The sequence below is a fragment of the Benincasa hispida genome, chromosome 11 (assembly GCF_009727055.1).
Source record: "Benincasa hispida cultivar B227 chromosome 11, ASM972705v1, whole genome shotgun sequence".
NCBI classification, from domain to species: domain Eukaryota; kingdom Viridiplantae; phylum Streptophyta; class Magnoliopsida; order Cucurbitales; family Cucurbitaceae; genus Benincasa; species Benincasa hispida.
The window spans coordinates 50,891,855-50,963,943 of record NC_052359.1 but is presented as its reverse complement, the minus strand read 5'-3'; the positions used below and the strand labels follow the sequence as shown (position 1 = coordinate 50,963,943).

At 38.9% G+C, this 72,089-nt stretch overlaps 1 protein-coding gene across 1 annotated transcript; it reads right to left on the bottom strand.

Moving 5' to 3' along the window:
• Window positions 1-35,322: 35,322 nt before the first annotated feature.
• On the bottom strand, window positions 35,323-58,888 carry LOC120090273 (alcohol dehydrogenase). Its single transcript, XM_039047840.1, has 8 exons — window positions 58,385-58,888; window positions 58,035-58,170; window positions 57,736-57,805; window positions 57,489-57,582; window positions 45,441-45,654; window positions 38,319-38,460; window positions 36,536-36,706; window positions 35,323-35,711 (listed from the first exon to the last, which is right to left on the bottom strand). Exons 1-8 carry the CDS (start codon window positions 58,695-58,697, stop codon window positions 35,520-35,522), a joined length of 1,332 nt encoding a protein of 443 aa, XP_038903768.1. The 5' UTR covers window positions 58,698-58,888; the 3' UTR covers window positions 35,323-35,519.
• Window positions 58,889-72,089: the final 13,201 nt, after the last annotated feature.

Genomic DNA, 72,089 nt, shown 5'->3' with positions numbered 1-72,089 from the left:
AGTGGTGTATACTGATCATTTTGCGATCAAATACCTCATGACGAAAAAGGATGCAAAACCAAGACTGATTAGGTGGGTATTACTCTTGCAAGATTTTGACCTAGAAATAAAACCGGAAGGGTACTGAGAACCAAGTCGCAGATCATTTATCACGATTAGAAAATTGTGAGGGTCAAAAGAAAGAGAAAGAGATTGAAGACAGATTCCCTGACGAGCAACTTATGACGGTATGTGTTAATTTCCCATGGTATGCAGATATTGTAAACTTCATAGTTGGCGGCTGATAACTTGTAAATTGAAAGTGCTGTAATGTGCATGCTAATGCGCTAGGCTCAAGTTGCCATAAACTTGTAATGGGAAATGTATGTTTTTCTATGCTATTACTCATGCACACTTTCTTATGCGATACTACTTCTAGATATGCGTTATTAATGAAAATCTTGTAGTATGCTATGCGTTGTCACAAGTTTCCTTACGTTGGAACCAAGTATAATTCCACCGCAAGTTTCTCGGTGTGATCCGAGGTCAAACATAGGGATTGTTTTAGGTCAATGCATTACGTTCGTGATATATGCGACAGGGTGTTTTCAATTAATAAAATATTGGTGTGTGTACAGGTATTTAAAATGCGACAAAGTAAAGATGTGCAGTAAAATAAAGTTGTGCGGTAAACATAAATTGCGATAATAAAATAAAGTGCGATAAAAATAAAGTGCAATGAAAATAAACCTAAGCTATGATGATACAAGATACAGGATACATGATACATGATACCGAGTTTGAGACTGACTGTGAATATTATACAAAGAATCGTGTTATGCGGTGGCAAGGCTTTATGTAAGAATCAAAAAGAGAAAGGATAATTAATACAAACATCGCAAGTTCATTAATTACGTTAAAGATATAACTACGGTTCCGCTTTTCCCTTGGCGTACACCTCTCGGTGATCGGCCACGTTCCCACATCTCTGTGTGAAACAGGGATGAACATAATGAACGCAAGGTTGCTTCCATCTCTTGAAGTACTTCTCGCTTTAGTTAACGCATTCTTCCAACCTTCTCTTGACAGATCAGAATGGAATCTTCACTTCTGCTCTCACAGATGAAGATCTGTCTAACATGCTTTAGCTAAGCATATTTAGTTATTTAGCACAAATTAAATTACTTGCTTAATTCATAATGATTACCAAGGGATTAAGAAAACATCATGGAGAAAGCGATTCATGGAGGAACGGGAATAGATAGAAATATGGAGATGAAAATGATCATGACATTCAATACTAATATTTAGCGTCTGATATATGGCGTGAATGAAGAGATTAAAAAATGAAATACAATTGATGAATAGAGATAGAAACAAATACAGAAGAGTGCTAACGTCTTGACACAGATCTGGATGGTAGATTTGCTTGCTGGCGTATGCGATGAATGGAAGGAAGAGCTTCCCTCTCAGGCTTGCTCGTCCGGTAGAATTGATCATGGTACAGAGCTTCACGGCAGGGATTTATAGGATTTGCCCTGAGACTCACCTCTTGGTCTTGTCTCTTAATTCTGCCCGGATCTTCTCCGATCAGCACTCAAACCAGCCTTTCTCTCAATATACAAATATCAAAATAGCCTCTTATCAAGTATATTTCTCAGTGAATTCTCTGAGGGTATTTATAGGCACGATTTTGACTCTTTGTAGTGTGGACCCCACTTTATTGTTATGGAAACTCCGAAAATGGTGGAATAAATATTCCTTCTGTTATGCAGTCAATCCCATAAAAAATTCACAATGGTTAGCCGTACACATGTCTGAATCCTCCGCAATTGCATTCCTTTTTTGCATCTTCGATCGTTTGTCCACATGTGGTGTTGATTTTTATTACCGCATGCGGTTGGAGTTAAGCTCGGGATCGACTGTCGCATGCGCCATCATTGCGTTGATAGCCTCTTCATTATTGATTGACGGGCGCAATGCGACGGAGATGGGTTGTTCAGTTTCTCTTAAGCCTTGAACGCAAGCGGTGACTTGATTTCCTGCAAAACAGAATAGAAACATCCTTTTCTACCATCACAATAGTGTTAGTGGGTGTATTGGCGATAATTTATAATTATTGCATCTCTCAGCCAATTTCCATACATTCAACGCATATTTTCTCTCTTTTAGCTGCAATATCTAAATAAAGCAGCATAAATAACTTGTATTTCTACAAGTTATCAGCGGCCAAGTACCCGAAGACTATTCATACCAGCAAAAGAACAAGGTGAGACATGAAGTCAAGTTTTATTTCTGGAATGACCTATTCTTGTATCGGCTCGGACCTGATCATATTCTACGTCGATGCGTTCTTGAGCAGGAAAGCAAGCACAATTTAGAACTTTGTCATGAGTCCCCTTATGGAGGACATTTTGGGGGGCAGCGGACCACCGCAAAAGTTCTACAGAGCGGCTATTTTTGGCCAACGCTATTCAAGGACGCTGTCACACCCCGCCCCAGACCACCCTCTTAGCCTAGAGAAGGGTGTGACTACAGTAGTTATCAACCCTTTGGCTGACACTTACTGCCTAATAACTCTTGCGGAATAACTCTGATACCAAAATATAACTTACATATAGCGAATGTCTTTAGGCCAAAATTTATTAATTTAGAAGCATAACATATTTAGAGTCATTACAACACTAGATTTACAAGTCCCAAAACCCAAAAACCCAAGTCCCTATATGAACAACAGTAACATGTGTACAATATTAACAATAACCACCTAAACAGACGGGTTACAATTCTCTTTATCCTTTAGTGGACCAGGGAAAGCAAATGCAGAGCTATCTTCAGAGGATTTGACCGATTACCTATTGGGGGGGGGGGTGAAGGAAAAACATTTGAGTGACTTTAAGAAAAGATAATTGATTCTCATGTAAAATCTCAATAAAGAGTTTAACTGAATATAAGCTTCTACAGTACTTGTATTGCAGTTATAAACATTTTCCAAGCATGAAACACATATAAAGCTATAATCATTAAAATAGTTAAAACTATTTTCTCAATTGATGGATAACCCTACTGTTATGGGAATCAAAACTAATTCCCAACACCAACTACTATCAAGACGGCAACTCGCTGTCGTCTATGTCCGTACAATTGACTACTAGACACTCCTACTCTATGATGCCGCATGCTGTCGTGCCAGCTAGATACCTTCATCCTTAGGGTACTTTGCTGCTTCAGATACCTTCTCAAACGTTTCTTCAGTATCTAATTGGTTTTGGTTACCTTCTCAAACATCATTCAGTACTAATAAATACCTTCTCAAAGTCCTTCGGTACTTAGGTTGGGCAGATACCTTCTCAAACGTCTTCGATATCACTTTTAAGTAAAATTAGTCATAAATGACTTTCTCTCTAAAGCATGTAAAGTATAACACATATAAAAACATGGCTTTAAAGGTACTAATACAATGATGAGTATATTTAACACATATAAATCTCTTTTCAAACATTTCTCACACATGCATGGTTTAAAACATAACTCATGGTTTTCTTGGAAATCACTTTGTAAAACTAGCTGGCATGAGAATAATCTTCTTTAAAATATTCTTTCTATAACACGTTGTAATCAAACATTTTAAGCAAATGTTTTAGTCAAAACGTTTTAGCCACTCACCTTGATTGCTTAGGAGCTTTTCACTCTAGTAGCTCCCTTTTCTACCTCGGGCTCCCTTTTCACCCCTAGAATCCATATTCAACTTACACCTCAAATTACTCATAGTTCTAAATCTTATTTTGAGATACTTCCTTCTACAAAAATAAATTTCTCAGGAAGCTTACCCTAAAATTTGAGCTCAGAAACTCTCATGGTTTGGCCGGAATCACAGAATCTTCAAGACTGGCCCAAACTGATCCGACAGCCTGACCCTTCTGTCTTCTTCTCAGTTTCCAGCCCGATCCCTTCGAGCTTTTCCTCGGAAGCCCTACCCTATAAACTATACTCTCAGAGCTTTTAGGTGGCTTTGGAATCACTCCAAACGCATGAGTAAATTAGGAGAACTCCTCGTCCCAATTTGATGTTGCTTTCCAGACTTCTCTGTCCAATGCGTCCTCTTTTAAATACTATGACCAACACATGGATTTTAGCTCAAATGCAAGGTTTGCTCAACTTTCCCACTCTTTTTACGGTATTTTTGAATTGTGAACTAAAAACTGAAGTCTCTTGGCTCTATATATAGGCGTCCAAACCTTCTCCAGAGTTGACACCACCTACTTGGCTGTATGGCCAAGTGTCTCTTTCTCACCCCATCAATACAATTCTGTGATCAATGCAAGCTAAGTGTCTTTCTCCCACGTTGCTAATGCATGAGCCTCCAATTTGATGCCACCACCTCAAATTCTTTATGCTTAAGGCTTTCCTCCCAAGAAGACACATGGTTTTGATGATGTTCTCCTGATGATCTCATCCTTTGTATGTGTCCAACTCTTTGATGTTCAACACATAGTCCATACTCAATGCATAGCCTATCATTAACGCATATCAAGCCAATTCACTATCATTACAATTCAACTTTGTCATCGCAAGGATTAGTCATCACCAATGCATAGGGTGACCGTCCATCCTCGAGCATGGCTCACTAGGTAGCATTGCACGGCTTGTTTGGCATAGGCGCATGGTGCTGGCCATCAATGCATAGGCGCGCGACATAGGCTGGTCGCTCGACGCATAAGCGCACTTGGTCGCATGGGCTGCGCATGACACCTTGATGCTTGGCCGAGTGCTTCAGCGCATAGACGTTCTGGTTCAACGCATGAGCGTGTGACGTATGCTGGCCATCGCTCGCTCGCTCGGCCACATGGGCGTGCTTGGCTGCATGGGTTGTGCGCTTGGCTGCATGGCAGGGCACCTCGACGCACGACATGGCTGCTCTATAGGGCGCTCACCGCATGGGCATGGCTGCTCGACGCATTCGCAGGGCGTGCATAGGCAGGGCGTCTGGCCGAGGCTGCTCGACGCATGGCATAGGCGCTTGGCTGGCCGCTCGACGCATGGCTGAGGTGCTTGGCTGGCCACTCGACGCATTGGGCAACGGCGCTGGGCGAGGCTGCTCGACACGTGGCTGCCTTCCAATGCATGCCTTGCCTACCCTTGTGCCTTCCAACGTGTCATCTCCATTTTCCTTCTTCAGCTGCATGCTCTCACCAACAACCCTTCCAATGCATCAACACCACCCTTCCAACGCATCAACACAAAAAATTCTATACTTAGACAAGTTTTCCAAATTTTCCCCAAAAGTCAAACTTCCAAATTTCCTCTTTTCTTTTAATTTTCCACTCTTTTCTCTACCATTCACACTAGTTTCCATATCAACCTACTCATCACACTGATCTCAATAGAAAATATACTCAAGTAGAGAAATTAGGATTCGGGGTTCACAGATGCCCATGCCCATGTTGTGCAATGCGACAAGTGTTAGAGAACAAGGAACATGTCCAGACGGGATGAAATACCTTTGAATTTGATCTTAGAAATTGAACTGTTTGATGTATGGGGAATCGACTTCATGGGCCCATTTCCGACTTTAGAGGGTCATCAATATATTTTGATTGCGGTTGATTATGTTTCAAAGTGCTTTGAGGCCATCACATGCACTAAAAACGATGCGGCCACGGTGCGAAATTTCTTAAGAAAAACACCTTCACGCGATATGGAACGCCCTGTGCATTAATTAGCGATGAAGGCACACATTTCATCAACCGCATCATCACCAACCTGTTGATCAAATTTAATGTCAGCCATAGAGTTGCTACTGCGTATCACCCACAAACCAATGGGTAGGCAGAAATCTCGAACAGAGAAATCAAGACCATCTTGGAGAAGGTAGTTAGTACCTCCAGGAAAGACTGGTCACCCAAGCTTGATGAAGCACTATGGGCATACAGGACTGCCTTCAAAACTTCAATCGGTATGTCCCCATATGCCCTGGTCTTTGGAAAAGCTTACCATCTGCCTCTCGAGCTGGAGCACAAGGCAATGTGGGCAATTAAAAAGCTAGATTTTGATTTGTCAAATGTAGGGGAAGTCTGGAAGTTGCAGTTGAACGAGCTGGTTGAGTGGCGAATGAATGCCTACGAAAATGCCAAACTTTATAAGGATCGAACCAAGAAATGGCATGACGACCGCATAAACAAAAGAACGTTCTTCGTGGGTCAATGGGTAATTTTATTTAACGCATGTTTGCAATTGTTTCCAGGAAAGTTAAAGTCCTGCTGGTCTGGGCCATTCCGCATCAAGACTATCTTTCCCCATTGATAACTTGTAGAAATACAAGTTATTTATACTGTTTTATTTAGATATTACAACTAAAAGAAAGGAAAGTTGTGTCGATTATATAGAAATTGGCTAAGAAATGCGAGAATTATAAATTGTCGTAAATACACCCACTAAAACCATTACGATGGTAGAATGGAATGTTTTGTTTCTGTTTTGCAGGAAATCAAGTCACCGCATGCGTTCATGGCTCAAGATAAAATGAACAATGCATCTACGTCGCATTGCGCCCATCTTTCAGGAATGAATAGATGATCAACGCAATGACGGCGGATGCGACAATCAATCATGAGCTAAGCGACCAATGCAATCTCAACCGCATGGGGTAATAAAAACCAACACCGTATACGGGCGAACGATCAAAGATGTAAAGAGCAATGCAATTACTTAACAGAAGGAATTGATTGCGTACAGCTGACCGTTGTGCATTTCTGATGGGATTGATTGCGTAACAGAAGGAATATTCACTTCACCATTTCCGGAACTGCCATAACAATAAAGTGGGGACCACACTGCAAAGAGTTAAGCTCGCCTATAAATAGCTTCTGAAATTTCATTGAAAGACATGCTTGAATACATAGAAATGTGTATATACTGATCTGAGAGAGAAACTGGTTGAGTGACTAATCAGAGTAGATTTGGGAAGAATCAAGAGACAAGGCCGAGAGGTGAGTCTCCGGGCAAAGAATCCTTCCGATCCCCGCCGTTGAAGCTCTGTACGAAGGTCACTTCTACGAAAAGAGCAAGCCTGAGAAGGAAGCTTTCCCCTTCATCCATTCCACACGCCGGCAAGCAAAACCCCTGACCAGATCTGTGTCAAGACGTTGGCACTCTTCTGTATTTGTTTCTATCTCTTTATCATCACTTGTATTCATCTTCTTAGTCTTTCATTCACACCACGTATTGGACTCTTAATCTTAGTATTGAATGTTATGATCATTTTCATTATCATCTCTCTGCCTATTTCTGTTCATCCATAATTCATTTTCTCTACGATGTTTTCTTAATCCCTTGGATAGTTAGCAATAATTAAGCAAGTAAATTAATTGGGTTAAGGAAATAATTAAGTTTAGTCAAAGCATGCTAGATGGAATCTTCACCTGTGAGAGTAGAAGTGAAGATGCTATTCCGCCTATCGAGAGGGTTGGAAGAATGCGTTAACTAAAGCTAGAAGTACTTCCAGAAATGGAAGTAACCTTGTGTTCATCATGTTCATCCTTGTTTCACCATAGAGATATGGGAACGCGGCCGATCACCAAGAGGTGTATGCCAAGGGAAAGCAGAACCTTAGTTGTATCTTTAATGCAATTAACAAACTTGCGATGTTTTTATTAATTATCCTTTCTATTTCTGATTCATCCATTAAGACTTGCCATCGCATACAACGATCCTTTGTATAAACTTCACAGTCAGTTTCGAACTCAGTATCATGTATATTTTGTATCTTGTATCTTGTATCACGTTAGCTTAGGACTTTATTTTCATCGCAATTTATTTTATTAACGCAATTTTATTTTACCGCAACTTTAAATTCATGTACAAACCCAATTCTTTATTAATTGTAAAAACCAGTCGCATGTATCACGAAAGTAACACACTAACGAAAACAATCCTTCTGTTCGACTTTAGATTACTCTGAGAAACTTGCGTTGGAATTATACTTAGTTTTAACGCAAGGAAAGTTGTGACAATGCATTACTCCATAGCATACTACAAGCATATTATTAACAACGCATACATTTAGAAGTAGTATCGCATAGAGTGAGCATAAGCGATAACACAACATCACATTCCACAATTTCACCGTTACGAGTTTATGGCAACATGAGCTTGTTGTTCATTCATCTATATGCATATTTGTTCCATGCTGTAAGTAGAAGACACATTTTAGCGTTACACCCATGGTGCAGTGGAGTTAACAAACGAGGATGGAAACAACGCATTCAAAGTCAATGGGCAACGAATTAAGCCCTACTATGGGGGCAATGTGGAACGACGCATGGAGACCATCGACTTAGGCAAGCAAGAATGATCACTTGCGAGGATGCGGATGCGGTAACCCTTAAGAATCTTTTTCAATTAGCATCCCTATCACTATCTTTACCGCTTTCTTTACTGCTTTCTTTATTGCTTTATCATTGTGTTATTTAAATCAGTTTATTGCTTTCTTAAATTAGTTTTCCTGCTTAATTAAATTTACTTCTATTTCAATTCTAGCTTGCGTTAATTTAATTTCATGCCTAGTTGAATTTAATTCCATTCCAATTTGCATTGATCTCAATTTTCTGTGAATGAATGTTATAAATGAACACCACAATGCCTTATCAATTTGGTTTTGGGATAAGTGTTGCGATGTTGGTGATACATAATAACGTCAGGTATGCATTGCAACGACGGGTGTATCTTGCGCTAATAGATACACTTTGCGCCCGTCTTCCAAAAATGCATTGCGGTGACGGATGAGTTGTGCACGTATGTACACTGCGCCTTTCATCCGCAAATACGCATTATGTCGATGATTGTGTTGCACTGGTAGAAATATCGTGTGCCCGTCCTCCAGAAATGCGTTGTGTTGATGGTTGTGTTGCGCTAACGCATACGTTGTGCCTGTCCTCCGCAAATATGCATTTGCAGTAACGGATGTATTGCATTAAACACTTAATATTGTGCCCGTCCGATTCAATAAAAAAAAAAGATAAAATATTTATAGAGAAGGTAGTCGAATCGCTTCAGCTTCCGAGGGAATTATTACTTAGCAGATGAAAGGACGTCCTTTCTGCTAAGTCATAATGGGAGGGGCGCGCAACAGGCCTTTTGGGAATACCGAAGCCTGCCACGCAGCGATCGCGTTGGGCCCATCAAGGCCCAACCTATAAATCGCACCCTTTCAAGCTCGATGAGCTCATTTGTATCTCTTCGTGAAATAAAAACTCTAAGCAAAAGTTCTCTCTGCATACCCATTCCCTTCCAAACCTTCTTCCAAAGAACAATAAATTTCCAGTCTCTTTCACTTCACTGAAAAAATGGCCGGACAAACTTCCCACTCTTTTTCCCAGCCATCATCCTCTTCTCATGCCCCGTCACCGTGTGGGAGGTGACTTTCCTTGATGCCAGCTACTGTCTCACCGCCCAGCCAAAGCCATCAACAAGAATCGTCAGAAAACCCTGACAAAAAACCTCAGTAGCCGCAAAATCTGAGGTGAGGAATAAAACAAAAGGACAGTAGTGAACCAGCCCCTGCCGTTAAAGGAGAAGTTGGCGGTGGCTTCGCGGAGAATGGCTGTAGCTGTTTCGGATCCTAAGGAGAATCTCCCAATAGACTCCAATGAGGGACCCATCAGGGCTGTTTTGGAGGTTGTAGAGGCGTAGAAGCAGACGGGGATGGCTGAAGAGAATAATAGAAAATTGAAGAAAAATGGGTGTAAGACGATGAAGTTGCCCGACTAAAGAAGGAGAAGAAAGAAAAGAAGAGAAGTGAAAGAAAACAACGCAGGCGAGAAGAGAAGCGCCTGAAGAAAGAGGAGGAAAGAAGGAAGAGGGCGGTTTAGATTTCGATGGAGAATCAACCACCGCAAGGGTGGAAGAGGGGATGTCAGTGCAAGCTAGAGCATCAGCGCAACTACCAGCTTCATCGCTGCATACTAGATTAGTTGCGTCTGAAGACAAAGAAGATCCTGACATCACCCCTCTAATGCGGCGTCACAAGGAGAATGCACCGCAAGGGTCCACAAGTGACCCAACATTTTTTTAGCGCATAGCAGAGGAAAAGAAGGAAAGAAAAAGAGAATTAGAAGAGAAGAAAGAGAAGATATCACGTGCACGCCAAATCATCGCATCAGGCGATTTGGCCAGAAAACTTCACAATGAGAAGGTTTTCCGTGACAATGCAAGGGTGGAAGAAGAAGAAAGAAGAAGGCTTGAGGATGAGCAGCGCATTGTACTCACCTCGGAGCAATTGGAAAGAGAAATGAGAGAAGAAGAAGAAGTGGAGAGGAAGAAAAAGGAGGAAAAATAGAGACGCCGCAAAACAAATGTTCAGCGCGTCAGAGAGAGGAAGAGAAAATAAGTGGAACAATGGAAAAAGGAAAAAGAAGAGCAACGCAAGGAGAATCTCCCGCCTTGTGGTTGCTCAAGAAAAGGGCAAAGCTAACGTGGAGAACAACGAACATGCGTCGACCAGGAGGCTCCTAGCAACCAAGAAAGAAAATGATGATCTATGGATGGAAATGGGCTTCTTTTCTGCGTCGACGCCACTACCGGATCTCATCGCTAGCGTGGTGGTAGAACATGGGTGGGAAACTTTCTGCCAATGTCCATCCATTGTTATTCCAGCGGTAGTGAGGGCCTTCTACCACGGCCAGCTCAACGACACCAAAGATGCAGTGATCGTCGAAGGGAGGGTAGTGTCGTTCAGCGTAAAGGACATCAATCAGCTCTATCAGTTGAAGAATTTCCCAGAAGCACTGGGTAACAAACGGATTGATGATCCTGAAAAAGAGCATATGGAAGATGTGCTAGAAGTATTAACGCAACCAGGCACCAAGTGGATGGTGTCCCTGACAGGCATAAGAACCCTCGCCTCCAACCGGCTGCTACTAGAAGCACGCCTTTGGGTTTATTTGGTGAAAAGGCGACTCATCCCAACAACGCATGACAAGACAATTTCAAGGGATCGAGTTATGGCTGCATATTGCATAGCGCGCGACATTCCGATTGATGTGGGCCAGCTTCTTGCAAAGAAAATTCAAGGTTTTGTTGCTCGTGTGAGAGGTAAGTACTTCTTCCCATGGACTATTTCAAGCTTATGTCTATATGTGGGTGTGGGCATTGAAGAAAAACCCATGCCAGAAGTTCACGGCATCATCAACATGAAGATCTTGAGAATGCTTCTCATGGATTCACCGCATTGCCCCAAGCTTCCACCGAAAAGGCCCCTCATTGATTTAAATGCGCCGTAACCACCAAGATCAAAGAGGAAGCACCACAATGACAAAGGGAAAGAAATCGTCTAAGGAAGTTCACCGCAGAAGCAAACTAGTTTACCCTTGGACCCTTTGCCTTTAGTCATTTGCCCACTAAGCCCGCAAAATGAACCCCTTTCCCATCTTCCCAAACAATTCACAAACCTCTTCCTTGCCCCCGACTCAAACCTCGCATCTCTAGTAACATCCACCAGCCATCCATCTCCACCCCACTTCTCACCGCCAACATCGTTGCATGTTGATGACCCAAACAGTTTGGGAGAAGGCCCTTCCGCTCAACCCTAAACCGGTGCTAGTGAAACATCGACGACGCAACCCTCCACCGCATCCCTTGCTGCTGCATTAGAGAATATGAGAGTCTTCTTATCTCAAGAGCTCACCTTCTTCCACCATTCATTAACGAAGTTATGAGAGAGAAACACAGAGTTGCGACAGGCGATGGTCAATATTCAACGTAACATTTTCACCATTCGCTTGAATCAAAGATATATGGCTGAGCGCAACCTTGAGTACTTCAATTTCTTAACGGTATATCTACACGGTCCCATGGTGCCTCAACATTTGCAGCAACCTCTGCAATTTCAAGAAGCGCCTCAAAGGGCTCCTCCGCAACACCCTCCTCACTAAGAGCCCCCGCCGTAACTCTAAATTTGGGGGTGTACCATATTCTTCATAATTTTTCATTCTTTTTTTTTTTGCGGCCATTCATTTTTTTATAGATAGTTGTACCTTGTATTCTTTTGTACATGCTACAATTTTGTGTTTGCAATAATTATAATTCTTTGTGTATTTAGACAAATTTTATACAAATGAGTAATCATTCTTTCCTTATGCGTTGGCCTCTTTACTTCTATCATCCTTTGTCAATTCATTGCGGTAATTCTTTTCTTTTCTTTTGTGTTGTTTATTTGTGCTGCCATGATGAGTAGTATGTGTAACCTTAGCAAAAAATTTTTATACATTGCAATTTCTGCCTAACACTTAGATAATTCATCGCAATAGCTCTACTTTACCTTCTCTATTATAAGACTCTGTTCAAACCTTCTTTTCAAAAATTTGACTGAGTGTTTTTTCTTTTCTGTCCAAAACAACGCAATGAGGACCTTGCACATCTCTAAATTTGGGGGTAGGGAAGGTCTGAGAAAATGCGATCAAGCAGATGCGGTCATATCAAGCAAATGCATTCATCATCATCATAAAAAAAAAAAAAAACTCCGCTGTCAGCGCAAGGGAAAATCCCAACCTGATAAAAGCTAAGTCGTGAAAGGAAACTACTCGTAGTTTGATGTTCGCATGACACCCATGAGAGCAAGCCAAAACAAAGGTAGGTTACCAGGATCGATGCAATACAAAAAAAAAAAAAGAGAGAGAAAATAAGAATAAAAGAGACAACTCCACTGACCAGCAAAAGTAAAACATGGCTAAGGATCAAGAGTTGAAGTTGAGCTTGGTACACAACCAAAGTTGGATGTTCGCATGACACCCGTGGGAGCAAGGCAAAACGACGAGTGTAACCATGATCAACGTTTTCAATAGGATGATGCAAACCAGGCCACTGCATAAAAGATGCACTTCGTTGTATTCACAAAAAGAGGTCAAACATTCTTTTCAAAACAAGAAGAGAACTTTGGGTAGAGGTTTTTCTTAGATAAGAATAAAGTAGACCATGTTGAAGAAATGCCAAAGGATAGAAGGAACTTGTAGGTTGAGAAATTATGTAGAGGTGGAACATTCGGAGTAGCCGATCGACGCAGTTAGGATAAGATTTGAGCTAAATTGCCTTAGTCGAGGATATGCTTGAGGACAAGCATATATCTAAATTTAGGGGTGTGATAACTTGTAGAAATACAAGTTATTTATACCGTTTTATTTAGATTATGTGGAAAAAAGAAGGAAAAATTGTGTCGATCGTATAGAAATTGGCTTAGAAACGCGAAAATTGTAAAGTGTCGTAAGCACACCCGCTAACCCCATTGCGATGGCAAAATGGAATGTCCCAGTCTTTGTTTCGTAGGAAAATAGGTCACCGCATGCGACAATCGCTCAAGGAAAAAAAGAACAACGCATTATCACAGCATGCGGCAATCATTCAAGAACAAAGAAAGAACAACGCAATCGCAGCGCATGCGATGATCGATTGTGGACCCAAACAATCAACGCATTTCCACCGCATGTAGCAATCGGTAAAAGATCAAAGCAATTACACCGCATGCGGTGATCGATCGAAGATGTAAAGAGCAACACATTCGCAAGGACTTCTGACATTGTACAGCTTTTCTGTTGTACAATTCTGACAAATTGAACATGGAGCAGAGTGGACGTTTCCACTATGCCATGGCAGGAATTATCAGCTTTTCAGAGCGGGACCACTAATGCAGAAGAAGCCAAGGTCTATAAATAGCTTCATCAAATTCAAAGAAAGGAGGCTGGTCTGAAGAGACAATTCATAGAAATCCGAGGAGAAAGACGAGACAAGACCGAGAGGTATGTCTCTAGAGCAAGCAATTATTTCCATTCCCAAAGAAGAAGCTCTATGCAAAGGATTACTTCTACCTGGAAAACAAGCCTGAGAGGGAAGCTATCCACTCCATTTCTACCACACGCCGGCAAGAAAATCGTCTCTGATCGGGATCCGTGTCAAGACATTGACACTCTTTTCGTGTTTGTTCTTATTTTCTATTCATCTACTGTGTTCATCTCTAAACTTTCATTCACTATCTATAACAAACACTTATCCTTAGATTTTAAATATCATTACCGTATTCATCGTCATTTCTCTGTTCCTCTCCATACATTCATTATCCATTTTCTTCATCATGTGTAACTAATGCCCAAGGCAAGGGGAAGGATTAAGAGAGTAAGTTAATCTTTGTTGAAGAAATTGACTGAATTTAGCTAAAGCATGCTCAACGGCATCTTCACCTGTGAGAGCAGAAGTGAAGATGTTATTCCGCCTCTTGAAAGAAGGTTGGAAGAATGCGTTAACTAAAGCGAGAAGTATTTCCAGAGATGGAAACAACCTTGCATTCATCACGTTCATCCCTGTTTCACCATAGACGTATGGGAACGCGGCCGATCACTGAAAGGTGNACAACCTTGCATTCATCACGTTCATCCCTGTTTCACCATAGACGTATGGGAACGCGGCCGATCACTGAAAGGTGTAAGCCAAGGGAAAGCGGAACCTCAGTTGCGTCCTCAACAAGATTGATGAACTTGTGATGTCCTTTCCCTCAACCCATTCTTTTTCTGACTCATTTCACAAGACTTGCCACCACATTCATCAAATACTTTTGCACAACTTCACAGCCAGTCCTCAACTTGTGTATTATGTGTTTATTCATTTATTTATCACCGCATTCTACTTTGTTACCGCAACTTTAGTTTATCACCGTAGTTTATTTTATCATCGCTTTACTTTTATTATCGCACTTTATTTATCAGCGCATTTTATTCTCTATCGCAATTTACTCTTTACCGTAATTTACTTGTCAACACAATTCATTATTCTTTATGTTTAACCGGTCGCATATACCACATTAGTATCACAACAATCCCCGTGTTTGACCTCAAATCAGTCTGAGAAACTTATGTTGGAATTATACTTGGTTCCAATGTAAGAAAACTTGTGACACGCACTACACGAACGCATACTACACAAGCATTTAAGCATCACTGCATACATCATTTAAAACATAGTATCACATATTATTATCATCGCATACATATATACACATACACACGAATACAACATCAGCAACCTCACAAGTTGTTTGACGTCAACACAATAAAGAATCAAATTTGTATTACAGATGCCTGGTAGCAATTTCTTGCTCCCCATGGCTTTTACACTGTGTTTTACTCTACTCTGCCCAAAAGAATGTTCTTGCTTTCACAAGTATCGACCCTCTCTTTGTTCTCAGCGCTTCCTGACAGTCTCTCGAGCTAACCAGGAATGATCTTTCGGCATCTTCTTCTTCTCTTCGCTCGCCTCTGCCTTCTTAGTATAAGAATTACAGATGATGGCTATCTATGATCTATCTTCTACGTATATGGCGAACTATGTATATTTCGAACTCCAAAGCTCCGAACTCCATTAACAGTGGTGGCCTTCTGTATTTATAGAGCTTCAAGGTGAAGAAGCTTTTCTCTCAAGTGATTGCAATGATGGGAGGTCATTAAATCTCTTTCTGATGGGCCAATTAATGGTCACTGAAAAGTTGAATGTACTTGCTACAGTATGTCATTGACGGCTTGTCAACTAAATTCGGATTTGACCATCGTCAGCTTTCCATCCCATCATGATTTATTATGCTTTCAACTTGATGTGCCATCTTTATGCGGCCACCTTCTTGAGTAGATCTTCGCGAGCACATACGATTGCATAGCTTTGCGGTCGCAATCTTCTAATGCGCTCAGGTGCCAAATTCCTTGGATCACAATTTTCTTTGTGCCAATGCATTTTCCTGCACAAAATAAATAAATTAGCTGCTTTAATGCAATGGACGCATTCGATTGTAATGTTCTCAACTTAATACTTTTTGGACACGATTTTTCATGTTTTTACCGTTGCATTCCCACATTGTTTTATATCTTTGCATTGTAATAACGTGCATTTCTACTCGTGATCACACCCCCAAATTTAAAACAATGCTTGTCCTCAAGCATAAACTAAAGATTTTCTTTAGAGAGTCAGCCACCTTCTCCTTACCTAGATTTCTTGAGGTGCCTTATTCAAATCTTATGAACCAAAATCTCCTTAATTTCTATTATGGTCTCTTCTTAAAATATTTCTAAGACATAGGGACCGCAAGTTTAACCTTCAAAAAGACTTTACTTGTTTCTAGGACATCGCATGATTTATTTCAAGAACTTTTTCCAACTGGGGTGTTTCCAAATGATTTTTATCCTTGCATAGTTTAGATATTCTTTTCATGACCTTGCGTTGATCCAAGTGCCTAGCCTTCGTTTTGGCTTGCTTCCACGGGTGTCATGCGAGCATCCAACTACGATCATGACGCTCTTTCACAGTCTAAACTCAGGCCCATTTAGTAGTGGAGTTGCGATCATTTTATCATGCATTGATCATGATTCCTACCTTCATTTTGGTTTGCCCCCACGGGTGTCATGCGGACATCCAACTACGAGTGGGATCCGATATCAATGTTATTATTATTTTTTTTAGAGAGATGTCTAAAAGTAGCAAGGCTGAAAATAAATACTGGCACCCCTAAATTTAAATGCAACAATGTCCTCATTGCTAATAGACTGAAAGAATTCATGCGATGCTCTTAGGAAGTTTCGTAAAAGTCAGTTAAAAAGAAAGCTGGTGGACCACTAACTTCTAGAAATGTTTCATGATGTGACTGTCCTGAAATTGAGTTGATTCTAGTACATGCGATGAGAAATGGAGGCATGCGTTTCATCATTGAAATCATATTTGGTACGGAAAAAAAATGTGGTGACTAACTAAAGTAATCGTCATTTAATGATTGTGCCAACTAAAGAGGATGCAATGATAAAATTATCAAAGTTAAAAATGAGATGCGAGGATGCAAAATTTGGAGTAAACAAAGTTAAAGAAAGATACAACCCCCAAATTTGCTCTGTTGCCTGCATCATCTGTGATCACATCCCACTTTGCGGCGAGCCGATTTCTTCAATTGCGAATGGCTGCACGAACTAGTTGCATTTTTTGGTTATTGCGTAGCTCTACCTCAATTGTTTACCATGATCGTTGCTAAAAACATCGAGAGGGTAAAAAATATAAAAGACAGAGTTAAAAACTTTTTTTTTTAATGTAGAATGATGGCGTAACAAGGATATAAAAATGATAAAGGATATAAAAAGGTGGAGTGAGTTCATGAACTGAAGATTTCAAAGGGTACTTGAGAAAGATTACGTCCTGATGAGTTTGAATTGTATGATTGCTCAGGGACTGGCCACTTTTTCTTTAGTCAGAATTCCTCAGGTCCATAGAGGTTTTCTCGCGATGCAAGTCTTCTCTGTGATATATTTTGACTCTTTGCCCATTGACTTTGAATGCGTTGGTCCCGTCCTCATTGGATAACTCAACCGCTTCGTGCAGGAATACATCTTTGATTATAAATGGACCAGACCATCGTGATTTAAACTTTCCAGGAAAAAGTCGTAGTTGAGAATTGTACAACAAGACCTTCTATTCGATTTGGAAATTCTTCTCGCATAGTTGTTTGTCATGCCAACGTTTTGCACGCTCCTTGTAGATCTTGGCATTCTCATATGCTTGAGTTCTCCATTCGTCAAGTTTGACCAACTGAAGTTTTCTTGCCTCCCCTGTGGTCTTCAAATCAAAATTGAGATTTTTCACTGCCCACATTGCTTTATGCTCCAATTCAAGTGGTAAATGGCATGCCTTTCCAAACACCAGTGCATACGGGGACATGCCTATAGGTGTTTTATAGGTGGTTCTATATGCCCACAAGGCATCATCAAGCTTCATTGCCCAATCTTTGCGTGAAGGCTTCACCACCTTCTCTACGATCAGCTTGATTTCCCTATTGGACACCTCAGCTTGGCTGTTTGTCTATGGATGTATGCAGTGGCAACCTTATGGTGGATATTATACTTAAGCAGCAATTTTTTGATGATGTTATTAACAAAGTGGGAGCCCTCATCACTTATTTTGGCATGTGGGGTGCCAAAACAAGTGAAGATATTTTTCCGCAAGAACTTGGAGACTACTGCCACATTGCTGCACGATACCGCTTCAACCCATTTGGAAACATAATCGACGACCAACAGAATGTATTTGTGACCATTTGATGGTGGCAATGGCCTCATAAATTCTATGCCCCATACATCAAATAGCTCCAATTCTAAGATGATATTCATGGGCATCGCATTCTTCCATGAAATGTTTCCCATGCATTGGCACCGGTCGCATTTCATTAAGTAGTCTCTTGCGTCCTTAAATAAAGTTGGCCAGAAATATCTACTTTGTAATACCCTTGCTGATGTGCATTGGCCTCCAAAATGTCCACCATACGGTAAGTCATGGCATTGGGATAATATGCATTGGTGAGCAGCTTCTAGTACGCATAGGCATAAAATCTGGTCTGACCCCCTCTTGTAAAGACTTGGCTCGTCCCAATAACTGTCTCTTATACACATCTAGATGTGTATAAGAGACAGTTCATGTTGCCATAAACTTGTTGACTTGGAATGGAAATGGAATGTGGATGCTGTGTTATGCTTATTCATACTTTATGCGATAATACCTGTCTCTTATACACATCTAGATGTGTATAAGAGACAGGGGCAGGGTTCAAGGTTCTACTCGCATATGCAATGGGGTGTCGCATTGTTTTCTTCTTTTGTGCTAGTACCGCCCTATCAAGCATAATTTGAATTGTGTTCTCTAAATAAGCATGTGGATGGTGATGAATGATGGATCATACAAGCTCATGTTGCCATAAACTTGTTGACTTGGAATGGAAATGGAATGTGGATGCTGTGTTATGCTTATTCATACTTTATGCGATAATACTTCTAGATGTCTGCATTATTAATGAAATGCTTGTAGTATGCTATGTGTTGTCACAAGTTTCCTTACATTGGAACCAAGTATAATTCCACCGCAAGTTTCTCGATGTGATCCAAGGTCGAACATAGAGATTGCTTAGTTAATGCGTTACGTTCGTGATATATGCGACAGGGGGTTTTTCAATTAATAAAAGTTGTATGTGTACAGGTATTTAAAATTGCGGTAAAGTAAAGTTAATGCCTTTCCTCACGCCTGCGCTCTTTCCTTTCACTTCTTTCTTTCCTCCTCTTTAACTTGGTCTCCCCATCTTCTTCATCCTCCTTCTTTTTTATTTTCTTCTCTGCTTTGCGATGATGTGATGGCTCACCTTCTCCAGCCTTCTTTTCTTTGCTCTTCTTTTTCTTCTTCTTCTCCTCAGCCACCTCGGACTACTTTTCAACCACCATTTCCTCCAATGCAACTCTGAAGGGTCCTTCATAGGATTCTGCGTTGGTAGTCTCCTTAGGATCCACGATGACCAGAGCGCTTCTCCTTGTCTCCTCCTCTTTTGCCTCCTCCATAAGAAGTGGTTAGTTCACAACCCCAGCCTCGGGCAGTCCTCCTTCTTTCTACAGGTTGCTAAGGATGCTCCCAAACACCTCCTTTTCATCTTGTCTCTTCTTTTCGCTCTCAGTGGAGAGTGTTGGTGTTGGGAGTGTGGTGCTTTCAGAACTTTGCCTCCTTTTGAACTGGAATGGCTTGGCTGCTAGAGGGTTTCGCCTGAGTCTTCTGGCGACTCGAGGGACGGTCTGTGGTTGAGCAGCAAGACGGTGACTGGCAGCAAGGAATGCTGCTTCTCGCATGGAAAGTTGGGCTGTTGAAGGTGTTGAGGGTGAAGCGGATGGCTGGGAAGTTTGATCTGCCATGGATGCTTGAGTGAAAGAAACTGGAAATCGTTAGGGTTTCTGGAAAGGAAGAAGGGCTCAGTATGCAGAGGCGCTAGGGTTTCTTTTTTTTTTTTCCACAAAATGAAGGAAATGAGCTCATAGACGGAAGGGGTGTCTATTTATAGGTTGGGCCTTGATGGGCCCAATGCTATTTTTGTGGTGGCAGGCCTCGAGACACTTAAAAGGCCTGCCGTTTACACTCCCTACACTTATGAGGTATCAGAGAAAATGTCCTTTCGTCTACAGACTTATTATGTCCTTGGAAGTTGAATCGATTAGACTTCTCAATTTTGCAAAAAGAATTATCTTTAATGTTTTATTCGAATGGGTGCAAGGTAAATATTAACGCAATGAGTTCACCAACACAAATGCATCATTGTAGAGGACGGGTAACAACACATGCATCTCTGCAACACACCCCTTAACTAAATGCATTTCTGGAGGACGAGCGCACGGTATTTCTACCAGCGCATGACTACCTCAACATAGTGCATTTTCTCTAAGGACGGGCAAAGAACACATACACATGCAACACACCCCTCAGCGCAATGCATTTGGGTTGGATGAACGCAAAGTGTATCTTGTTGGTACAAGATGCGTCCATTATCGCAATGCATACCGGGTGTTGATTGTTTTATTATTATTATTAATTTTTTTTCATCAACGTAAGCTGCTATGACTTGCGGTAAGAAATTTCTTCTTATTACTCAATCATTCACCAAGTTAAAGAATAACACATTAAATACAGAAAAGTTAAAGAAATTAAAGAGAGTACAGAAATAAATGCACGAGAATCAAATGAATCATAAATTCATAAAGCATTGAAAGACAAATTAAATGAAGCAATAAAAGACAAAGTTCATAAATCAATAAAGACAGGAATTAAAAGAAAGCATGTAAACATAGATTTGAGATATGGACCAGAAGATAGTTTTCTTTGACGAACGCAAACCACACATCCGTAGGCGGTCCAGCTTGCCTACCCAATGTCTTCAGGGACATTGCTCCTTTCCGTGAGATCCCAGGGCTTTAAAATTGTTGGGCAACGTTCCAGGTGTTTATTTCGGAGCTCAGATGCCAACTGCCCCACTTGAATCTCTAAATTTTGAATTGAAGACGCCTGCACCTACATCACTGCATCATTTTTATCAATGTATTGCTTGAGCAGGGCCTTCAATGAGCTTCCGGAGGTGTTTGAAGATGAGGGTTGTTAGTTATGCGACTGCCTTTTTTGGCCCTGATTCAAATTGTGGTGAAGGGTGGAGGGTTTCCTCGATTCCCTAAATTGCCACTTTGATGGTTACTTGGCTCACCTTGGTTAGGATTCCCTCCCCAACCGAAGTTAGGGTGGTTCCTCCAACCCGGATTATACGTGTTGTTGTAGGGATTGTTTTGGATAGCACATACTTGTTGCAGTTCGATGGGCACATTTCTGCCGCATGGGCCCCTCCATAATTAACACAACTGATTGCAGCCACTTGAGCCGACGCAGCGGGTTACACTGTTCCTTTTTGGGAGAGGGCACCTTGATTGATTGCCATCGATTGGAGTATAGAGGTCACTGTGGCCATCTGGGCGGCCAAAGTAGTCATTGTCTAAACAGGGATAGTGGCAGTTTCATTTCTTCTTCTTTCGAAACCTTTCCTCCATAACCATCATCAACCCAATCATCCATATTCCGTGAAATGTGGTCAAAGATGACCTTGGCCTCGGTGTACGTCTTATCCATAAAACCTCCTGTCGCGGAGGCGTCAGCAACAACCTGCGTTGATCTGTTCAGGCCATTATAGAATGTCTCCATCAAAACGCAATCGGGTATCCCGATATGCAGAAAATTCTTCACTAGTCTTCGAAATCGCACCTAGGCAGTGCTCAGGGTCTTGTTATTCATTTGTTTGAAGTTCAACACGTCCTTCCGTTGCCTTGCGTTGATAGCCGGCGGGAAGAACTTATTTATAAATCACTCAACCAGCTGATCCCATGAAATAATCTCATTTGGCTTCAGTAAGTGAGCCCACCTTTTGGTTTCATCCCTCAAGGTGTAAGGGAAGAGATATAATTTGATACAGATTGGGCACCGCGTAGTTCTGCACATCTCGACAAAACTGGTCTGGTGGGCATGCGAGTCTTCACCTTACAGACCCCCAAATTGCTCTGCATTCTGGACCGTTTGGAGCATGACCAGTTTGATCTCGAACCTTGCCTTCTCCTCGACGACCGGCCTTGAAATCCCGGGCAAAAAATCATACAGATTGGGCGCCGCGTAGTTCCTCATGGGAATGTTGCAGTCAGTGGCAAGGAAAATCGGATCTTGCGCTGGCCGTCCTACCCTTGATTTCCTGTGGGAGCCACGTTATCGTTATTATCTACCATGTTAGCCTTCTTTCGCCTCGCTCAGTTCTGACGTGCCCTTGCGCGAAATGTACACCCGATCTCTGGGTCAGCTTCAAATTTTGGTTCGGTCCCAATACTCATAAACTGTCAAACTGCTCTCCGCGATGAACAGCCAGTACAAAGAGATCTGTCCAGCAAAATACCACAAACATACTCAACAATAACCATTAACCAATCCCCGACAACGACGCCATAAACTTATCAAGCATAATTTGAATTGTGTTCTCTAAATAAGCATGTGGATGGTGATGAATGATGGATCATACAAGCTCATGTTGCCATAAACTTGTTGACCTGGAATGGAAATGGAATGTGGATGCTGTGTTATGCTTATTCAAACTTTATGCGATACTACTTCTAGATGTATGCGTTATTAATGAAATGCTTGTAGTATGTTATGCGTTGTCACAAGTTTCCTTGCATTGGAACCAAATATAATTCCACCGCAAGATTTTCGATGTGATCTGAGGTCGAACACAGGGATTGCTTCCTTCTTCATTGGAAACCCTTTACCTCACTTTGGCAAACCAAAAACCCTAAGCGTCTTGCATCCTAAACCTTTCTTTCTCCCCATCAGCTCAAGTTTTTACCAAACCTTTCCAAGCTCATATCCATGGCTGACCAAACCCCAAACCAATCCGCTTCACCTTCCACCCTTGATCAAGTAGCCATGCGAGAGGCAGCATTCTTGGCTGCTAGTCGTAGGCTTGTCGCCCAAGCTCACACTGTCCCTAGACTCGTCGGAAGAGCCCGAAGAAAGCCTTTGGCTGGTAGATCTCCTATGTTTAAGAGAGGAGGAAGCACCAAGAGCATGCCTACGCCAACACCTGCCGTCTCCACTAAAAGCGAAAGGAAGAGACGAGATGATACGGAGGTGTTTGGCAACATCCTAAGTACCTTGGAGCAAGAAGGTGGACTGCCCGAGGCAGGGGTTGTAAACCAACCACTGCATACGAAGGAGAAGGTGGTGGTAGTGGCGGATGAAGTAATGAAGGATGGAGTAGTGGGTGGTTGGGAGAAGTGGTGGTTAAAGAAGAAGAAAAGGAGAATGATGTTCTAGGTCCCAGAGACTTTTCAGGGGCACTATCATCGTTAGAACATTCTATGACGAACCTCCAACAATGCGAATAAAGTAAGAAGAGATCGCAATCGAGGTAGGGCCTAAGAAGCGAAGGTTGCATTAGTGACAATACATTGAGCGATGGAGGAGGATTGCAAAGAGGATGCCACAGGCACAGAAAAAGGACAGAGAAAGTAAGAAATAAGAAGAGAGAGAAGCAACCAGAAAGCATGAGAAAGGAAAGATAAAGAAAAAGAAGAAGAAGAATAAGAATGAAGGGAAATGAAGGCTAGAGAGGTGGAGTCTTCCATCATTGTTATGGAGGCAAGGAAAATAACAAAGACAAAAGGGAATGATGATGAGGTGAAGGGCTAAGAAGGAGAGGAAGAAGAAGGGAAGAAGAGAAGATTGGTGCCGACGGTGAGGAAGAGGCGGCCTAAGAGAGAGGAGAGAAGAAGAAGAAGCAAGGCAGAGGGCTGCGAGCCCTAAAAAGGATGGAGAATCAACCTCCATAAAGGAGGATAGGGGGGAAACAACATAGTTGATGGAACCGGCGCAACCGAAAGCAATGCAATTGGTTACGATGGATGAAGGAGAAGAAGCAAAGGGAGCCCCCCTAATGCAGCGTCGCAAGGAGAATGCGTCGCAAGGGTCCACAATTGACCTCAAAGATTAATTTTGGCATTGGAAGAGAAAGAGAGAAAAAGAAAAGAAGAGGAGGAGAAGCAAGAAAAGATGGAAAAAGGCAAGCTCATCATCGCAGAGGGGGATAGAAGAAAAAAATTGGAGTTTGAAGAAATGTGACGCAACAATGAGCTTGTCAGACTTGAAGGGATCCGAAAGCGCGAGGAGGAACAACGCCTGTTGCTGGCCTCTGAGCAATTTGAAGAAGAGTTTGCGAGAGAAGAAAGAGAAGAAGAGGAAGAAGAGAGAAGGAAGAAGGAAGAAAAGGACAGATTGTTTTTGGAGGAGAAAAGGAGGAAGCGTGAAGCCAATAAGAAGCACTTATATAAGAGCAAGGGTAAAGAGCTCGCCGAACGCGATAAATGGGTGTAGGCATTGATGAGAAGCCCATGCCAGAAGTCCACGGCCTCATCAACATAAAAATCTTGAGGATTGTCCTCAAAGATTCTCCACACTGCCCCGAGTTGCTAACAAAGAGGCCTGCGATCGATTTGAATGCGCCGCTGGAACCCATACCAAAAAGAAGACGAAGAGAGGATAAAGGAAAAGAGAAGGTCCAGGAGTTACCAACGCAAAATCCTGAACCTATGGACCCTCTTCCCTTATTCATCCGACTTCCAAGCCCGCCGAGCCTGCCAGCGCAACCCTCTTTCCCCTTACACGAGCATTTCATAAACCTTTTTCTTATCCCCAACTCTCCTGTTTACCCAGCAGCCCCACCTTCACCATTAGCATCATCATCACAACCCACCATTCCGCCGCTGCAAGTTGATGACCCACATGGTTTGGGTGAAGGCACCTCTGCCCAACCTCAAAACAATGCTGGCGAGACATCGCAGGCACAACCCTCCATCACCTTCATGGCGGCTGAGTTAGCAGAAATGAGATCCCTCTTCTCCCAACAAAAATAACTCTTCTCTCAACAACAACACTTCTTCAATAAAAAATTTGAGGTAGTAATAGAGCGCATTGATGAGATTCAACGCAATGCTGTCATATCAAGAGAGGCATTGATCAACATGCAGTGCAACATTTATAAAGTCCATATGCACCAGAGAATGATTACGGAGCATAATCAAGAGTACTTCAACTTTCTTACCGCATATCTTCATGGTCCAATGGTGCCCCTACATCTCCGGCAGCACTTAAACTTTGAAGAAGTACCAACTGCACCACCTCAAAATCCGCCAGATCCCCCTGCTCCTCAACCTTAATATTTACATTTTCTTCCAATACGATTTTTTTATGCGGCCATTCTTTATTTGTATTCAATTCATTTATTATTTGTAAAGTACTCAAATTCTTTGACTCTTGTATAGGCAATAGAAAATTTTGTAATGCGTTCTTTTGTAATTTATTTGTATACTTTGTTAATAGTCAATACAATTAGAGTATATATTCACTCCACTTTTTGCCTGTGCCTTTTTCTTTATCTTCCTTTGTCAATTTTTGTAATGTTCTAAATCTCTTATTTTTACGATCTTCATTGCATTGCTATGATTTATTACATGTTTATACTTAGAAACATTTCCCACACTTAGTAAATTCTGACTAACTTAGTTAATTCTTAGTTTAGCAGTACTTTACCTTTTCTCTTTCAAAGTTCTGCTCAAACCTTCTTTTTGAAATTTTCTTTTAAGTGTCTATCTAGTCTCTCCAAACAACGCAATGAGGACCTCGCTCATCTTTAAATTTGGGGGTGGGGAAGGTCTGAGCAGATGAGATCAAGATTATGTTGTATTTTAGAAAATGTTTAGAAAATGTGTCCATTCTCATTTTTTAAAAAAAAATTATGCAAAATTCCAATGTCAGCGCAAGGGAAAACCTTAAAAATATTCCCAACTTGATAAGAGTTTAGTTGTGAAAGGAGTCTGCTCGTAGTTTAATATTCGTATGACACCCGTAGGAGCAAGCCAAAACGAAGACGGGTTTCCAAGAACAACGCAATACAAAAAAAAATGCAAAAGACAACTCCTCTGATCCTCATGAGTTGAAATTGAAATTGGCACACAACCGTAGTTGGATGTCCGCATGAAACCCATGGGGATAAGCCAGAATGAAGAGTGTAACCATGACCAACAGTCTCTAAATAAAGAAATGACGTAAATTTTTGTTCAACACATATAGATACATCAAGTTGTTTTGACAAAGAAGAGATAAACATTCTATTTTGAAAACTAGAAAAGCATCTTTGAGCAGAAGTTTGTCATATAGAAGAATAAAGTAGGGCTTCCTAAAGAATTAGCAAGGATAGAAGGAATTTGCCGATGTCAAGTAATGTGCCTCTAAGTGCAGCATTCGGAAGCAACCAATCGCTCGCTCAAAAATTAGAGGATAGGAATTGAGAAATGATTGCCTAGTAGAAGATATGCTTGAGGACAAGCATATATTTAAATTTGGGGGGTGATAACTTGTAGAAAACGAGTATATTATGGCCACCTATCTTAGATATTGCGGCCAAAATTTAGTAAATATGCACCTATTGTATGAAAATTAGCCTAGTATTACAATAATTATAAATGTTTGCAATTACACCCACTAACACCATAAAGATGGAGAACCAGCCAAATTTTACTCTGTTTTGCAGGAGACCAAATCACCGCTTGCGCTCAAGGCTCACGAGAAATTGATCAACGCATCTCTGTCACACTGTGCCCGTCAATCAAAAATGAAGAGACGATTACCGCAATGACGGCGCAATGCGACAGTCGATCCAAAGCTGTGTTTCAACCGCATGCGGTAATAAAAGCAACACCGCATACGAATCCAAGATTGAAAGATGCAGCTGAGCAATGCAAAAGCGGAGGATTGAGACACGTGTACAACTAACGGTTGTGCAGAATTGATGGTCTTATTGCATAACAGAAGGAATAATATCCCTCCATCTTCAAAATTACCATAACAATCAAGTGGGGACCACAAGGCCGGAGTCAAAGATTTGCACCTATAAATACCCCATTGATTTCAGAAAAAAAGTATGCTACGGGATACGGGGTAAATGCTACAAAACTGTTGAGAGAAAAGGCTGAGCTAAGTGCTTAAGAGAAGAAATCCGGGAAGAAGATGAGATAAGGGCATGAGGTGAATCTCATATCTAATCTGCCAAACACCCGATTGTAAGCTATGTGCAAAGGTCCCTGCTACCGATGAAGCAAGCCTAAGAGGGAAGCTCTTCCTACCATCAAATCCATCCTATCCGACAAGCAAATCTCCATCAAATCAGTGCCAAGACATTGGCACTTGTTTGTATCTGTTCTATCTCTTTCATCGTTGTATTTCACTGTTTCTTTATCTCTTCATTCACACCATGTATCAAACGCTTAATAGAGATATTAAATGTTTCGATAGCTTTCATTTACCATTCTCTGTCTATTTCCATTCACCCATCCATCCCTTTCTTCATGATGACTTCTTAATTCCCTGATAAGCAATGTGAATTAACTAAGTACTTAATCTGTGTTAAAGATTTAAAATGCGTTTAGCTAAGGCATGCTGGATGGCATCTTCACTTGTGAGAGCAAAAGTGAAGATGTCATTCTGTTCCATCGAGAGAAGGTCAGAAGAATGCGTTAACTAAAGTAAGAAGTACTTCTAGACATGGAAGCAACCTTGCGTTCATTACGTTAGTCTCTGTTTCACCACAGACACGTGGGAGTGCGGCCGATCACTGAAAGGTGTACACCAAGAGAAGAGCGGAATAGCATTTGTAGCTTCAACGCAATTGAGAACTTGTGTTGTTTATGTTATTTGTCTTTCTCTTTCTATTCTATTCATAAGACTTGCCGCGGCATCCCACGTCTTTGCATAACTTTCACAACCAGCCTTGACCCAAGCATCTTGTACATAAAGCCTGTATCTTGTATCATCTAACTTAGGTTTACTGTATTTTTATGTTATTATCGCATCTTTACTGCTTTCCTTTATTTTATTGCAATTTATATACCTATACAAACACATTTTTAAAGATTGAAAACTTGGTCGTATATATCATGAATGTACCACAATAACCTAAACTAGTCCCCGTGTTCAACCTCGGATCACACCAAGAAACTTACGGTGGAATTGCACTTGGTTCCATCGTACGGAAACTTGTGACAGTGCATGGCATACTACATGAACATCCATAATTAATGCATAAGTAGAAGTAGTATCGCATCATCATGAGCATAGAACATCATCAATCATACCTATCAAAACCTGCGTTACAGAATGCGGCTGATCACTGAAAGGTGTACGCTAAGGGAAAAATGGAACTGTGTTTATCACTTTAACGCAATTAATGAACTTGTGTTGTTTATACTAGTTATCTTTCCCTTTTTGCTTCGTACATAAGACTTGCCATCGCATCACATGATCTGTGTATGATCTTCACAGCCAGCCTTGACCTCAGTATCTTAAAACATGAAGCCTGTATCTTGTACTATCTTAGCTTAGGTTTATTGCACTTTATTTTATTATCGCATTTTTACTGCTTTCCTTTACTTTATCGCAACTTTATATTCTTGTACACAAATTCTTTTATTAAATTGAAAAACCTGATTGCATGTATCATAAACATAATGCAGTAACCTCAAACAGTCCCTATGTTCAACCTCGGATCACACCAAGAAACATGCGGTGGAATTATACTTGGTTCCAATGCAAGAAAACTTGTGACAACGCATAGCATACTACAAGAACATCCATTACTAACGCATATCTAGAAGTAGTATTGCATGAATTAGGTCAAGTCAGGTCATTAGTGCATAACATTGGACTTCAACCGTGCCTGCATATCATCGCATAAATCCAACGTTACAAGTTTATGGCAACATGAGCTTGTAGCACATCATCTAAGCATCGCATACATTTTGCGTTCAACACCTTGCGTCAACATATTTTCCTGCATAAAATACATAAGTTAGTTGTTTTAATGCGATGGATGCATTCGATCGCAATGTTGCAAACTTAGTGCTTTTGGACGCAATATTATGTATTTTTACCGTCATAATCCTGCATTTTTTTATAACTTTGCGCTGTAATAACGTGCACTTTTGCCCGTTATCACTATGCATGGGCGAGTGTGCGCATGTGCGAGGTGTGCACGCAGAGTGAGTGTGAGGTTATGTGTGATGGTTGAGGCGCGCCGAGGGTTGCGGTCACAAGCATTCATCGCATAAGCAAGGTAGGCGCATCCTGGTGCCAATAAGCACCTATGTGCGTGCTGCCACCCACCAACCTAACTGCATGGGCAAACACATATAGGGGAAGCTTACAACCCTTTGAGGAAGTAACTCAAAGACAGTGAGTGTCCAATTTTCATTAAGTTAAACTTGATTTGATTTCCATGAACTCAAGCCTATATTTTACTAAGTTTTCCAATGAGGTTTCCAATGCATAGCTACTTACTCTACAATGATGTTTACTTTTCAAAAACATGCTCTACATTAAGTAGCTTTCAACACATGCTTTGATTGTGGTTTGATAGGTGGACGCACGGTCCCTTTTCTTTTACAAGTTTAAGTTTTTATGTGAAATAAAGCATGCCTTCAAGGAGTTCTATTATAAGTTATAAAGTATGCTTTCCTAGCTTTCAAAACCAAGTTTAAAGCTTATGTGTGATGAATTCTAAAAGAGATTTATAAAGCATACTTAAGTTTAAATGCTTGAAAGCATGTTTTTACTAGCATTCCATGAGTATAGCTATTCTTTATGATTTTGATACTTGTGATATGTTTCTACTAGAATGCTTGAGATCATTGAAGTTTAACTTAAACAAAGTTTTATGAGGTTTTACTGAGGCAACCCAATACTGAAGGTAGGAAGGTATTCAAGTCCCCTGATACCTAAGGGATGACGGTATCCAGGGCATATGAGTAGCCTTTAAGGCTTGACCACGTGCACATAGGTTCTATATTAACGATGTTGACTGTATTGAGATTACTCTACATTAGCTAAGAAATTCGACGTTGAGTGATCGAGCAACTCCCTCAACTAAGGCTAGAGAGTGATGTTTTCCAAATGAGGTGAATGTTATTCGAGGTTTTCAAGTTTCCTAAAAGCATTTTCAAAGATGTTATATTTCCAATGTTTTAAATGTTTACTGACTCCTGAGTTAATGAGTTTATGCTTTTGATGTGAATATGTTTTCATATCAAGCTTACTAATAGGCATGTTTTAAGAAGTCACTCAATAGGCAATTAGCTCACTCTTTCCAATATTTTCATTTTCCCTGGTAACGGTCAACACCTCGGAGTCTAGCTCATCTTCCAGTCTGCCACTCAAAGATCAAGATTTCTATAGGACCCAAAATATAAGGAGCTTAGGTGGTTAATCTTGTTTTGTTTAAGTAAACTTCCATGTACATATTAGGGACCAATGGTAGACTTGAGATGAGGACTCACGGTTGTGCAACTTGTGTGTAGGTATGTGGTTATGTATGTATTAAGTTTGTGCACCTGGTTTTAGCTACATCTGAATGTCGAGTGTTGAGGAAATGTATGTTTACCAGGTTCTTAGGGATTTGGAGATCAGATTTTGAGAGTTGAGATGAGCAGCTGATGTCATAAGAGGGTTGGCATCTGCTATCTTCACATCTCCTCCTGCATTAAGAAGGTAATCTGGGAAGGAGTGTGACAGTATGTATATGGGAAACATGGTCTCGAACTCATTGAGGTGCCTTCCTATTCGTCTCGGGTCAACCTGTTATACACTCGTGTGCATGGCTCTCCCGCGTGTGCCAGGTGAGCATCAAGGTAGCCCTCTCGTGCACAACATGTGCGTGTGTGCCTTGTCACTTTAGTGCTTGACACACGCCTTCATTGCTCGCTTATGAGTGCATTGTTGCCCTATCTAGGCTACGCTCGTGTTGTGGGCATCTGTCGATATGCATTGCGCATACCCCTTGTGGCACTCATAGGGTGGCAGACATCGGGCGCCACATGAGCCTGATTGTGTCATGTGCTCTACTTGTTCCAACTTGAGCGCATGCCTTGGCACTCTCATGCGCCACGTGCATGTGGAGTTTCTGTGCTAACCTCTAAGCATGGTGCGTGGGCCACTTGTCCACATCATGCCCAATGTCGTGTTAACCTCTTGTTAGCCTGATGAGCTAACCCACATGCCTATGACACCCTGGGCATTTGTCTCAGCTAACCTTCAGTTAGTCTTGGGCGTGCTCTCTGCCCGTAAGACATGACCCTTCTGCCACATCATATGCTTCAAGACACCTTGCCATTAAGTTGTGTTATATAGTTTTAAATGATGAGTTCTATACAAATGGCCACCCCAATGAAAATTATCAAACTCAACATATCACTACCACCTCATTTAAAATTTATCCATGTCATTTTTTCATTAATCAACTATCAGTCAAATTAACTTAGGGACCATTTAGAAGTACTTTCTTCATGTTCATTTTGAAACTTCACGACAAGATATATTTATATATCATTATATTTTATTTTTTTACAAATGTCGTTATTGATTGAGCATTAGCATTATTCACGAAATAAATAATAATAATAATAAAGCATTTTAAAGAACATTCTACGTACTACTGCCACCTCCCTATTTATATTTTTAAAAAGGTAACAATAAACTCACAAAACCTCTTACAAACTTTTCATGGCCCCATACAATTTGGAGAGTTATTTTAATGGAATCCAATGGATTTAGCGAATCAAACTAAAGTTCAACGGGTTTAAATTCAGAAATTTTTCTTAAATATGTACACAAACAAGGGTTACTTGCAAACATAACATTTTGACCTAAACTAATTGCAGATATAACATTAACCAAAAAATATAACAAATATGACTAAATTTGATTCCATCCCATAGAAAAAGACTAAAAAGCCCATCAAAATCTAATAAGCCCAAATTTGATTCCATAATCAAATGCATCCATCCAATCAACCGACGATTTGCCTTTCCATTCATCCATGAAATCTTCTTCCAGTCGACGATTCGTTTCCATCCATCTTCACGATCCATCCATCCACACCCAGCTTTTTTTATTACAAGCTCACGATCAATTTCATCGACTAGAAGCCCTAACTTTTCTTCTAGTTTCGTTGACGAAATTCTTTCAATTTTTTTCGGAAAACTCTAAACCTTTTCTCCCAGTTTCATCGACTAGAAACCCTAATGTTTCATCGTCTATCTTTAATATTTCCAAAACCATCAGTCGATGTTAGGTTTCTATCCATCAATTGATTGCACAAGAGAAATCTATCGTGAAGTCATTGATCGCACAAGAGAATAAGTTAATTTTGAGTAAAATTCCTCTCTAATAGCATTGTAATCGATCGTGAAATCGCACTTAAAAGTAAGAAAAGTAAATAAATGTATAGTTTCATTGTTGCTTTTTTTTTATTATTAGTGTCTATGGGTGATATTTTTCTATCATTGGTAGACTTCAAGAATGTTGAATTTATTTTAAGAATATTGAATTTATTTTCATGGAAAGTAAGTAAATGTATAGGTTGATTTTTTTTTTTTTTTTTTTTTTTGGTGTTGTTGATTAGAGTCTCTCAGTGATAGGTTTCTGTCACTGATAGACTTCAAGGATATTGAATTTATTTTCATTGAATGTAAGTAAATGCATAGTTTCAATGTTGTTATTTTTTGATGTTGTTGATTAGAGTCTATCAGTGATAGTTTTCTACCACTGATAGCCTTGAAGGATGTTGAATTTATGTTCATGGAATGTAACTAAGTGCATAGCTTCACTGCTGTATTTTTGGTATTGTTGATTAGAGTCTATCAATGATATGTTTCTATCACTAATAGGTATGAAGAATGCTCTCTTAGATTTCAAGTGTGTTTGTGATTGAAGTCTATCAGTGATAGGTTTCTATCACTGATTGACTATTCTTAGTGTGATTAAAGTCTATCAGTGGCATATTTTTATCACTGCTAGATTATTGACAATTTCTGTGATTCTTTTCATTGATATACTAATACTAATATCTACAAAAGATTGGAGATAATGAGGAAGAAAGGGACAAAGAATGTGAAAATATGTCAAAATTGGTGCATGACAGAACAAATAAGGTATGATTGATATACGCAATATATATTTATAAACTTCTAATTAAATATTGACATTTCAAATTTTCAAGAAAAGACAAACACAAGAACGAAAAGCATGGAAATAGCAAAGAATGTTGAAAATGTTAGGTTAAAGAGAGAACCTAAACCGTCAAAGCAAATATTGAAAAATGCAAAAGACCAAAAGATTGCAAGAGACCAAAAGAATGCAAAAGACCAAAAGAAAACTTCTCCAAAATAAACGAGAAAAAAGGATTTTACCCCTAATTTTGACTTAAAAATCTCTCAAATGCCAATGTAGTACAGTAGTTTTGTGGATATTATAGTATCTTAGTCTTGTGGATATTTTTAATATCTCAATGATAGAAAAAATAAGTAATAAACTTCACAATGACATTATTTTACATGTTCAGTGTTGTCGTATTAATATAGAAAAGTGTTGGCAAGTTTAATCATTACAAGTTATGTGTCTTTATGTTTAGATTGAGTAAAACTTATAAGAATTAAACATATGTGACTCTTTAATTGATGCTAAAATCTATCAATAATATGAATGTTGAAGTCTATCAATGATAGATTATATTAAAGATAGACTTCACAGTGACATTATCTTCATATGTAGTTGATTTTATCATGTTGATATAAATAAAACTATTAGATCACAGGTTGAGTCATTGCAATTTATGTGCCTTTGTGTTTTCATTGAGAAAAAATTGTGGATTATACAGTTGTTACCATTTAATAGGTGCTAAAGTCTATCGATGATAGACCATATTAGTGACATTACTTCAAATTTATGCGACTCTCTTTAATATGTACTTGATTTTGTATTTTTACTATAGAAAAATGTTGAGTCATTGCAAATTATGTGCATTTGTGCTTTTATTGAGAAAAAGTTATGTTACCATTTAGTTCGTGTTGAAGTCAACACTAATACAAACTATGAGTAAAGTGCAAAAGTTATGTTATTATTTAGTACATGTTGAAGTCTATCACAGATAGAAACGATTAGTAAAGTCTATCATTGATAGAAACTATCAATGTTAGACTTCCCAGTGACAATCCTAGTCAATGAGACTTCAAAATGTATTGACAAAAATTGTTGGTTATCATTGAAAGACTTGAGTTACAAATAAATTGAATGTATTTACTACTAACAAAATGGAGAAAAAAGAATGTTCTTTACTCATCAAGCAGAATGATTCTTATCGACAATATAATGGTTACACTTTCTACAATTATGACCAGCACGACGACAATGACGACATTTTGAGTGACTTTTCTCCTCACCAATTGATAATATTCTTTTTTATCTTTTGTTCGAGGTCATCATGCTTGACACTTGAAAACTAGAGGTAGTATATTCATGGCAATGTCTATAGACTTTCAATTAGCATGGTTCCCAACTACTTAATCATAATTCTAAATTACTGCAAAAAAAAACACACAAACAAATTATTGATATCAGTCTATCCATATTGAGAAGTCCACTGTTTGCACCAAAAAAAAAAAAAAAAAAAAAAGTGAAGCCTTAACCTAAAAACAAAAGTTAACTCATGGAGCCTCAAGGGAAAAATCAAAGTAGATGATTTGTGTGCAATTCTTCCTCTAAGATTAAAATCAAATTTCAATTAAACAACAATGACTAGTATAATCCTCAAATTGACTAGTATAATCAACCGACTCCAATTAAATAGTAATGAAGCACACAAAAATACAAAATAAATCCAATTTCAAAAATTAGATGAAACTGAATGAAAAAATTGAAGAAACATCTAAAAACATAGATGAAATCTGATCAACTAGCATAGTGCTTGTACTATCAAGCTCGAGATTAGAGGTTTAATTCTCTTACCCCACGTATTTAATTCAATACCTTTGCGGAAAAAAAAAATCTGAGAACAAATCCAAAAACTTAATAATATGCACGGGCAAGAAGCCTAAACAGAGATGCATCATGCCTGCAAAAGCATAAACTGAGAGGAGAATAACTAAAAACAAAACCAAAAAATTAAGTTTGATCACATAAGGAACTGCCCGAAATTGATTGCACAACCTATCAAATGCAAAGAAACTATCGAACGCAAAGAAAGGGGAAGAGAATCGCCGCAGAAGCAAAATTGAACGGAAGAAAATCTCTTGTCGAACAAAAAAGAGGAGAATCGAATGCAAAATTTCTGTTTTTAGCAGAATCTCCAGAAGAAATCGAAATGGAGAAATGGGGAAGAGAAAATCTCCCCAATTATGTAGAAAATTGCGTGAGTCAATGTTCTCTTGAGAGAATGAAGAGAGAATCGTGCGTGATTTTTTCCTTTGAAATCAAGGATATTTTAGGAATATATAAAAAGTAAAGCAGAATATTGGGGGAAGATCTGCTATATTTGTAATTTGTTTTAAAAAATGCTATATTATTAATTAGTTTCCATAAAAAGGATACTCATTACAATTTTCCCACATCACAACTAGCACGAAAATAGCGTTTAGAAGCCAAGACAAGTTCCACATTTTAGGCACAAAGAAAACAGAGAAGCTTATTTCAAAGTAACATAATATTTATTTGAAGAGTTGCACAATACAAGATTAAAAAGGTGATGAGATTTGGGGGCAGTGAAGGAATTAGGCAATCTCTATAACAGCTCGACCCAAGATTTTTCCTTCATTGAGGTCTTGAAATGCTTGGTTTGAATCCTCAAACTTGTATTTTCGAGAAACCGCATCGCTAAGATTGAAAATTCCTGATTCTGCCAATTTAACCAACTTAGGCAGATCCTGCCTTGCTCTTCCTCCATAAGACCCAATCACTTTTATCTGCACCAAGTAACACATGGTTAACACACTCAAGCTCATATTGTGCATAAAGAGATAAAGAGGCAAAAACTTCCAACTCGTGGAGCCTTGTTTGTTAAACATATTCCAGCTCATGAAGTAACATTTAATCTACATGTTATGTCTTCAGGGAGAGAAACACCAAAAATACAGCAAGAATATACAAATGTAGAGATGCTACAATTGTAATCTATAGCAAGAATATAAAGGAGCGTTTAGAACGCTGAGTTGGTTATTATAGTCGGTGGTTATTATAGTTGGTGAGTTATATAATAATTAATATTTGGTGTGCAGACTATTTTAGTTTGAGTTGTAATAGTGTTTGAGTGTAAACTATTTTTGTTTAGATAGGAAATAGTAAATACTGTAGCAAAAATGAAACTAGAGGATGAATAACATAGTAAATATTGTAACCTTGAAGGTTTTAAAATTGTCACTATACTTAATTATAGGTTATAAATAGTTGTACACGCCACCGATTATATTTGGTACCCCAAACATAGAGTGAACTATAATAACCCACTCCACCAACTTCTAGTTGGTGCCCAAACGCCCCTAAATTGCTACCCTCTTTTCTGTCACCCATTCTAACTAACTACTTCACTCAATTCCCCATTTTGCCCTCCTAGTATACAGATTAATTCCCCATTTTTCCCCTTCCAGCATACACGTTAACACCACAATACCAAAGTTAGTAAAACCACATACTCCAATTAAATTGGAGAAATAGAAAACTGACGCTGAAGAAACGTGCAGCAATGCTACCTCAGGGAGAGAGAACATAAACAAAAGAAGAAAAGGCTGACCTTTCTACGAACAAGGCGGTTAATATCAATCTCGCCTACAGAACCAGCTTGAGCAAGTCCAATCATTACAGCTTTACCTCCATCCTTCACACTTTGTGTACACTGCATGAACGTCTGTGGCCTTCCCAATGCCTCCACAGCAATGTCCACTCCCATTCCACCTGTTATTTCCTGTCAGCACCTCAGTTACATTGCAGCGATATGGAATTACAAAAAAATGCCCCTCCAATTGCATAAACAAAAATTTAAAGAATCATTGACATTCAAATACCTTAAAAGCCAAAATAATCGAGTTCCCCCTTTCTCTTCTGATCCATCGAGTGGTGGGGGAAGGGAAGGATTTTTTTAGGGAAGACCAATGGGTGGGGGATAGACCCCTCTGGTTGGCATTCTCAAGTCTCCATCATTTGTCTTCTAAAACTCGTGTGGTGTCCGATTTTTTAGTTGGGTCATGGAGCTCCTAGTCGTCTTTGTTTGGTTCTCCTCGTTTTTTGTCCAATAGGGCACGATGAATGTAGTCTCTCACTTGGCCTTGCTCAAGGCAATTGTCTTTAGATCGGGGAGAAATAACCTTAGGGTGCGAGTCCCAACCCTTAGGAGGGATCTTCTGTAATTCTTTCTAGCATAGTCTCATTGATCCTTCCCCTTAAGTGAGTCAGTTTTTTCTGCTCTTTGGGGGATAAAAGATCCCAATGAAAGTCAAGTTATTTATCTAGCAAGGTTTACATAGAAGACTAGCCACGGTGAACCGGCTTGCAAGGAAGATGCCTTCGTTAGTTGGTTCCTTTTGTTGTATTCTCTATTCAAAGGAAGAAGACTTGGATCACATTCTTTGGAGTGGTGAGTTTGTGAGGCCTATTTGGAGTGATTTCTTTCAAACGTTTGGTTTCTCACTCGCTCTTCACAAGGATACTAGTGACGTGATTAGGGAGTTCCTCCTCCATCCACCCATACATGAGAAGAGTTTTATCTTTGACTTCCTAGGTGTGTTCAATTATGTGGGATTTTCGGATGAGAGGAATAATAGTGTTTGGAGAGTTGGAAATGGATCCTCGTGATATTCGGTCCCTTGTTACTTGTTAAGTTTCATGTTTCCCTTTATTTGTTAAGTTTCATGTTTCCCTTTACGCTTCGATTTTGAAGACCTTTATTACTGGTTCTATAGCTAGAGCCTCTTCGTATAATTTGGCTCCCCTTTTGTCGGCTTGGTTTTTTATGTCTCTGTATTTTTGTTTTTACTCAACCAAAGTTGTTTCGTCCAAAATAAATAAATAAAATAAGATAAAATATACAAAACCACACCTTATACTGAAGTCAACTTAGTAATACACCTCATGTAATCCATTGGAATCAACAATTATTTTTCCCAAACTTTGAATAACAAACGCAGCCTTTTATAAAAACACAAATTTTGAATTAGATGAAGCACTGAGATGTTGAAAAACCAGGACATGTAGATAATTTGAAGAATGAGAACAAGGTCTCTTAGTAAAAGAAAAATACGAAATTGAATGCGAGAAAAGAGTATATTAATCAAACACGACAAAATAAATAAATACATAAATAAAGAGGATCATTTGAAGATGATTCCATCTACCGTGCATATTACTGGTTTCCCATGATTCATGATCCATACGACAACTTGTTCTTAGGCAGAATCCTGGAAACTTTTACCAAGGAATTTACTAACAAAGTACATACTTTTATCTTTTCAATAGCATCTTCTTTACGAGAATTAATGGTATGAATCTTGGAAACTTCTACTAAGGAATAAAGTACATACTCTTATCTTTTCAATAGCATCTTCTTTACGAGAATTAATGGTATGAGTAGCACCACTTGTCTTCGCTTTTAGCAGTTTATCATCCTGAACATCAACGGCAATAATATGAGAAGCACCAAAGGCTCTTGCTATCTGCAAGCAACTGGAGAAATATAATGTTACAAAAAGAAGGGAAAAAAACACCGGATTGGAAATTGTGTATACTTCCGGGATACATGCCTTCCTAGAATGTTGTTTAAATGTTGAATCTCTATAATTCAGATATGATGCTCTGACTTTCACCAAATTAGTTTTGCAATCTTTCTTTCTTTTTCATTTTTCCTATATATTTTACATACTGTGTTGAGCATTCTAAAGCTACAAAACATTTTTTCTTTTTGTAAATATTATTTGAAAGATATATTCAACCGAAACTGAAGTATTTATTATAGTATCACATTTCTTAAATATTTGGAAATGATACGGATAGCAAGGGGATTGCACACATCAATGAGAATACTTTAGTATGGTTAGAGCAGTTGAGATATTGCTATGACTGAGCAATTGGTATTCAACTCGTTTAGAAATTGGAGTGTCCTTATGTTCTTGTCATGTCATGTGAAGACCGTGCCATGCTCAGCTTAGGGATGAGGGAAAATATGCTTCATAAATGGCTACATTCACAAGACTATTCCCCAAAAAAAAACCTGGACATTGTCCATGAAATCAGCTTCGAAGATGTTCCAACTCTTTTTCAAGAACCTTACAGTGGAACCATCAGGAGTATGTGCTTTGTTGGAGCCCATATTCATCAACCATTTAATTTCCTTCACCTCGAAAGGCCTAACAAGGAAGTCTTTAACCACCTCCAAAAATGGGAGACCATCTAAGCTTAGTGAGGAACCACAAAAAAGAGTCGTCCCGAGCAAATAATCCTTCATAAACTCTCTTTCTATATCTCTGCATCAAGAACTAGCAAGTTATTGGCTGCTAAAATTTCTAACAAGTAAATCCTCAGGTAAACAAAGAATCAAAACTCGGGTTCTGGAAATTGCAAGGCTGCAACCATCCAGTTCAGAAACGTCAAGTATGATCTGAAATCCAAAAGGACAATTCTTCCTACAGTTGCACCACTGGAAAGTGGACTTCCTCCTTTAAGAATTTTTCTTTTTGAACGAGAAATGACTTCTCATCGAGGTAATGAAAAGGAATTGAAATTTTTGGAGATACAAACTCTCAAAAGGACATAAAAAGAAATTAAAAAGATATGATACAAACTATTGAAAATAAGAGAAGAAAAAAGAAAAGGTTTACGTGAAAAACCCTAGATCAGGGAGGAAAAACCACGATTAAAAATCCTAGAGCAGTAGACACAAGTAAAAAGACAAAATTGTCCTTTAGGACAAATACATCATATTTCAACTCCCCTCAAGTTGGGGCATAGATATCAATAAGACCCAACTTGCTAACACAAGTGTCAAAGCTCTATCTTGGTAATCCTTTGGTGAGAACATCAGCAATCTATTGGCTCGAAGGAATGTAGGGAATACAAATACTGCCACTGTCCAGTTTTTCTTTGATAAAGTGTCTGTCAATCTCCGCATATTTGGTTCTATCGTGTTGCACAAGATTGTTGACAATACTGATAGCAACCTTATTATCACAGTAAAGTTTCATGGAACCATGACTGTCCTGATGAAAATTAGCCATAACCCTTTTTAACCATATTTCTTCACATATTCCTAGTCTCATAGCTCTGTATTCTGCTTCAGGGCTACTTCTAGCAACAACACCATATTTCTTCACATATTCCCAGACTCGTAGCTCTGTATTCTGCTTCAGCGCTACTTCTAGCAACAACACCCTGTTACTTACTTCACCAGATAACTAGATTTCCCCACAAGGTACAGTACCCTAAAGTAGATTTTCTATCTATGACAGAACCTGCCCAATCTGAGTCAGTGTAGGCCTCAATGCACCTTTTGTCATGTTTTCTGAACATTAAGCCTTTTTCAGGAGTAGACTTCAAATACCTCAAAATTCGGGTAACAACTTCCATGTCTCTCATAAGGAGCCTGCATAAACTGACTAACAATACTGACAGCATATGATATATCAGGTCTGGTATGAGACAGGTAAATCAATTACCCCACAAGACGTTGACACCTCTCTTTATTTACAGGAACATCTTCAATAAATCTCTCAACTTGCTATTAACTTCCACAGGCGTATCAGCAGGTTTACCCTCAGTCATTCCTGTTTCTTTCATCAAGTCCACAGTATAACTTCCATAAGCGTATCAGCAGGTTTACACTCAGTCATTCCTATTTCTTTCAATAAGTCAAGAGTATACTTCTGTTGAGAGACGGATATTCCTTCTTTTGATACTTCCGTTGAGAGACGGATATTCCTTCTTTTGATCTTGCTACCTCCATCCCAAGAAAATATCTCAGACTTCCAACGTCTTTGATCTCGAATTCATCCCCCATCCTTTGTTTTAATTTGACAATCTCAGCGGTATCGTCACCTGACAAAACGATATCATCAACATAGGCAATCAAAACAGCAACCTTCCCTGATGTCGATCTCTTAGTAAACCAAGTATGATCATAATGCCCTTGAACATACCCTTGGGACTTAACAAAAGTAGTGAATTTATCGAACCAAGCTCACAGAGACTGTTTTAAGCCATATAGGGATTTCTTCAGTCTACAGACTCGACTATCAAAACGTGCTTCAAAACCTGGAGGAAGGCTCATATAGAACTCTTCTTCTAACTCACCATTCAGGAAAGCATTCTTTACATCCAGTTGATGTAAAGGCTAGTCTCTGTTAACAGCAACCGAAAGAAAAACTCAAATCATATTAAGCTTCGCCACTGGAGAGAAGGCTTTCGAGTAATCTACCCCATATGTCTGAGCAAACCCTTGTGCAACCAATCTGGCCTTGTACTTACCAAGAGTCCCATCAAACTTATATTTAACAGTGAACACCACTTGCACCCGACGGTTTTATGACCTTTAGGAAGTACAACCAGATCCCAAGTTTTATTTGTTTTAAGTGCTCTCATTTCTTCCATAACCGCAGCTCTCCATTCGGGAATTCAAGGGCAATTAGCAAATCAAGAGTAACATCATAATCACCATGTTGTTCTAACTGCTCATCAGTACAAGACTAGTGACGAGGCCCACGTTCATCCTTCTATTGCAAGCTTTCAGTCTCCTGAGTACCCCCTGGTAACTCATTACCATCCACGATCTCGACTTCATCTGAATTCATCTCATGAACCACATCACCCCCAACATACTCATTTATATCATCAGAAACAGAGGTACCTTGAGCTGGTGCCGGTTCCAACTCTTGGACAATTTCAGGTGGAGCAACAGGGAGAACTATTTCCTTTCTAAGATTCTTTTTGTAGTATGTTATCCAGGGCACTTGTTTCGTAGAAAGGACAAGGTTGTTTGTATCTGGGATAGGCTCAAGAAGGTCTATAGGAAAAGAATATATGGATGTGGATGTGTTAGCCTCTTCACTAATGGTCTCCTCCTGAAGAGGACTAACAGGAAAAAAGGATTTATCCTCGAGGAACGTGATGTCCATAGTGACAAAGTACCTCCTAGAGGACGGATGAAAACACTTATAGCCCCGTTGATGAAGAAGATAGTCAACAAACACACACTTTTGGGCACGAGGAGCAAACTTAGTTTGGTGAGGACTGTGGTTATGAACAAAGGTGGTACACCCAAACACCCGGAGGGGAACATCTGGAAAAAGATGAGTGGATAAGAAAGAATCTTTAAAACACTAAGGGAGTGTTTGGAATTTAAGAACGCGAGAGAGCATTCAATTGATGAGGTGAGCTGTAGTGAGTACAGCATCCCCCCACAGATACGAGGGTAAAAACGCAGGAATCATGAGAGATCGAGCAACCTCAACAAGATGGCGATTTTTCCACAAGATCACGATTTTTCCATTCAACCACCCCATTTTGTTGAGGAGTATAGGCACACGAATTTTGATAGACGATGTCTTTCATAGTCAAAAACTCATGAAGGGTATGATTAACAAACTCCAGCCCATTGTCACTTCGAAGAATGGCAATTTTAGTATTAAACTGGATTTCGACGGTAGTATAAAATTGTTGAAAAACAGGCATCACTTTTGATTTATTAGTAAGGAGAAACACCCATGTAAGATGAGTGTGATCATCAATAAAATGACAAACCAACGCTTGCCAGACACAGTCGTGACATTGGATGGACCCCAAACATCACTATATATCAAGTGGAAAGGTTGGGAAGGTTTACAAGGCTGAGAAGCAAAGATAACCCTAGGCTGTTTTGCACGTATACAAACATCACAAAACAAAGAAGAAACATCCACATTACGAAAGAAATGGGGAAACAAGTACTTCATATATTGAAAGTATGGATGTCCAAGTCGAGAGTGCCATAACAAATAATCTTTTTCAGAAACAGTAAATGACGATAACAAACTAGTCCTAGACAAAATCCTAAAGGAAACATCATTGGAAAGAAAATAGAGGCCCCTATCATGCTAGGCAATGTCAATCATCGTCCCCGAGCTCAAGTCCTGAAAAGAAACAGTATCTGGTGAGAAAATAACTCTGCAGTTTAAATCTCTGGTTATTTTACTTATAGACAACAATTGTAAGAAATCTTCAATACGTGCAACACATTCTGTAAAACCAATCCCTGAAACGGAGACAAATGACCCCACAACGGGAGCAAAAGACCCATCTGCAATTCGAATTCTCTCACTTCCAGCACTCGGAGACTAGGAGAGGAATTGATCAGATGATCCAGTTAAGTGATCGATTGCTCTGAGTCAAGTATCCAAGATTCATTTCCCTCAATAAAGAAACTAAAAGATTGAGGAGTACCTGATTGGACAATAATGTCAATCCCAATAGTACCTGAGTCAACTGGATTGGTCACCTGAGACTGCGACACAGCATCAACAGATTCACTCACGAGAGCTCGGCCAGACTTTAACTTGTCATTCGGAGGGCGACGTTTGCCATTTGGAGGTCGACCATGGAGCTTCCAACATTGATCCTTCGTGTGCCATGGCTTTTTGCAGTGCTCACATACCAGAGGAAATTTCCCATTCTGCTTGTCATTATCAGACCCAGAGGACTTGACCCCAAAAGTTGCAGAGTGCACAGTAGTAACCACGGAACCGTTCATAGCACTTGTCCTATCCTCCTCTAATCGAACCTCAGAACAAACTTCCATAAGAGACGATATCGGCCTTTGTCCCAACATTCGACTCCAGACACTATCAAATTTTGAGTTCAAACCAGCTAAAAAGTCGTAACACGATCAGTTTCCTCAATCTTCGAATACTGGACCCTACCGCATGAGCAATTCCAGAAAATTTCACGACACAGGTCCATCTCCTGCCATAGTAGAAACAATTTATTGAAGTAGGCCATCACGTCCATGGTCCCTTGTTTGCATTCATGGACCTGTTTCCGCAAAGTATATAGACGTGAAGCCTTCTGCTTTTTCGAATACAGTTTTTGGACCGCCTCCCAAATATCCCGAGCAGTAGCTGAATAGAGAAGGGGTTTTCCGATCTGAGGTCCATGCTGTTAATCAGTATTGAACGGAGGAGAAAGTCCTCTCCCTTCTAGACACGCTCCTGAGGGTCCCCCGAGTTTGGTTTAAGTATCTCACCAGTCAGATATCTGAACTTATGTCGCCCCTCGAGAACCATTTTAACGAATTGAGACCAGGAGAAATAATTTTGGCCGTTTAGTTTCTCTCTTATGGTTATCCCTGCAGAATTCCCCCCAGAACCAGACAACATATTTGCAGTAGGTAAACTAGGGTAAGCTGTTACCAGATTTTCCAAATACAACGGAAGGCCAGACGTCATGTCAGGATGGGAATGTGTCTAAAGATTTGTCGTGGTCCCAAAGACTGCCCAGAGTGCTACAATCTGTTGCTGAAGACTTACTAACTGTTGTTGGATTCCAATGGAGCCGCCATAACCAATTGACCCATGCTGAGGAGAAATATATGGTGTCGGTGTGGGATGCTTCTGCCCACTTGAACTAGAAAAGGAGGCCTCAGTTGTGGGAAGGGCAGAAACGATTAAATAGGGTTGCGCTGGAATGAAGGACCCGACTGCGGTACAGCTGGAAAAGAGGAGAGCAGTGCCGAAGTCAGGTACCCACTGGAAGACGCGGCTTGAACAGCGGCTACACTCGACGCTGGCGCAACTGGGGCCCGATCGACTGGAGGATAGCACCCAAACGATTGAGCAGTGTTGGACCCGATTGGCTGGAAGGTGGCTGGAGACCCGACCGACTGTAGGAATGGCGTGGTTGGAAATGTTCCCGGCTAGGTGGTTGCGTCTGACCCGATCAGCTGCAGGAACGGCATAGTTGGAAACGCCCCCGACTGGGCGGCTGTGTCTGACATAGACAACAAGTCGACTAGGTGAGTTCCGATCAGCTGTTGTGTCTGCATCGAGCTGAGAATAGATCGAAGGTATCAGTCGACAACGGCCTAAATCGCAACATTGGTTGAAGCTTCAGTGGAACCTGTCGACGTTCAGTCTACCATTTTCCGTAGTGGAACCTGCCGACGTTCAATCTACCATTCTCAACTCAAATGCCCCACACCCTCAATTCCTCCCTCAAAGCCCCTCTACAAACCTCCATGTTCGTCCCTCATTCATAACCACAATGGTGCTTATATTCATAACAGAAAATGTCGTCCCTATACTCCTCTGTCTCTTGAGCAATTCCCTTTTTATCCCTTTCTACAAAAGTGTAGACAATTGGAGGTCTTACATTAATCTCCTCCACTAGGTCTAGGTTGTATAGCAACCAACACTGTATTTCTTTGAAATCAAACCCAAATGTCGTGTGGTTAAGTAGGTTGTCCCGTGAGATTAGTCGAAATACATGTAAGTTGGCCCAAACATTCATAAATATCAAAAGATGATGATGATGATGATACCAACACTGATAAATAAAATAAAACAAAAAAGTTGGCTATTTGATCTCACTCTTTAGCATTGGAGAATGAGAAATAACTAATAAGAGCCCAATTTTCGACCACCCAACGCCTACCACATAATACAATAAAGAATGAAATAGTTTACCTTGAACCAACACCTCCAATTCCAATAATAGCAATGGAATCCCCAGGGCGCACTTCAGCTGCATGGGCCATGGCACCATATGCAGTAAAAACTGCACATCCTAGAATTGCCGACTCTGTGTATGGTAATGATTTTGGTAAAATAGATACTCCATGCGCTGGAGTGACACAATATTCAGCAAGGCCTCCCATACTATACATATATATTGGTTTCCCTACACAAATTAAACTCCTCATCAACTCAAAATTGTGATATTCAATTGTATGCACATTATGAACGCCCCCAATAATAATAATAAAAAAAAAACCAAGAAAGGAATGAGCTGATATTAAAATGAAATTGAAATAACCATCGGGGTCACAAGAAATATAAATTTCTCACACAGGAGAGAGGCAAGAAAGATGTTGATTCCTAATTGATCAACTTCAGTACCATTCTTAAAAAGCATGTGAATATTCTGGTTAAAATCCAAATAGTCCTAAATCAGAAGCTGGCATCTATATACAGTTGCCAAAACAAAATCTAACCCATGGATGAAAAATTGCACAAATCACCCTTAAATTTTTGTTATTAGAATTATTTTTTAAAAAAATAAGATTATATTGAAAAACGAAAAGAGAAGTACAAACTCAAAAAAAAACATAAAAGAGCACGAAAAAGAAAAATGTTATAAGGAACTTTATTGATAGTTTATAGTCCCGAAGGTATTTTAGTATTTTATTTTGCCCTAGGTTTATTTCTTTTTTTTTGTATCAACCTATAAATATGGCTTCTTTTGTAACTTTCATTTTATGTTAAAATAATAAAGAGATTCTCTATCGTGGTTTTTTTCCCTATTCTAGGGTTTTCCACGTAAACAAAAGTGTTCTCTATTTTCTATCTTTTAACGTGGTATCACAGCGTGGTGACAAAACCCTAGCCGCCATCGGCTAAAACCAACCGGTTCAAGATAACCTTAGTTCTGCACCAGCCCCGCTTCCACCACAGCTGGTGATGTGGCCTCTAACCACCGCCGCTACTACCACCGCTGCTATTGCCGTCCAAGCCGCCGTTGATCGGTATCTTCAGTCCTTGCATATCCATCCAACTCTAGCGTTGTCGCAACCCTTTGATGGAAACCCTAGCGTCGCCGCCCTTTTTCACAATGTCGTCGGCACTCCTCCTTTGTTACCAAGTGTCGCCACTATCTCTCTCTCCAACCTTGTTGCCGGTAGCCGAAACATACACCTTGAAGCCGAGATTGGTGAGTCGTCCGCCTCTGTCGTGGCAACAAGGCCCTTGCAGCCACCGGGAATCCTCGACTCCTTTCCCTTCCAGCCGCAAGCAACCTACCTACAGTCGTCAGGCCTTCCTCATTATGTGCCACCTAGTTATGAACATCAAGGTTCGATTGGTTTATCTCCGATAATAGTTCAACAACAGTTGGCTAATCTTCAGGCAAGTTTTCAGCAACAAATTGTTACTCTTGGGGCAGCCCTAGGTACTTCCACAAACATAAATTCCAGTATAGTGAATTCTGACATTCCTTCCGGTCTATCGATATATCTAGAGAATCTGGTAACCTCTTTTCCTGCTTTAACTACTACAAACTATTTGTCTAGATTTATGGGAAATTCCTCAGGGTAAATTGCAGGAGAAAAGTTGAATGGTCAGAACTATTTCTCCTGGTCTCAATCCATTAAAATGGCTCTTAAGGGGCTTCACAAGTTTGAGTATCTAACGGGTAAGATACCAAGACCTAGGCCAGGGGATCCTCAGGAGCGCATTTGGAAAGGAGAAGACCCCATGCTTCGATTACTACTGATTAATAATATGGAACCTCAGATAAGGAGACCGTTGCTGTATGCTGCAACTGCTCGAGATATCTGAGATGCAGTTCAGAAATTATATTCTAAGAGGCAGAATACGTCTCGTCTTTACACTCTGCGTAAACAGGCACACGAGTGCAAATAGAGGACTGTGGATGTCACTTCATACTTTAACAAATTGTCCCTAATCTGGTAGGAGATGAACCTATGTCATGAAATTATCTAGGATTGTCCTTGTGGAGGCGTCCGGTATTCCAAGATTGAGGAAGTCGATCGTGTTTATGATTTACTAGCTGGTTTGAACTCTAAGTTCGATGTAGTGTGAGGCCGTATACTGGGACAGAGGCCTATACCTTCTCTTATGGAAGTGTGCTTTGAGGTTCGTCTAGAGGAAGACAGAGTTAGTGCTATGAACATCACGACTGTGTTAAGAACCTGCAATTTTTCTTTCTTTCGACTAAACACACAGACAAACAAACCAGGGAAATAGATGATAGAAGAAGAATCGAAAAGCAAAACTATATTCCAAAGCTCTTTATTATCTCCCAATGATTCAGCCAACCAAACTAGCTGGTTTTCGAGAGATGCTGGGGAAATCTCTCCATGAAGAATTCCTCTTCCTAATTCAAAATTTTTCCTTTCCTTGCCCTTTTTGATCAATCCCCCGTGGTCCCCACTCCAACGCAATCCCTCCTTATTTCTGTTGAAACCGTTTCAACCTCTTCCACTACCCCCTTAACCAAATTCATTTGTGAACTTCCCTTTTTACCCTTCCTTTTATAGGTGTAGACTATTAGAGGTTTTACAGACTGTACCTGGTGTTGATTCTGCTACTTTTAATGCAAAATTATCTGGTTCTAATAATAACAAGAAAATTGGGAAACAGACCCCGGTGTGTGAACATTGTAAGAAACCCTGGCATACAAAAGATCAGTGTTGGAAGTTACATGATAGACCACCGAATGGCAGAAGACATCCTCCAGATGACAAGCCCAATCCTAGTCGGGCTTTTATGAGTTAATCTGCGAGTGCCTCCCAGTCACAACCTCAAGTGAATTGCCAAAGTGACCCTAGTGTCTCTTCTCTTGGGGTCGTTGCTCAATTAGGTACCTCTCAATCCTTAAGTCTCCTCAGCATAAATGGTAAGAAACCATGGATACTTGATTGGGCTACAGATCATTTGACTAGATCTTCTGATAATTTTCTATCATACCTTCCGAGTGCTAGTAATGAAAAGATTCGGATTGCAAATGGGTCCTTTGCTCCAATTGCAGGCAAGGGTCATATTTCTCCTTTTGATGGTTTAACTTTACAGAATGTGCTGCATGTACCCAGAATATCTTAGAATTACTATCTATTAATAAGATAATTAAAGATTTGAATTGTCAAGTTACCTTCTCACCAGATAATGTTTTCTTTCAGAACTTGAGCTCGGGGAAGACGATCGGCACTACCCGACACAATAGGGGACTCTATTTCCTTGATGATGATACTTCCTCTAGGAACTGTTATAGGACTAGTTTGTTGTCTTCTTATTTTTCAACTTCAGAAAAAGATTGTATGTTGTGGCATTTTCGCCTTGGTCACCCAAATTTTCAACATATGAAATATTTATTTCCTCATTTGTTCAATAAAGTTGGTGTCTCTTCTTTATCTTGTGATGTGTGCATTCATGCAAAATAGCATATGGTCACCTTTCCATTTTATCCTTACAAACCTTCTCAGCCCTTCACCCTTATTCATATTGATGTTTGGGGTCCCTCGACTATTACCACCTAGTTAGAGAAAACTTTGGTTTGTGACCTTTATTGATGATCATACCCGTCTTACATGGGTTTTTCTCCTTGCTGATAAATCTAAGGTTTCGTCCACACTACTGTTAAGACTCAGTTCAACACCAAAATTTCTATCCTTCGTAGTGATAATGGTCGTGAGTTCCTTTTTTTAAAAAAAGGAAACAAGTTTCTTTATTCATTAAGAAAATGAAGTGAGACTAATGCTCAAATTACAAGAAAATCAAAAGGATCAGCAAGTGCACCCAGGCATCTCAACTAGGTTGACACCCCCTTAGCACCCATCATAACATCCGAACACTAGAAAATCCTCTAAATTAAAGCAATACAATGGGATACAAGGCTTAAAAGCGAGAAAGAAAAACCGAGCTGGAAAAGAAAAAGAAAAACACAGCCTTATGAACTAAAGCTTCTTTGTAGCTTGGACTTTAGAATGCCGGAGAAAGAAATGAATGCCAATTTAGACTAATTTCCTAACTAGAGTATGCTGCAAAGGAGCTTGTGAGGGAGCACCAAAGAGAGGCTTTCAGCTTGGCTGCTTCATATCTTGAAAACCATGGAGTTTCCTTGTCTTGGAAGACTCTTTGGTTCCGTTCAAACCACAATTCAGCTAACACAGCCTTTACAGCATTGACCCACAGAATTTGATGAGATTTCTTAAGAACCGGACCTATCAACAGCTGCTGGACATTAAGTCTAAAATCTACCCCAATAGCCCAACTCAAATTAAAGACATTGAAGAGCGAAAACCAGCAGTTTTGTGCATAAAAGCAATCGAAAAGGAGGTGCTGGAGGTCTTCCCAATCCTTTTTACACAAGGCACATCTATTGGGAGAGATGTAATGGGAGACAAGCTTCGTTTGCAGGACGCTTGAGCAGTTTAGGGTTCCAAAAACCATTATCCAAAGGACTATATTTACTCTCCTCGGACTTTTGGACTTCCAAAGAGCTTGACTTAAGAGGGGATCAATTCGAGGGACTTTGCGAAGGTACTTGGTTAAGGATTTAACCGAAAAAATTCCATTGGATTCCAATGACCAAGCCTTTGAGTCAGGGCGATCTTGCATCTTTAGATGAGAGATTAGGCTTAACAAATCTTGAAATTCAGTAATCTCTTCATCTTTCAAAAGTCTTCTAAAAGAAATGCTCCAAGAATTGGTGCTATGATCCCAATGTTCCAACACAGAACCATTTGGTTGAGTAGACAATCTGAATAAGCTGGAGAATTTGGACCTTAGGGGGATTGCCTAGCCAAGCATCTAACCAGAAAGCAATTTTAAGTCCATTACCTAATACGTAAACCGCCAGATTTTCCACTTTCAGCCAAGCCCTTGATATGCTGACCCAGGGGCTTCTAAGGCTACTTCCTGCCTTACCGGATGTGTGACTCCCAAACCTGTTACTGCCATGAATACTTGTGACCACTCTGCATCGAAGGGAGGAGCCTTCATGCTGGAATCTCCAACCCCATTTTGCTAAAAGAGCCATATTTTTCTCTTTCAAGCCTCCCAAACCAAGGCCTCCTTCTTGAGATTTAGCCACTTGTTCCCATTTGGCTAAATGGTTTAATTTCCCCCTTTGTGGCCTTCTCAAAAGAAGTTCCTCAAAATTTTTTCTAAGATGGATAACACTTTTCTTGGTATCAAGAAGGAAGACATAGTAAGTGGGGAGATTTGAAAGAACTGACTTACAAAGAGTTGCTCTTCCTCCTCTTGAAAGGTTGTACCTTCTCCATTTATCTAGATTACCATCAAGTTTATCAATAACTGGCTGCCAGAAAACTGTCTTTTTTGGATAACCCCCCAATGGAAGACCGAGATAGACTAGAGGAAGTTGTTCAGCTTTACAATTGAACTTAGCTGCCATCAAATTCAGCATGTCTAGGTCTACATTAACACCACGGAGAGATGATTTCTCCCAATTAATTTTCTGACTAGAGCACCATTCAAAAAGATCAAGGGTGGTCCGAAGAGATTCTAGCATAGCAACATCATATTTGCAAAAAATAAGAGTATCATCAGCAAAATTGAGACATGGACTTTGTCCTTTCCTACCAAGAAACCTCCCTAACTTCTTTTCTCATGTAACCGGTTGATTAAGGCATTTAACACTTCTCCCACAAGGATGAAAAGGAAAGGAGAGAGGGGGTCTCCTTGCTTTGAGTTCCTTAACCATACCCTTCGTGATTTTCTGTCTTCTAATGGTATTGTCCACCAAAGCTTGTGTGCCTATACCCCTCAACAGAATGGGGTGGCTGAAAGGAAAAATCGTCACCTCTTCGAGGTTGCACGATCTCTCATGCTGTCTACTTCACTTCCATCTTACTTATGGAGGGATGCAATTCTGACGGCAGCTCATCTTATTAATTGAATGTCTTCCCGTGCCCTCCAACTCCAAACCCCTCTTAAATGCCTCAAGGAGTGGTGCACTGCCTTTGTCCATAATCATGGCCCTAACCAAACTAAGTTTACCCCTCATGCTCAAAAATTTCTCTTTGTTGGGTATCCCCTTCACCAGCGAGGTTATAAATGCTTCCACCCTTCTTCCCGAAAATACTTCATCTCCATGGATGTAACATTCCTTAAGGATCAACCTTTCTCCCCATTAGTCATCTTCAGGGAGAGAGTACTAGTGAAAAGACCAACAGGTCCACATCTTCGGTCCCTACTGACCTTCCTGAACTCCTTCCTAAACCCATCCTGAGTGCCCATGACACCAAATCCACTAAACAAGTCCCTTGGATAACTTACTACAAGAAGAATCTCATAAAGGAAATGGTGTCCCCTACTGCTCCGTCGGCTCCGGTCCCTGAATCTGAACCAATACAAGCTCAAGGTACTACTGGCCCTGATAATACTAACTTGTGTGTTGAGGATAATATTGTTCCAAAGAATAATAGAGTTGCATGTAGTGATGAGATGATATTGTCTTGTCAGGAGATGATACTACCTTTGTTAAGTCCCAAGGTTTCACTCAGGGACACTCTAATCACACGTTTACAAAAAGGTCAGTATTTGGAAAAATTGCTTTTCTAATTGTGTTTGTAGATGATATTGTCTTGTCAGGAGATGATACTGCTGAGATCACCAGGCTAAAAAAAATGGCTGACGAGTTTGAGATCAAAGATCTAGGGAATCTAAAGTATTTCCTTGGTATGGAGGTGGCAAGATCAAGAGAAGGAATCTCTGTCTCATAATGAAAATACACTCTTGACCTGTTAAAAGAAACAGGTATGACTGGATATAGACCTACTGACACTCCTATTGAATTCAATGTGAAACTGGGAGATTCTGTTGACAAAGTTCCTGTTGATAAAGAGAGGTATCAGCGTCTAGTGGGAAAGCTGATTTACTCATCTCACTAGGCCAGATATTTCCTATGTTGCTAGTGTTGTTACTCAGTTTATGCAGGCACCCTACGAAGAACATATGAAAGCTGTGAATCGGATTCTGAGATATTTGAAAAGCTCTCTAGGTAAAAGTCTGATGTTCAGGAAAACTAACAAAAAATGCATTGAGGCTGAATATAAAGCTATGAGTTTGAGAATCTGTGAAGAAATTTGGTTGAAGAAAGTTCTGTTTAATCTTTATCAAGACAGTGTTTTACCTATGAAGCTCTATTGTGATAATAAAGCGGCTATAAGCATAGCCAATAATCCTGTACAACATGATAGAATGAAACGTGTGGAGATTGATAGACACTTTATAAAAGAGAAACTGGACAATGGCAGTATCTGTATTCTGTATATTCCATCTAGTCAACAAGTCGCTGATGTTCTCACCAAAGGGTTACTCAAGCAAAGTTTTGACTCATGTGTTAGCAAGTTGGGTCTAATTGACATTTACACCCCAACTTGAGGGGGAGTGTTAGAAATAAGGGACTTTGTTGATAGTTTATAGCCTCGAGGGTATTTTAGTATTTTACTTTACCCTAGGTTTATTTCCTTTTTTTGTATTAGGACTTGCTAGAGCCTATAAATATGGCTTCTCGTAACTTTCATTTTATGTTAAAATAATAGAAAGAGACTGTCTATCGTGGTTTTTTCTCCCTGATCTAGGATTTTCCACGTAAACTTAGTGTTCTCTATTTTCTATCTTTTAACAAAAAAATATGACAAGAAATCTGTAAACTCTTTAAAAAAATCCCCCTGATAATTACATATATCATTAACAGTACTATAAAAGAAATTGGATAAAAGAACACCAACAGGGAAGCTTTAATATTGATAATCTCAAAATGACCCATCCATCCCACGAAAGACAACTGAAACTACATTCTTTATATCGATAATCTCAAAATGATCCATTTATACTACATTTTGAAGGAGCTCGAGTTAAAGCTTCATCTTGGTATTCTCTCTCCAACTTTGATGTAGATTATTCCATCCAAGATCTATGCGTTTCCTTATATTGTTCTAAGAAGCACGGACACTGACACACAACACGACGACACGCCAATTTTCAAAAAAGTAGGACACGACACGTCGGGGACACGTTATTTTTTTTTTTTATTAAAAAAATTAAATATATGTCGTGAAATAAACATATTGGAAAATATTCCATTTAAAAACACCATTAACAACCATACAAGATACAACCATGGATAAGATGAGTAGATGACTAACGATCCAATGTCATAAGTCGTAACAAGTTTAACTGTTTGAGTAATTAGTTGAACACCATAAAAGTTACAAAACCACAAAATAGAATCGAAGAAGCCAAGCCATATTTTCTTCATTCTTGTCCAATGTCCTCTTAACTACTCGAAGCTTCATTCTGATCACCATCATCAGTAAAAACTACAGCTTCCAATTCTGGTTCGTCCAAAGATAAACTAGCTACTTCAAGCACTCCTGCACCTTCAAATGAATCAAATGAATCTCCAGCAATGTCCCACATTTTCGTCTCTCCTTTGAAATATTCAGGAGTTCTTCTTGATAAAAGACGTAGATTGCTATGGATGTACACCAAGTCTTCTGCACGTTTTGGTGTCATCTTGTTCCTTCTCATGGAGTGCACAAATGAATATGTACTCCAATTTCGCTCACAACACGAGGAAGAAGAAGGTTGAACAAGTAACTTCATAGCTAGTGATTGTAAAATTGGAGTAAAGGCACCATGGATGGCCCACCAACTCTACGGAGGTATATTATATCTATCACGTATGGAATCATGTTCAGCAAACTCTGAAGACATTGTAAAGAAATTGGCAAATTCAATGTTTACTCTTGTTCGCTCATCCTCTGAACTAAAGTATCTTTTGATACACTTCATCCTCTCTCTTGATACTTCTAAGTCTTTATGTGGTGGAACTCAAGTCTTGTCTTCTTCTAAGCATAATGATGGTAGATGCAAATCATGTTTCTGCTACTACAAGTAACTTCAAAGACACAAACTCATTGAACATAGCAAGCCTCATGGAATGGTTCATGATAAAGTGCTTGACAAACATAACATCATCAGAAATTTCAGAAATCCAGCTACACTCTGCAAATACATGTTGATTACTATCAATATTTCTTGCAGCACAAATATTCTTCAAAGCAAGGTTGAGGGTATGAACTACACAAGGTGTCCAAACTATGTTGGGGAATTGTGATTCAATAATTTGTCCTGCACCCTTACAATTTGCAGCATTGTCAGTGATTATTTGAATCACATTCTCATATCCCACCTCATTTATAACTTCTTTCATCAAATTTGCTATGAAGTATTTGTCTTTAGTCTCACCTGAGCAATCTACAGCTTTAAGAAACATTGGTCCTCCTTCTGTAATTGCCATAAAGTTAATCAATGGTCTCCTCTGTGAATCGCTCCATCCATCACTGACAATACTTACCCCCTTTTGAAACCATGTACTTTTCACAGATTGCAACAATCTCTCTATATTTGCTTTTTCTTTTTGGAGAAGAATCGTTCTCAATTTATTATACCCTGGAGGTATATAACCCAACATAGTATTATTTGCAACCAAAGAAAATATGTTGACATAATGTGGATTTCTAGCCAAGTGAAAAGGCAAACCTGAAGAATAAAACATTCTAGTTATCTCCGAATCTACTTGATCACGAATTGCCAAGTTAAATGATTTCTCTAGTGCACTAACATTTCTTTTCCTTTTCTTTTGTTCCATTGTTGAATAAGAATTTGAATAGCTACCCATCATACTTCCACTTCCAGTTCCAAAAGATTGAGATTCAGTTTGTATATGCCGTGAAGGTGGTAAAGGAACTTGTTTAGGTGCATTCCTTGCAATACGTGTCTTAGCTTCATCTTCTAATTTTTGCATTTCAGCAAGATCTTTAGGGGTGATTTTTTTACATATTCCAATCCCAAATCCACTTAATTTTAGTGGTTATTCTATCCAAGATCTATGCTTTTCCTTATATTGTTTGCATCTTTGCTCTAACTGTATTTGACTAGTTTTACTTGTTTTCATTCCCTTTTGTATTTAGACCATTAGTCTCTTTTTGTAGTTGTTTCCTTTTCAAAAAAAAAAAAAAAAAAAGATCCATCCATCCAAGATGTTAAGAGAGCATATAAATGTCCGTTTGTAATTTTGTTAGTGTTTATTTGTTGCAACTGTATATTGAACTAATCTGAATTTCTATTGTAATATTACATCTCGTTCAAAATCCATTGCCATTTAGGTAATCCGTTTTTTGTTCGTGTTGAAAAAACTTTATCCAGAATTGGTGTACGTGTACCCTAAGAGAATAAAAAAAAATTCTCTCCAAGAATCAAGTCACAAATCTTATTATGCATAAGAGTTATGGAATACAACATAAAGATTCTCTATTTATAGAGAATTAAAAGCAAACTAAAATTCAAATAGAAAATTAAACAGGATTTTTTTTATAGGAGACGAAACAATGTATTCATGAAAAGAGAAAGGGGAATGACCTAAGGGCAAGGCGTAGAGGTTACCCTTCCCCACCAAAAACAACTATATAAAACCCTTCCAATTGTTAATAATCATTTGAAGACTGTAATTACAAAAGAATTTAGAATGATTTGTACACCACCAAGAAAACTAAAAAAGGATTAACTAGGGATTTAACAAAGATTGATATGAATTACCGTAATTTACCCTTAATGCTAATACATCACAAAGGATATATGGTTGAATATCCATGAAAAACTTACAAAATTTAAATCCCACTCAAACCCAACAAGATAAATAGAGTATACCTTACATGGAATGGATTCAAACCAACAAATTAAAACTACCATATATTGGCCTATTGGTCCATGAGGCTAGTGGAAAAGTGGAAAAATAAAGGGTCTTAAAGGAATGGATACAAACACAATGGTAGTCACGTACCTAGGATATTCAATTCAAAAAGTTTCTAACAACCTAAGTGTATAGGGTCAAGCAAGTATCCTACCTAAACACTCGCTTGCAGATATCCCAAAAAGAAATAGAATTGAAAAGAAAAAAGGGTTCAGCTAATTGCACAAAAGACTCGTAATTTTTTGGGAAAAGGCAACTGAAACTCCTCCAAAGGATTCTAGATTAGCCTCAAAATTTCCAATAGTAAATAACAACTACCTCTACTTCACCACTGATATAATACTCATTCCCTGGCGCAACTAGGTATCTTTTTAATGGCCTAAATGCTAAAAGTGCAGATTCAAAGGCTTGGATAATAGATTTAAGAGTATCAGATCAAATGAAAAGTCTTTCTTACTAACTAATTTTAATATGAGAACTGCAAGTCTTCTTATGGCCTTATCTAAGGTTCTAGGAACCAGGACTATTCACCTTTGTTTTTCTTTTGATAAGAAGAAAACTATTCACCTATCTGAAAACCCCTTTTTATAAAATGACCCAAAAAAACAATAAGGGTGATAAACTAAGAGACATGCTCCTCTTTTTCATTATTTGTTTAGGATACATGTAAACTTAACATAAATACTAAATTTACTCCACGAAAAACGTATAAAATGTCAAGTTATTAAACAATTGTAGGAGATGAAATTTTTAGGTTTTTCAAGTTTTTTATGTTTGTATTTCTTATCTTTGGTTAAAAAATGAACTTTTATTTTATATTTTTTTTATCTTTGGTAACATTTAATTGATTTGGGCTTTAAATTTGGGTCCAACATAGAAGATTGGACCATTTTCTCCTTAAAAATTTCCAGTGGTGTCCTGGAAGTTTTCTAGTCATGTCCCCACATGTCCGAAATTAAAAAAAAAAAGGTAAAAATATGGCATGGAAATTTGTGTATCGGACATGTGTCCAGATGTATATGTGTTTGATACGTGTCCAACAAGGACACTCCCCTTAAAATGGAATGTCCATGCTTCATAGGTGCTAAACTTCAACAATTCATTAAATATCCACAAACGCTTTAGAGCTTCCTTCTCCAAAGGCATCAGAAAAGTTGCAGCTAAAACAACAATGATAAAGATATAATGTTAGATAGGTTAATAACATATATTACCATCCCTGCGAAGGAACAACCGAGTTTCACCATCATAAAGTGTTCCTTTGGCCCGGTTATAAGCAAAGAAATCTTCACATAGATCATCATGGCCCTTTCTCCAATTCAGTAATCAAATTGATCAAATTAGTTCTCCACACGTTTTACCACGGATATTGTCAGCAGGCATTTCAAAAGTCAAGAATCAGGATTGAAGGATTATAATAGATAAACTGAAGAGAAGCACGAGCATGAAAATAGTACTAACCTTTGAACAGTAGGAACAGTTTCCACAAGGCATGATGAAAGCTCCTACAACATGAGCTCCAATTGGAAGTCTGAAATAGCAGGAAAACGTAACAAATAAACTTGTAACTCCCTTTCTAGTCAACCATCCTTGCATATTTAAGTTTGTTCGTTATTTCCTTTATTTATAGCAGATAACCAAGAGCTTGCTTAACTATCTTATATTATCTGCAATGAGCAAGAGGTTGAAATATTTTATTTCTTTCATGCAAAATCACATCTAAATAATAACTATGCTAAAAATCATTACGAGAACAAAACCTTTCCATTGTTTTCCTGTCCGTGAGAGGTCCATGTTCGACAACTTCACCAGTGATCTCATGGCCGACTACACAAGGGCTAGGGAACGGAATCTCGCCCTTCATAACGTGCAGATCAGAATGGCAAACTCCACAAGCTGCATTTGAAAAAATGTAATGCCATTTAAGGAAAAGTAATTGGAAGCTGAAGAGCAATCACATGCAGTAGAAAATGTCTAAATTACAATGAAAACCGAGGTCTGAAATAGACAAAAATGATGAAGAAGTGCTTCAGGATGCAAAGTTTGTAATTCCCGCAAAAAAGTACAATTAGAAAGAGAAACAAGAAAAGGGATGAAAAGAGGTGGAAACCCTTGATTTTGATGAGGACTTCTCCAGCTTTGGGACGGGGCATGTGGAATTCTTGAATGGTAAGCGGCTTATTGGGCTCGGAAAACACAGCAGCACGCATGTATGAGGGCAAGGAAGAATATGAAGAAGAAGAAGAAGAAGAAGCAGGGGAGTGGTGGATGCGTGTAAGTGCATGATGGAAGGTTGAGGAAGAGCGAAGAAGATGGAATCTAGTGGAAATTGCTCTTCGGATGAAGGGAGAAAACGCCATTGTTGGAATCCGGAGAGAGAGAGGGAGAGAGAGATCGATTGATGGATGGATTGGGATGAGCATAATGGTTTGTTGAGTTGGATTCTTATATTTTAAGATCGGCGTTGACACCAAACTATATTTTCAGCCATTTTGGAATCTTCAATTTCTTGTTTCAATCTTCAGGTGCTGGTGCCGATGCCGTGTAGGCTTTGGCCATGGAAGATCAAGAGTTGCCACGTCCGAAAATCTCATACCAAATCATATCCAACAATCACCACCATCATCATTGGTTAATGCAAGTATGGTCCAAATAGACCAGTCTGATTCTTAAAATGGTAATCTATATCTAATCCAATAAATAAATAGGTGGGATTGAGTCAAATCGGTTACAGGTCGACTTTCAGCGAAGCTTTGATCAAATATAAGACAGAATTTAAGCTAGCTTTTGGATCTATATCTAATCCAATAAATAAATAGGTGGGATTGAGTCAAATCGGTTACAGGTCGACTTTCAGCGAAGCTTTGATCAAATATAAGACAGAATTTAAGCTAGCTTTTGGATCTATATCTAATCCAATAAATAAATAGGTGGGATTGAGTCAAATCGGTTACAGGTCGACTTTCAGCGAAGCTTTGATCAAATATAAGACAGAATTTAAGCTAGCTTTTGGATCTATATCTAATCCAATAAATAAATAGGTGGGATTGAGTCAAATCGGTTACAGGTCGACTTTCAGCGAAGCTTTGATCAAATATAAGACAGAATTTAAGCTAGCTTTTGGACTTTTGATTAGGTTGATCCAACAATATCTATAATTTTTAATAAGAGTAACAATTACATCCTCAAACTTTTTATTATAAAAATTGAGCCTCAAATTTATATAGGTGATAAAATTGGACGCTCAAATTTATATAGTTGTAGAATTAGACTCATAAACATTCAAAAAAAATTTGAATCCTCAACTTATATATAATATTATGTTGCCTAGTTATATGCTCGTTAAAAGGTGTAAATACTATGCTTAAATTTGCAAGTATACACAATCAAGAGTAAATAGACAATGAGTAAATTATTGTTTTCACTAAAACTAGTAAAGCTCGTTGTTCATGAATATACTTTGATTAAGTAGACTCAATCATGTCTCAAATACAAGTTAAAGAAGAAAAAATTAAATCAATCCTTCATTGTTGCAAACTAAAGAAAACTTCAACAATGCACAAAAGTGAATAAATGAAACAACAAAAACAACTTAGTTTATTAGACGAGTATTGAGGTAAGATTAAACTAGGATAGGTTTGGATTAGGACGATTTAGCTAGCTTCTTAAAACAAATTCTGGAGCATTTAACCTTCCAAGATCAGCTCACTAACAACCTCTTGGAAACCTCCCATAATCATAAATTGAGTAGTTTAACTTTCATTAATCTACACATTTTTTTTATGTGGTTGACTCAATGCTTTAGGCACTTAATCATCCCTAACTTCACCGCTTAGCTTGATACTTAATCTTAAATGTTAGCTTTTTTAGCTTCAAACATATCATATGTTCTAGTGATAACAAATATTTCTTTACTAATGATTTTAGTGTTTTAAGGTATTCATAGCAAAAACTCGGAGTGACAATTTCAATATACTTTGATCATTCAAATTAGACATTAAAGGAAGAAGTTGTGGCCAAAAGAATATTTTAAAGAAAAATTTTATATGGTAATGATGTGACACATGGACCAGTCACATGATGATACGGGTTAAAGAGATATTATACATTGGCGAGATAATCAAATCAATTTGACGACTCAAATCATGACAAATGCCGCTATCAAAATATTTATTTTCAAAATTAAAAAGAATTTCAAAAGTGAAATTTTTTATACAAAAAATTAATCGATTAATTAATTTTGACCTATTTTTTTTCTTCTTCATCATCATTATTATTTTATTTTAAATTCAAATTCTATTTCTATTTAAAACACATATGCTCATCCCTTTTTAAAAAAAATCTCTCATCTCCCAATCTCTCGATATCATTGAAATTTCTCTCCAAATTCTTCATTATTGATAATCCTTCAAACTTTCATATTCTTAAAATTATTTTTGAACTTCACCCCCTTCATTGGTTCGACCCGATCCTAAAAAGTAAAGATTCAAGCTCAAGGACTTTAAATATTATAAGAACTTAGATTAGGTCGATACAATTTCAAAATATAGGACAAATTTTATTTTCTCCCTTATTTTAGGTCATCCATTTGCTGGACCATATTTGACATTTTTGAAATAACATATTAGACAATTGAAACTTCATAAACTTGTTGGATAACTTCTAATACAAATATCACTCTTCACTCTAATGCTAATTTACAAATTCCTCACCTCTTTATCTTGTGATCTAATGGAAATTTAACCAGCTTGGTCCAATTCAGTTTCACTTCAATGATCGATTATTAATATATACATAAGAAAAACCCAATCAATTTGTTGTATTGAATGAAAAAAACTGCTTTGTGATCATGGTCACCAGAAGTCAGAACAGTACCAATAGATTATTGTTGAATACTACATAGAAAAGAAAATTATTCTTACCTAAAAATATACAAGAAGAAAAGTTGCATTTCATGCAAAGATTTCAAGGGAAATACTTAAAAGAAAGGCCCTTAAAACAAAGTTTAAACTCCAATAAACAGTATGACTGAAGATAATTATTTTATACTTTCCCATAGTATTATATAAAGTTAGAGTGACTATAATAATACAATTCTAATGTTTATTCTATATGTGGAGAAATATATTACTATGGATTACAAAATTAAAAATTGTCATTGTTTACTACTAAAGGCAATGGGCACAATGAATGCTAAAATAAAAACTTGTCCAATACATGATGATGCCTGTCCATGATAAAAATTTCATCTGATGATGAACTCGGTGAGGTAATTAAAAGGGAGATTGTCACATCACCTCCCAGATTCACCTCTTTCTCTAGAAAGGAGATGTGAGGACAGCAGATGTCAACCCTTTTATGACATCCACTGCCAAGTTAACTTGTTAAATTAACATCTTATGAACCCGTTTTGCTTTAGACTTAACTTGTACACCTGTGTACAGCATAACTATCACAGTACACAATTTAACTCATTTCAACATAATCCTATGAACTATTTTACCATATAGAATATAACTTATTACAGACCAAGCCCTGACTCTTCTTTCATAGAGGCCAATTAATTACATCCCAGACATATACTAACTTAAGACTATTAAACATTTTGGGAGGTGAACAGACTGAACCTTTCTATCAAGCAACCAGCAATCCTGGAATCCTTGAACTCTCATGCTACTTGGGGAGGGAAAGAAAACAAAACATAGGAAAGTGCGAACTGTGAAGCTCAGTAAGTGATATGCTTAAAAGAACATACGCTTTTACATCAAATAAATCCTTTGGAAATAATTATAGTACATCAAGATTATTTGAAACAAATCATAGCATAAATCATTCAGCATGTCTTTCATACTCTAGCTTTAGATAGTCGTTGGAACATATAGTCAACATAGAACATTGTATTCGTAAAACATCTCAGTGAAAATCAGAGATCAACTTTTACATAATAATTCTAGTTACTTAATAAAATCATATAGTCAACATAGAACATCGTATTCGTGTCAAAGAACTAGACAGCTCGCAAAACGTGATAATTCAAACGGTGACTGATAATGGGCAAAAATGCACGTTATCATAGTGCTAAGTTCTTAAACAATGTTGGATTGCGTTGATGAAATATGTTACTTTGCGTCCATTAAGCATCAATTTCGTAATATTGCGGTCGCATGCATTCAGCGCATTAGAATAGTTGATTTTTGTATTTTTATTCATTGGTCGAGCGCAACTTCACCTCAAGGCTTTACGTTGATCGTGCTCGCAAATATTCGCCCGAGAAAGATCGCCGCAACTTGGTTAGCACAACATGGTGGGCGCATCCGGGTGAAAGGATAATTAAGAGTGATGGGATAGAAAGCTGATAACAGTCGAATCTAAATTAAGTTGACAGCCGATAACGGTCACAAAGTACATTCAGCTTTATCGGTGAGAATTATTCAACGTATCAGTCAGGAATTAAAGTTGTCCCATCTATACAACCAGGAGAAAGAAGCCGCCTTTCACCATGGATGTTCTATAAATACCAAGGGCATTCTTCAGAGAAGGGGTTGATCAGTTCACGAGTTTAGCAGTTAGAGATTTCATACTTCAGTTCACACACTTTAGTTTTTAGCTTTCTTTCATTTTAAGGAAGAAGTTGTGCCGGCAAATCATTCTGGTAAGCTTGAGAGAGCGTCAGAAGCTTCAAGGACAGAGAAAGGGTCGACGTCTGCGGAAGCGAGAATGTCTTTAGATAAGAATAGAGATTTCAATGTAAAAAGCCTCGATCAGCAAGAAATTGCTACCAGGCTCTCTACCTTTAACTTCCATTGTCATTTTGTACTTAACTCATTTATAAAAATGGAATTTCCTTCTCTATACTTGTTCACTCTCTATTATTCAGCATGAGTAGCTAAATCGGTTGAATGGGTTGAGAAGCATTTAGCTAGCACAACTAGGGAATCTTCATTCTTTGCGATTATCTTATTTATGTATGCTTCATTCGTCCATTAAGGATACTCGGGAAGGTAGTCTAAGGACAGGATCTAGACTTGGGAAGGTCAGGTTAGAATCTAGACTCGGAAGAGCCAGATTAGAGCGCATAAACAAGAGATAGGTGCTTAGGAATGAGCATTATTTGTTATCAACGCATCGCATGCATCCTAGAGATAGGATATGATTGTATGCGGTCACCTTGCTTTTATGCATTTTACATCATCGCATAGGACAAGAGTAGAGACTTAGAGATGAGCTCTATGGACATTTTACATTCCACACATGCGTTCTAGATTTAGGAGCATCACATTTACATTGGAAAATGATTTGCTATGCATGGTTGTAACATGATCGCATAGTCTGACGCATTCCCAAGTAACGCTAGCTAAAGATCTTCTCAACCCGTTCATCGCATACTCATTGAATCTATCAATGCAATTGTCTTTTCTCAACTCTGCCGCATTTGTTTATTTCTTTCCATCAACGCAAACAACAAACCCAACACTTTATTTATTTATTTGGTTATTGCAAAGTTCTTCACAAAAATTACCAACGCAAACTATTTTCACAAGTCCCTGTGTTCGACCCTGGACTTGTCAGGAAACTCAGAGGAATTTACACTTGGATTCTATTGGGGAAACTTGAATGCACAAAGAAATTCCATCAACGCATATCATCCATATTTCCATTTCATAAATACAAGCATCAAGTTTTTGGCACCGTTGCCGGGGACTTCGGCAAGATAGTTTGCTAATGGTTTTTTTTATTTATTTACAGACTCTCAATCTCTAGCGAATTATGACCCGGAGATTGAGAGGAAATTTACAAGGAGATTGAGAGACCGCCAACAGGAACCACAATTCGATAAAGAAGAGATAGCGGAGCAGCCTGGAAATGAAGCACCAAATGATAATAATGTCATGACGAATCCAATTCTGTTGGCAAACGATCGCAATTGGCCCATTAGGGACTATGCATCGCCAAATCTCTTTGATTTCTCTCCAGGAATTATGAGGCCTGCCTTCGATGGAAGTAGATTTGAAATGAAACCGGTGATGCTGCAGATGATCCAGATTGCAGGTCAATTCGGAGGAAGGCGTGGCAAGGACCCGCATGCTCACCTCCGAAGTTTTATTGAAATCTGCAATACTTTTGTGTTCCCGAACATCTCTGCTGAAGAAGTTCGATTAAGGTTATTCCCATTTTCTCTCTGTGATCAGGCTAGGAAATGGGCATATTCTCTCGAGTCAGGAGAGATCACTTCTTAGAAACAGGTAGTGGAGAAATTTATGAAGAAGTATTTTCCACCTACCGAGAACGCCAGGAGAAGGAAATTAATAACAAATTTTGAGCAAGAAGATGACGAATCGCTCAGTGATGCTTGGGCGAGGTTTAAACGGCTGGTAAGAGATTGTCTACACAATAGCTTACCAAATTGCCTGCAAATGGAGATTTTCTGCCAAGGATTGAATCCCTCTTCACAAACTGCTGCCAATGCGGCAGCCGCTGGTGGTCTGCTCGACAAAACATATGAGGAGGCAAAGAGTATACTTGATCGCATCCAAAAATCATGAGAACTAGAAGAAAAGCGATCAGAGATTAAGAATAAAAGGAAATGACCCAAACAATGGGGTCATTGCATCCCTGCAAAATCAAATGACTGCGATGATGAGTTTAATACAAGGCATTGCAATTAATAATACAGTAGCGAAGAAAGGGCAGGTAAGCGCAATCACTCAAACGACCGCAAGTTGTATCATTTGCGATGATGCTCACCCGATGAAGGAATGCCCAACAAACCCGCAGTCGGTATGCTTCATGAGAGATAATCCCTATTCCAATACATATAACCCCGAGTGGCGAAACCACCCAAATTTTGCGTGAAAAAATCAATAACAAAGCTTTCAACCTGTGGCACAAAAAGGAGGGCCACCCGGATTTTTTCCGCAACGATCCAGCGCAAAGTCAAGCTAGCAGCTCACAACCACCGCAATATTCATCTTAGAAAGCTTGTTGAAGCAATACATTGAGAAAAACGAATCAATGCTTTAGAACCAAGCTACATCCATTAGAAATCTCGAAATCCAAATGGGACAAATTGCGGATGAGCTGAAAAACAGATCGCAAGGAGCATTACCGAGCTCAACTGAGCTCCCTCGCAATGCTGGGGGTAACGGGAAGGAACAATGCTTAGCAGTTTCCTTGCTAAGCGACAATATGACTGCGGAAGTAGGGAAAAAGCACATTGCGATCAACTTGAATACGGCGACAGCCGAAGACCCGTTGACCTATAATTTGGAGAAGCCCGAGAAAATAGACCCTAAAGTTGCGTCCACCTTAAGCCTCTAGATCTTGGAATAGAAGAAGTCCAACCACTAGTAACTCCACAAAGACTGAAAGAGGAACAAAATGAGGAAGGAAAGATCGCAATAGTGGTTGCAGCGCAAAATACTATAATCCCACCTAAAATGGGTGACCCGGGAATCTTCACGATCCCATGCTCTATCGGAGGGACCTTCAGTGGCCAAGTACTATGCAATCTTGGGGCAAGTATAAACATAATGTCGCTGTCAATCTTCAAACAATTGAATGTCAACACACTTACACCCACAAAGGAAACTCTCCTGCTCGTGAACAGATCTCGAATACACCCTGAAGGAAAGTTGAAAAATGTCGCAATTCAATCGATAAATTCATCCTACCGGCAGACTTCTTCATTTTGGATTATAAAGCGAACGAAGATGCGCCCATCATATTGGGATGACCATTCCTTTCAACTGGTCGCACTCAAATTGATGTGCACAAGGGGGAAATTGTAATGAGCATTCATGGGGAAAAACTCCGGATTAAGGCAGTAAAGATCCCAGAGGACAAAGAAAAGAGAGAAAAGCCATCATGGACGTGAACAAACTAGCTAGAAATAAGTAGTCCCTGAGTATTATATGATTCAACCTCATCAGGGACGCAAGTTTTGGGAAACATCGATTCTTCAACTCTTCTTCACTATTCGGAATTTTCGCTATATCCTTTCAATCTTTATCTATCCTTATTTTACTATTTCTATTTCTACGAAGAAAAGAAATGCGATAACAAGTTTTATTTGTTTAAAATAATTTGACCCTCTCTTTGTTTTCTTGCAACGATCGAGACACTGGATTGCGGAGATGTTATGCGAAGAAGCACTTATCTTACTCCATCACCGCAATCCAAGGAAGAGAGGATCTGCCGCAAAGATGGATGCGTCAATACATAATGCGAGCAAAAACGTAAAATTTGGGGTGTATTCTTCCTTATCTTGATTTCAAATTTTTGCGCTATCACATTGCATTTTAGTTTTCAAAGTTTTATCACCGCATCCTCTTTAATCACCGCAATCATTTGAAATAGATAAATTAGTAGTTCACCACATGATTTTTTTTGGCCGAGTATGATTTCAATAATGGAAAATATGCTTCTATTTCTTTCGTATATACTAGAGTCAACTTAGTTTTAAGATAGTCACCTCATGAAATATTTCTCGAAGTTAGGGTTTGCTAGCTTTCTTTTCAAACTCTCTTTACAACGCATTCTAGAACATCGCATGACTTATTTTCATCTTTTGCAATGAGAACATTGCCGCATTTTTTAATTTGGGGATGAGGTATTTATTTTCAAACCTTACTATTCTCTAAAAAAAAATATTGATAATAACAACTCCACTGTCAATGCAACGGAAAACCCATGTTGATAAGAGTTAAGTTGTGAAGGGCACTTACCCGTAGTTGGATGTCGCATGACACACGTGAGGGGCAAGCCAAAACGAAAGTAAGTCACAGGATCAACGCATAAACAAATGACCGCAACTCCACTGCCAAATTGTATTAGTTTAGTCTGAGAAAGAGTGCATTTGCTCATAGTTGGATGTCCGCATGACACCCGTGGGGGCAAGCCAAAACGAAGGTAAGGCACTTGAAGCAGCGCAAGGTCAGAAAAAAAAAATATCAATGAAGAAAATTTTTGTGCAAGGATAAAATCATTTGACACCCTGGTAGAAATTTTCTTTTTGAAATAAATCATGCGATGTTCCGGAATTTAGTAATATCCTTTTGAAAGTTACGCTTGCAGTCCCTAGGTCTTAGAAATATTTTAAGAAGAACTTGAATAAGACTTAAGGAAATCAGGTATATAGGATTTGAATGAAGTATCCTTAAGAAGTCTAGGAAAAGAACTTTGGGCGGTTGACTTGCTAAAGGAATCTTTAGCTTATGCTTGAGGACAAGCATTGTTTTAAAATTTGGGGGTGTGGTAACGGGTAGAAATGCACGTTATCATAGTGCTAAGTTCTTAAAACAATGTTGGATTACGTTTGATGAAATATGTTACTTTGCATCCAAATAAGCATCAATTTCGTAATATTGCGGTCACATGCGTTCAGCCATTTAGAACAAGTTTGATTTTTGTATTTTTGTGCAGAATATGCGTTAACGCAATGCAAAGATTGCGATCATAGGAATTCATTGGTCGAGCGCAACTTCACCTCAAGACTTTGCGTTGATCATGCTTGCAAACATTCGTCCGAGAAGGATCGCCGCAACTTGGTCAGTGCAATATGGTGGGCACATCCGGGTGAAAGGATAATTAAGAGCGATGGGACAAAAAGCTGATGACAATCGAATCCAAATTAAGTTGACAGCCGATAACGGTCACAAAGTACATTCAGCTTTATCGGTGACAATTATTTGGCTCATCAGTCAAGAATTAAAGCTGTCTCATCTGTACAACCAGAAGAGAGAAGTTGCCTTTTACCATGGATGTTCTATAAATCACAAGGGAATTCTTCAGAGAAGAGGTTGATCAGTTCATGAGTTTAGCAGTTAGAGATTTCATACTTCAGTTCGCAAACTTTAGTTCTTAGCTTTCTTTCATTTTAAGGTGGACGCGAGGGAAGAAGTTATACCGGCAGATCGTTCCAATAAGCTTGGGAGAGCGCCAGAAGCTTCAAGGACAGAGAGAGGGCCGACGTCTGCGGAAGCGGGAACATCTTTAGATCAGAATAGAGATTTCAGTGTAAAAAGCCTCGGTCAGCAAGAAATTGCTACCAGGTTCTCTACTTTTAACTTCCATTGTCATTTTGTACTTGACTCATTTATAAAAATGGAATTTCCTTCTCTATACTTGTTCACTCTCTGTTATTCACGCATGAGTAGCTAAATTGGTTGAATGGGTTGAGAAGCATTTAGCTAGCACAACTAGGGAATCTTCATTATTTACGATTATCTTGTTTATGTATGCTTCATTCGTCCATTAAGGATACTCGAGAAGGTAGTCTAAGGACAGGATCTAGACTTGGGAAGGTCAGGTTAGAATCTAGACTCGGAAGAGCCAGATTAGAACGCATAAACAAGAGATGGGTGCTTAGGAATGAGCACTATTTGTTACCAATGTATCGCATGCATCCTAGAGATAGGATATGATTGTATACGGTCACCTTGCTTTTATGCATTTTGCATCATCGCATAGGACAAAAGTAGAGACTTAGGAATAAGCTCTATGGACATTTGGTATTCAAAACATGCGTTCTAGATTTAGGAGCATCACACTTACATTGGAAAATGACTTGCTATACATGGTTGTAACATGATCGCATAGTCTGACGCATTTCCATGTAATGCTAGCTAAAGATCTTCTCAACCCGTTCATCGCATACTCATTGCATCTATCAACGCAACTATTTTTTCTCAACTCCGTCACATTTGTTTATTTCTTTTTCATCAACACAAACAACAAACCCAACACTTTATTTATTTATCCGGTTACTGCAAAGTTCTTCATAAAAATTACTAATGCAAACTGTTTTCACAAGTCCCTGTGTTCGACCCTGGACTTGTCAGGAAACTCAGAGGAATTTACACTTGGATTCCGCTGGGGAAACTTAAATGCACAACGAAATTCCATCAATGCATATCATCCATATTTCCATTTCATAAATACAAGCATCAGTGACTAAGTTTTTTAAAGACTTTCAAGCTACTCTCGATGTCGCCCGCACCGAGATTGCGGACATCAGTGTAAGCTAACCTCACCATGAGAGCGATGGGAAACCAAGCCCCAACTAGGGGTGCAATCCAATTCAATAGGGTAAAAGTACACGAGCCTAAGCCTTTCTGTAAGGTTCTTGACTCAAAAGCGCTAGAAAACTTTATCTTTGATATGGAGCAGTATTTCAGAGCTACGAACACAACTACTGAAGAGTCAAAGATCACGTTGGCGGCGATGTATCTAGCGGAGGATGCCAAGTTATGGTGGAGGTCCCATTTCATGGACATCCTAGAGGGTCGATGCACCATCGACACGTAGGAGATACTGAAACAGAAATTACATTCTCAGTTCTTCCTCGGAAATGTTGAAATTTTGACAAGACGTAAGCTACAAGAGTTGAAACATACTAGCGCTATTACGGACTCTGGAAAGAATATTGGGTTGATGTTGGACATATGAGTTATGTCCGTAAAAGACAAAGTTTTATATTTTTTCGAAGGTCTGAAACCGTGGGAGAAAACAAAACTATATGAACAAAGAGTACAGGATCTTCTAGCCGCGTATGCAGTAACCAAACGAATGTTCGACTTAACTGATGAATTGCAATAAATGAGGCAATACTCGAGATCCTCAAGTAGAGGGAGTAAAAGCAATTGCTCAAGCCCACCGAGAAATAGTGAAGGAGACAAGGACACTAGTGGGGATGGTAAACCACTTCAATAGAAGACTGGAAATATGTGGCGGGGACAAAATCAACAGAATTTTTATCGCCCTCTATCCTGTTATATGTTGGGGTTGGTGTCCTAAATCTCGTAGGGTCCTATAGTTTGTAATTGTATTGTACAAACATCTTATTTATCTAATAAAATATGTGATGTTTTATTTTACATTTAGTTGCATTAATCCACAAACCAATAAACTAACATACAAGGTTATCTTGTAGCTTAAACATGTATGTAAAGACATATGGGTGGATCATGTTTAAGTGATAACCTAAATGGTTTGTAGTAGATGGATAAAATTGGATACCTTATCCTGGTGACACTACGAGTACGACCCGCTTTGTAGATATTACAATTGTTGTAAAGTGATAGAAATGATATGATCCAAATCACTCATGTGAAGACATGTGAGCGGGGGTATTCTATACAAAGGAGTTTGTATAAGATCAAACTATAAAATGACTAGTCTCATTATATAACGACGTTCATAATAGAGATTTACATTTCATCATGATGACCATAGGTGACATGACCTGAATCCTAAGTGAGTTGTGAATTCCTATCTATGAAGGCGATCATTTGATTTGTATGGATGAAAGTGGCCAGATCGTCGACTCAACAAGCCTACCATTTTGGGGATTTTTCTGATTGGGGAGCTAGGAACACAGCTACACAAGAAAAATTCACTCCTTCCCCAACGTTAAGGTAACTAGATAAATTGTTTCCTTAAGGGCTGATTTCGGGGCTTGAACAATATGGCGCCACACCCTCTCTTGGATCGAGAGGGGTTTGGTCATAGTTGGACTATGATTTATTGTCCATTAGAGGGATCGGTGATACTTAAGGAGTTAGATGTACTTACAGGGACAAAACGATCATTTTGGCACAACTGTACTTACGAGCAATTTGTGAAGGGTCATCGTATTGTTGACTGGTTATATCCAATGGACAAAGAAATATATCTATAGTGTGAAGAGTGCAGCTTTCGGTCTTTAGTGGAGTGCCTGACAGTTAACGGATGGTGAATAATTATGGTGAATAATTTAATTAAAGAATTTAATTAATTATTCACGTACCGTTGGAGCTTCAACATACAGGTCCATAAGGTTCCTTCTATAGCTCAACAGGAATTAATGAGAATCAATTTTTAGACTAATTTGAATTGTTCAAATTAATTGAGGGAATTAACTATATGTGATATAATTATTTTATTTTAATTATATATGATATAATTACTATAATGTATTTGATACATTATAATATAAAGTTTATTTGATTGAAATTAAATATTTGAATATGATTCAAATATTAATTATGTGAATTGGATTCATATAATTAAATTTAATATAAATGAGATTTATATTAAATATCATTGTTGAGAGAATTAAACTATAGGCTATATTGTTTTGGATACAATATTAAATTATAGATACATGTTATATTCGATATAACACATAGTTTAATATATATTATATGATAAAATAGTTATCATATAAATATATATTAAAGTATTTATTAAAATTATTTTTATTTTATTATTTTTATAGTTTGAAAAATAATTTTAGGGAGGGAGTTGTAACTCCCTCTCCCTTTTTCTTTCTACTACGTTAGTGGGAAGAGGGGTTGGAAAAGATTGATTTATTTTTCTTCCACATTGAGTTTTTTCAGAAAATTTATCTCCTCTTCCTCTCTTTAAGAATCCTTCTCTTTCAATATAGCCAGAACCCACACCTCTTGGATTCTCATTCGAAGAATACAGTAGAATTCTCGTGGCGGTATTCCATTCGGTTCGAGGGTTTTATAATTAAAGATCAATCTTCAAAGGTAAAGGATTCTTAAACTCATTTTTCTCTTCTATAAATTTGATTTAGCATGTTGTAAATTAATTGTTCATCAATTAAATGCATATTTTTCTATTTCTTTGCTGTAAAGTTATAATTTTATAAATTTTGGGTTTGGATCCGATCTCGTTTTCTGTTCAAGGACCTTTAATGGAGCGTTGTAATTGGAATTAGAGCGAAGTTTTTTGCCCAAAATTTATCAAAATTTCAGAATTAATTTACAGTGTACTGGTGGGGTTTAATCATTCTAAATTTTTCATGTGAT

Excerpts from the sequence above, each read along its gene's own strand:
- LOC120090273 (XM_039047840.1), bottom strand. The coding sequence starts at position 58,697 with ATGCTCATCCCAATCCATCCATCAATCGATCTCTCTCTCCCTCTCTCT. Across the intron at positions 57,583-57,735 it reads ACTGTTCCTACTGTTCAAAG|GGCCATGATGATCTATGTGA; the intron begins GTTAGTACTATT and ends AATTGGAGAAAG. Across the intron at positions 38,461-45,440 it reads ATTGGAGGTGTTGGTTCAAG|TTGCTTGCAGATAGCAAGAG; the intron begins GTAAACTATTTC and ends ATATTTCTCCAG.